The sequence below is a fragment of the Leuciscus leuciscus genome (genome assembly GCF_965113295.1).
Source record: "Leuciscus leuciscus genome assembly, chromosome: 1".
Classification (NCBI taxonomy): domain Eukaryota; kingdom Metazoa; phylum Chordata; class Actinopteri; order Cypriniformes; family Leuciscidae; genus Leuciscus; species Leuciscus leuciscus.
Window position 1 is genome coordinate 83,339,071 of NC_138725.1, and position 72,089 is coordinate 83,411,159.

General features: G+C 38.3%; 1 protein-coding gene across 1 annotated transcript; it reads left to right on the top strand.

Moving 5' to 3' along the window:
* Positions 1-31,556: 31,556 nt before the first annotated feature.
* Positions 31,557-42,971, top strand: LOC309477017 (uncharacterized protein; the record flags this gene model as incomplete). Its single annotated transcript, XM_082140170.1, has 9 exons — positions 31,557-31,622; positions 37,520-37,637; positions 38,101-38,233; positions 39,265-39,341; positions 39,462-39,542; positions 39,631-39,699; positions 39,783-39,988; positions 41,794-41,888; positions 42,793-42,971. 9 exons carry the CDS (start codon positions 31,557-31,559, stop codon positions 42,872-42,874), a joined length of 927 nt encoding a protein of 308 aa, XP_081996296.1. The 3' UTR covers positions 42,875-42,971.
* Positions 42,972-72,089: the final 29,118 nt, after the last annotated feature.

The window sequence follows — 72,089 nt, forward strand, 5'->3', positions numbered from 1 at the left end:
TGTGGTAATGTAGGAGAGACCTGCTCTTTTGTTTGGGACTTATGCTGTTTTTGATGAGCGTTGTTAGGTAAGCTTTATTGTAGTTTCTTTTCTTTTTGTTAGGTTAATCACATTGCTGTTTAATTTCTTTAGATTGGTTTTTTTGTTTGTTATTTTGGGCCTTGGGTCTCTCTGACGAGAATGCCACTCTATTGATTTATTTCTCTATTCACTTTTGTTAATTAATTCTACTTTGTCATTTACTTTTGTGATCCACAATAAATGTATATTATAATTTATTGTATTCGCCATTCGGTTCTTTTGATCTGACTGCCTGCTGGAAGCCGGTCCTACCTTTTTTCCTTTCATTTATTGCGCCTTACCCCTAGCGGACGTAATAACCAGTGTAAGGGAAAAAGAGAGAAAGGTCAATTTAGCTCAAAAGGAATTAATTCATTCATAGGGAATCTTAAAATAATCACTTATAAGGCAGAGTAAATGACTCGTCCAGCGTTCATTTGAACCGGCCGTAACTATCAGCTCTGCAGCGGATATACATATCCAAACTAGTGAAAACACTCTTTATTAGCAAGGTAACTTAGATGAGCAGTTTAACCCTCTGGGGTCTGGGCTGTTTTTGGGGCCCTTGAGATGTTCTGACATGCCCTGACATTTGTGCTTTTTTCAGTTGCATATAAACATATTAATGGCAAAGGTGTAAATTCACTCTATATAGCACAAACAGGGCTACCATAATATGTGAGCCACGTGTATGTACATGTTTTCATTTTTGAGAGAATAATATTTATGCATGGTTATTGAAAAAACTAAAAACTAAAATTTCTGAAATAAGGCCACAAAACACATAGTAAATATGTGTCAATAAGACTTTTGACTAATGGATGTCCTCGCCTAGAGTTTTTTCTTCAAAATTATGTGAAAATAGTCTTGCTTTATCGTTCACATAAAACCATACATTGATTTAAATTGATGTAAAACAGGTTTTGCTTGGAAAGCCAATATGCGAGGGGGGCGTGAACGAGGAGTGGTTTACACCTTAGAATACAATGTCCCACCCACTCTGCATAATGATGAGCCATTCACTCAGGTGTGACACTGACTGAGCCACAATGCAAGGACAAAAGATATATTTAGAAGACGACTTATATTGACCATTTAAGATTTTGCTTACATCTATCTTGTAAATATGTTTTGCTATTTTATTAAAAAGGTTACAATTACAACAATAATTACAATTTCAACAATATTTCAAGTGTACTCTTTCTTTGTAAAAAAAAAAGATTATAGGCCTACATTTTATCTATGTATTCATTAGTTTGAATATAGTCAACATTGGAACAGCTAACATCTTAGTTGATGACTTTATTTTTGACAAAAATAGATATAGAAATTGCTAAACAAAAGCTTATTTGACGTGGCAGTATATTCTACAGTAAAAACTGTACCCAAATCTAGTCAACAAGATGTTGTCTTTCATATTTCGCCTGACTGTAACGTTGTTTTCATGAAATATTAGGGCATATTGTTAATTTGCAGTTTAATACGTTGCTTATACAAATAGCCTACATTTTATTTCAACATATTTCAGTCGATTTTTACTCATCTCAGTATAGCAATACAGTTTGCTAAAACATCATCATTCATTCACACACGCAATTTAAATTTAACTTCTGGCAAAGATGAAGTTGACGATAGGCTATTGACTCGCGATCTTCGCAGTAGGCTAGTGAACGCACCGGAGAAATGCACATTTATTAGGCTACATAGTTTTTTGTTTTGGATGGTTTTGTTTAGAACCAGCTTTCTGTAAATATATTTCACATTTTTTAGACATGTGAGGCGAGTAGGCTACGGTCTGGTTAATGATGATCTCCAGTTCAAGCACCTTATGTTGTGATTGCTAGCCTATATTTACTTTAAATCCAGGAAATTTGTTAATGAAAAAATTATTAAAATTAAGATACAATTGATACAAAATGAAATTCGTTTTAAAGAAAGGATTTGTAGTTTCTGTTTTGAGGTCTCTGTGAAAGTTTGAAAGTCTTTTAGTGCGCTTTCAGAGCGCTCGCGTCCATAATGGAGAACTGTCACGTAATATTGTTTTTTCCTCATAAATGCGAACACGAAAAATAAAAGACAAAAGACTTTTAAGTAAAACTTACTCCGAAATTGTGTCCTCGGCGGAATTCGCTCTTCAAAATGCTGCCGTTCGTAGTCTGAGTTACAATCTTCCTCTGAGGAAACAACCCGGTCTCATGCATTCTTCCTCGCTGTCCAGAATCATCTGAAGGGCGTCTTTACTGGAGAAGCATGCCATACTCAAAACGCGATGAACTATCAGTAAGTCTGATGAAGAAACTGTGTTTTTATGGCATTGATCGGGGGGGGCGTATGCGATGCATACTAGATCACCTAAACTATTTACCATTTGAATAGCGCCGGGGGCGGGGCGGCCTCAACTCATTATAGAGATGAGGCAGAAGGAAAAACGGTACCTCTCCTTGCTTTCAAACGGATTACATGAGTTGAAAACATTTGTTTTTTATATAAATTACTTCATTTAAAAGAAGAGATTTCAAGCTTCATAAAGACATATCTCAAGTGTCTGTGTGAGAAGTATTCGCTGAGTTACAGTTCATTTTCGGACGCGTTTCAGAATGGACTACACTGACAGAGAGAAGGCAGAACTCGCTTCGTGTTTATTTTTCTTTATTTGGCGAAAAGCTCAACACTTTGTTTTTATTATGAGTATACACAAAAATAATACACATTTAACAGAATCGATTGATGTACGAAACTCCTATGAAAAATCAAAGTCAACAGAGTATTTATGAGTTTCTTTTACCGCCGGCGATACCGTCGACCTCAGGGGGTTAAGCCTTCCACAGCCTGACCACATCCTCACCGGTGACAGACAGTGTGAGTGTCCAGGACTCTTTAGATAATGTTGTGGATGACGTTTTAAAGAATGTTCCACAGAGGAGTTTGAGAAATATTCGATACATTTTAGATACAATGTCTAAAACTAAAGATGTCACATCCTGGACTGATTCGGGTGAGTTTGTGTTTAAAAGGTAGAACAATCCCTGGTTCACACGTTCGGTTTAGTTTAGAGAAAGGTGTCACAGCCCCACAAAAGATTGCTTATGAACGGAGACCGCCTGGGTGGAACGAGTTTCTGGAAGCATTTGCCAATTTAAATATACCATACTGAATGGTTCTAAACCACTGTGTCAGACATGCAATTAACTCTTTCAAAACCAAATCGACACCGGCTCATCTAAGAAAAGTAAAAAACAAAGTGTATCCGGTGACACCCTCGACACATTCAAATTATTCAGAAGACCTTGTATTAAAAAAAAAATCATCACCCATTCTTGACCGGAGACAATGGCTACGTTTTTAAATCTCTGAGTTCTGTTCTTTTTTACCCTGTTATTATCTGTATTGTTGAATGTTTTGTATGTATAATAAAGAGTCAAAAGAAGAAATTTCTGTTTTAGTTGACTGAAAATTTCAGACAAGACATTCACCTGTCTGCACACACAGAACACATTTGAGAAATTCTTACATCGAGATCGTTTTAGTTTTTTCACAAAAGCCGACACCTTTGTGTCATTTTTAATACAATTATCACTATACAATTTCAACACAATCATAATCAAATCCTTTTGCCATGTGGTAGAGGAAGAACACACAATGCTGACGGTAAGTGTCTGATGAAACATCTGGGACTCGCACAGTTGAATGCTGTACCTCCTCAGAACTGCAGATTAAAACGTTTTTGATAATCGGTGGAAAACCATGGTAATCTTGTTTATTACCAAAGCTGTCGAAAAAGCCACCTACACCATTCTCATTTATGTAGATGGCTAGCCAATGTTGGCCTGGGAGTCCTGAATGAGGTGTTCAAAATAAGGGTTCTTCTGGTAGATTGTCACATGGCAGTACACCAAGAAAATGGATATTGCAGGAAACCTTATCCATGATAGACACAAGCTGTACAGTGTTCACTTTTATATATTAATAGCAATCAACCAGGATCTGTCAACGATTTAAACAAATCTTCAATGACACTAGCATAAACAATTAAATTGATTGTTGGGGGTAGCGTCTATCTAAATCAAGCTTCTAGTCTAATATATGACTACACTCCTCATCCGATTGTCAACTTCACATCTTGACTACTGCAATTCTCTTTTCTATGGCTTACTCAATTCATTAATAAATAAGATGCAATATATCCAGAACTCCGCAGCTAGGGTCCACACATACACACAAAGAAATCTGACAGGAAGTTTAGTTTATAGGCTGTAGCGTTGCCCCTCATCAACAAAATTCATCTTTGCCCCTGGTCATCCGAATTTTAATATGCTTAATGGAGTGGACAAGTTTTTCTTGAAAGAAAATATCACTGTGAACAGGTGTGAGTAGCTTGACCACACTACTGGCATTGGTAAAGCCTGCTCTCTTTGGCAGACCAAGCTTTCCCCCAGTGGGTTCCATCACATCCAGCCGGGTCTTTGTATAAGAGTCCCGCTGAGAAAAGTGTTTCAAGGGCATCTTTACCATCATTGGTAAGACATTCTATTATGCAACAATATGAGCTAGAACTCTGTGATATAAGACGATCCCAAAGCGACACATCGACTTGTGAAAATACCGTTGCACGCGGATAGTTAATAAGTCCTTCAGGGGCTTCGTCTGCAGTATAGGTGCCTTCAGCATTAGTGATTCTGAGGTGTAAAGAATCTTTATTAAAAAACGCACTGTTTCATGTAGTTTAACACTCACTTTCCCATAACTAAAACTTATATTTGGTGATGGAGGATGTATTAACCGATACGTAATGTGGTCTGTCGTATCTAACACTAACAATCTTTTTCTTCTCACCGTCTATATGTAGACCTTAGCAGTGGGACACGACTAACACCAACTGATTGATATCCTATTATATCTGTAGGGATCTGTAACGGTACTCTCATGTCACAATTCAATACATATCACAATACTGAACTCACAATACGATATTATTGCGATACTCCATGATAAAAGGTTAACCAAAAAAAAAAAAAAAAAAAAAAAAAAAAAGTACTGTTGATTAAAATGCTGAATTTGATATTACATTGTGGGTGTAAATGAATAGGCTTAAGCTTGGACTTGGTGCTGGAAACTCAATGCACAGGACAATAGAGACACCAGAGTAAAAATATTCATAATTCTGAAGCTACAGAATTATTTTAGATGAATATGCTTTCACTGTCACTGACTAGATATAGTTAAAACAATGTAGGCCACTTTTTACTGGTAACACCAGACATCAGGACCCACAAACATTCTCCCATTGCTATACATTATATAGTAGTTTAATGTAGTACTGACACTAACTCTGAAACCTGGAATTTCTCACACAGTGTTTTTTACTTTGGGTGAACTATACACAATAAATATTGTCACTGCCATCGATACATATTGTTGCATTTTTGTATTGCGATATATTGTGAGGCATGTAATAAATCTTTTTCGTTTCTTCTTCAGACATATTGCCACATCAGTCTCCACAAAATAATTAGAATCTAGAATTCAACTTGGACAAAAACTTTCTCTTACTTCACAAAGCTTTTCCACAATGTAGACCTCGTCACGCAGTTCGTGCAAAATAGTGTCAGCTGAACCCTGAATCCTCTGGGGATAAATCCTTAAACCACAACAGCTCAATGCTTGAGCTATGATGTGTTTAAGTGTTGGTTTAATCAGATCACACGACAGTTCCTCAAAGTACGAGTTAAAGAAACAGGCATTAGGTTCAAACAGACAGCTATGTCTAATCTGACTATATTGTCACAGGTCGGGGCGGGCCAATCAGGCTGCACCCACCCCTAAGACCCGTACCACCCTTGGGGAGTCGGACAGAGGCCCGGCAAGGATGACAGACAACAAGACTTCAAGTAAACAGTATTTTATTGAGTATAAAAATGAATAAAGGGACCTAAAATGGTGAGTCTTCTGGGTCTACCCGCCGGAGGCCCACAGAGTGCAATGTAGGGGGGTACTCTGGTGAGTGGCTTCGCTGTCTTCCAATGGAAGGGACGAGTCGGGGCTCACGACTGGGAGGAGGCTGCTACAGGACAGTTCAGGTGCGTGCTTCGGGTACGTACTCCTCTTCTTCGCAGCGGGAAGCAGACAGAGGGGTACGACGAGAGGAATTCCTGCGAGCAGTCAGGTGAGTGTTCAGGCACGTAATCCTCTTCTTCTACAGATGACAGACAGAGAACTTACGGCTGGAGGGCTTCACTGCAAAGCAGTCAGGTGAGTATTCAAGTATGAAATCCTCTTGAGGGGCTGGCGGACACAGAGCTTACGGCGGGAGAAATTCGCTGCAAAGCAGACAGGTGAATATACATGCACGTAATCCTCTTCTTCTACAAGTGACAGACAGAGAACTTACGGCTGGGGAGCTTCACTGCAAAGCAGTCGGTTAAGCATTCACCTACGTGTCCCTCTTCACAATGGGCTGTCAGATAGTACACTCAAATATCTGTGGAGTACAACAGTGTTAGCCTCTTCTTACGTCTTAGAACGTGATAGAAAACTCAGGTAAGTAATGGACATCCAGCGGGTTTAAGTTCACACTTCACACATCAAAACAGTGCATCACATCACTTCATCACTGCAATTCAACACTCAGTGGGAAATACATATATAGATGGCCATCGCCCATTTTCTGACCTGGCATTCACATCAGGTGGTCCCATAGACAAGAGAGAGAGGATGGAGATCGATTGGACTACTCACAATCTCTCACAAACGATCTTACTGTCCAGCGATTTCCTCCTTCCGATTGAGTCGGCGTGCTCTTTCTCCCAAACTCACAATGCCGTGCCCATATCTCTCCAGACATAATTGAAAAATATAAACTTTGGCAGGGAAAATCAATCAGGGGTCCTGTGATGTGAAATCTCCAAGATCCACAGCATAGATTCTCACAGTCCGCATCATCTTGTCAAACTTACAGTATTTCTCCCCACATGATTACCAGACATTGAGAAATCACTTCACAAAATCCACATCTTCATGGAGAAACTGTCAAACTAACATGGTTTTTTCCTAGGTGCCAAAGTCAACTTATCGTCCATTGGGGCCTCCTTTCTACCGGCTTTAGGAGTCTTTGAAACAGCCGTCGTACCACTCTCTTTTCGTTAAATGTCAGCTTTAATGATCAATAATAGCCAACATAAAAGTTTAAGTAAAAGGAATAGGAATCTATACAATGAGAAATAAAGACGAGCAAACAATTCAGTCAAATGTACAAAGTCAGCGCTCAAGTACGCTACAACTGTAAAGTTAAATAGCCTTAAAAACTTCACTTTGGCCTCAACCAAAACTATTTGCCAGGGAACAAATTATAGATTCATGAGACCAAAGATTGCCCATTAGTTATAAACAAGACAAATTATTTCTCATGTTTAACCCAAGGGGCAACATTCTGATCTGAAAAATGAAGCCTACCCGGAAGTGCGAAAAACTGCAATACATCGAAAATCCGCTAGGGGAAGGTCCCAAAAGGGAGCAAATGTCCATAGCCCCCATGTTAAAATGTCCGTTTTCACAGCATAAAATCATGTTTTTACAGGTTGGTCCCATGGACTTTTATTGGATTTTTCGATAGGTTCCGAGTGCCTGACAACGGCGAGGGTAGTGAATTTTTTTCTAACTCGTTAGTTTAGATAGTATTTAGATATAAAATGTATGACAATAAGGGCGTGGTTAACTTTGATTGACAGCTTGATTGACAGCTGAAAGGCAGCGCCACGGAGAATGACAACATCAGAAGCGCCATTTTTTAATACAGTTGACATATAATACTACTGTTTCTGTATCATGAAATGTAGTTTTAAGAGTTTTTCAGGCGAGAATGTAGTTGTTTAAAGCTCAAATCTGTGGTTTATTTATAAAGATTTATGAAAATTGTATCCAGTTGTGAGATCCAGCGATGACCGGGCGCTCGGCGCGATGTACCCCGCCTGGAGCAGCCTTTCATCGGCTAGACGTTTTGAGGTTTGCCGCTGACTCTGGCGTCTCTGTAGTGGTTAAACATGAGATATAATTCGTCTTGTCTATATCTAACGGGCGATTTTTGGTCTCGTGGGCAATCGTTTTGGCTGAGGGGAAGTTTCATAACTTTATAAGCTATATTTAACTTGTACCGTTGTATTAGAGATCGAGCGCATGACTTTTTATGTTTGACTGAATTGTTTGCTTTATTTGTATAGCTTCTTGTAACTTTACCTTTTACTTATACTTTTATAATAGCTAATATTGATAAAACTGAAATTTAACAAAAAGAGACTGGGTTGAGTTTTGTCATTTTAAATTTTAATACAAAGAAGATGGTAATGTTGTTTAGTGCAACATCTGTTGTTTAGTACAAATGCACATATTGCCTGGACCATATTCAAATGTTTAATATTTGTATATTATATTTAAAACGAAAAGAGGCAGGTTTGTGTTTTATATTTCGTTTTGTTATAAATAGGCAAACGTTATGTGCAGTGAATATAATCAATACGCGTTGCCTGAACCACATTTGTGTGGCTATAATGTTTAAGATTTCTTTAAATGAAAACGAAAAGAGTTAGTATGGTGTTTTATAACATATTTCGTTGCCTAAAATATACACAGAGATAACCGGAGTAGCAGAGCGAGCTGAGTGACGCGCGCTGCGTCAGAAGGTGGGCGGGGTTAGGGTTTCCCAAGATTTTCCAAGATGGCGCTGCCCCCATACCCCCCATAAACGGCTTCAAACCCGTTCTTCAGAAAGTCTATGGGTGACGTCACAGACGCTTTGTCCATATTTTTTACAGTCTATGGTTTAACCACTACAGAGACATCAGAGCCAGGGGCAAACGTCAGAAGGACTAGTTGAGGAAACTAGTTGATTGTCAGGCGGGGAACATGAGCGCCAACGCCCCGTGATCGCCTGGATCTCACAACTCCAAAAATGTCAGATCAAGTTTTCAAATAGGTGCCATATCTCCAAATAAACAACAGGTTTGAGCTTTAGACTACAACTTTCAACTACATTATCGCCTGAAAAACTCATTTTTAAATTACGCAGGTTTTCTCCAATGCTATTGACGCATGCTGGTAGGTACAAGATGCATTCTGGGATACATGGCTGACTCAAGTTCGCACAAGTCGCCTCTCGATGCATCCTCAAAACAGGGACGGATCAAGGACATCCACGGATTTGAACTGGATGTGGCAAGATGTGAACTTTAAATTTGAACTTTAGTATTTGGGCAGCGACTGATGATGTTTCACAAGTACAAACAAGAGCGCATATTGAGAAACAACTATGCTTTCTACCGCTGCTGTTCTGCTAACTTACTCTACTAATTAGTGATGTCCGGTTCATGAACCAGTTTACCGAATCGGACTGAATCGTTCAAAACAGTGTGTGTCTTGAGTCAGCGCTGCTCAACAAGTTACTAAAGTTACTCGCTTTCGGACATGCCTGACAGTCCCTCCGACTCGAAATAACCCAATATCCTGGAGTATATGTTACTCAGTTCACTGTGCTGAGAGAGCTGATGAGCGTGAGCAGCTGATACGGTCTGATCACTGTATTAGAGGTGTGAGAGCACCTTAGTGATTTTTAGGCATCAGTTATCTTGGCTAAACTCTTTATGCACACAATGATTCTCCCGCATTTATCCAATTGTTACAAGCTGGTCTCAAGCAAGTGTAACAACATTAAAACCATTATATACTCTTTATAAACAAGCTGTGAAAATTCTAGATAAAAAAAAAAAACATTGCAATGCAATAGTTTTTCATTTTAAAATGTGTTTGATGTATAAATTAATTCATGATCTTGCACCACCATCTCTTAAACAATGTGTGACTTTCTAGAAGGACAATTCTTGGGAAAAATTATTAGGCGACTGTTCAGTTAAATTTAAGAAAACTGTTTTGGACAATCAGCTATTCCCATTTAGAGCAGCAGAAAGATGGAGGTCAGTGCCCGTTCATGTTAAAGAACATACATAATTTAGTATTTTTAAAACTACTGTAGCATCTGGACCAATCAGACACACAAACTGCTTGCTCAGTTGGGGATATTTTGGGGATATGTAATTTAATTTTATCAATCAATAAATTCCACTAGAAACAAACCTTGTTGTCTTATTTGAATTTAATACTGTGAAGCTGCTTTGATACAATCTGTATTGTGAAAAGCGCTATACAAATATACTAATTATTTTTAATGAATAGTCCAGCAAACTCACTCTCCCAACACAGCAAAAGCATCTTTTCCACCTTTTGTCATTAGTGTGCAATGTGTTGAAAAGCTTCGAGTAATTAACCATTTTACGACACAGTTGAGGAGAAAGCCTCAATGCTTCACAAAGCTTCATTTCACCATCACTAGTATTTACAGTTTAAATCCAAAAAAATTAACTATTCTAAAGTTATATGCAGACAAGCTTTTGGCTATGCCAATAAAATGACACAAAACACACACATTTTCCTGTACAACTATCCTCCAGCTCACTCTCTGAGCTCCTAAACCCTCTGAGAGGCCCTCTTAAAAAGACTAAGCCCCTCCTACTTGGATTAAACCATTTAGAAATTAAAGGTAATAAAGAAATTCAAGAAAAAAAAAAGAAAAAAAAAGGGATTTAACAGTAACAAAGAGGTAAACTGTTATAATAATACAAAATACATAAACATTTGAATCAAAACAAAATCAGTTAATTAGTAATGTTTAGCAGTGTTCAACCAAGAATTAAATAGATCACCATTCTCCCCCACATACATGAGAACAATGAACTGTGCCTTCTCTTGGCGGGAATGAGAGAGTGATGGGAAGTTCGTTTTTTTTCCGCAAACCGGTAAAAAAAAAACAGTTCACCAGTTATTTTACGTCCTCGCATAATGAGGTCAATTCTATCATCCCCGCGGATAAAAATACATTCAAATAAAGTAATTTGTAATCATCTCATTTACTTTGAATGTCTGGTTGATTCTCATCAGTTCTTTAACTAGAAAAGTACATTCCCACAGTTTTATTTATATTAAGAGTAAGACAAGAGTGAGTTAACCCGTCTGAGACTTTATTCAGTGCAGCGGTAAGTTTGATAGCAGCTTGTTCTTTTGTTTTAGCATAGGTAAATTCACAAAACTGGACAAAACTGAACCGAAAGCCACTTGGCTCAGCTCAGTCACAATAAGAAATATGTCTAAAGCTTTAAAAGTCTAAATATTTAAAGAATGTTATCTGATAATGTAATCCATATGAAACTGAGAAGTACAGAGATCTGCTCAAACACGTTTATCATGTGTATGAGCGCGTCCCAATGAGGAAAGGACAACGCAAGAGTGAAACTCTCGCTCTAATTAAATGTAAATCGCCCTGAATTAAAATGTAAAAACAGATCAAATAATTTCTTTGTCGAAATGTTGCGATATTATTTCATTTAAGGTCATAATTATTTTATAAACGTTATTTAGTTTAACAGCGGCACGAAATACCCACTGTGGTTCAAGGTTTATTTGAATAAATAAAAATGACCGTCCTCTGCTTAATTCACAAATCAACAAATGGTTTTTTCATGACAACAAATGAACATTTGAACAGTTTGAAGTTTATATTTCGTTTTGGTTGGGAAAAGCTGGCCTAAACCGAAGTAGGCCTAGTGTTTTAATTCCAGCCTATTGAAATAATTTAATATTTAGTTCATAAACTTTATAAAACTTCATAAACCAATAAAGTGTTAATGTCCTGTCTTTCATACAGAGAGTGTCGGATAGCCTCATGATACAGAACAGGCAGAGGCAAAACTCCTTTCAGGATAAATCTCTCGATGTGTCCAAATAGGCCCCGTCTTAATTAAATTATAAATATTGTAGCAATAATGTAGCTATTTAAAGGTTTTTCATAAAAAATATCAATTGAAGTGTTCAGTCCAGTTGTTTTAGAGTGTTTGAGCAGTGTGTGTATGATCAACAATCTGGCATTATCTAAACATGAACTGTTGACGAAACACGTTCATGCCAACTAAACGATAGAGAGCGCTTTAATTCGCGATCAACCTCGTTTTATTGTACGGTGAGTTCAACAAGGCATTCTGTTTCTTTGAAGCAACAAAGGCTAAATAATTTGTTACAGTTATTGTGTGTAATTGGTGTGGATGAAACGCAGTGACGTATACAGTATTATCAGCTGTATGATGTGTCTCTACCCTGAAACATTTAATATCGAGAGAGATCCAAGAAACTTGCTAAAACGAGATCCAGCGTGTCCTCGAGAGAGAGGCAGAGAAAAACGCCCGATCTTAATTTATGTTGCTTTGTAGACTACTATTTTCATTTGGTATTGTTTTAATTGTACACAACAAAGCTGACATTTCTTTGTCAGTACAAATTTAAAATGTTATGCTATGGGTATCACTGTCAATCGTCTCAATTTCTTGAATGATTCACAAAACTATAATTTAGAAGAATAAAGAGGAGCTTCATCATCTTCATCATCTGGTGATCTCCTTCAACGGCACCTTCGGGTTTTGTCGTCTGTGCAGCGCAACAGCGGCTCTACTGGAATAGCACATTTATGTTGTAATGTGCCATTGATAATTAAACGAAACGCTTGACTTTAATAAACTGTTACATATTTAAGCATCAAGAACGGTAAAACATAAACGCTGTCGGCCAACATCGGTTAACTGCATGTAGGCGTCAATGTTATATCGTCTAAACGACTATTAATAAAAATGGCAGACAATGAATAGGCTAACAAAGCTCCAAAAAGTGTTTCGAATCAATAAATGAACATTTCAGAAGTTTTTTTTTTTTTGACAAATAGCCTATTAAACTACAAACAATATTATGAAGATAGTAGAGCTGAGATTCGTACTCGGACCGCTTGAAGCTCTGCGACGCACATGTTGAAGCGTAGACAACACAGCTATCTTTGTTAGCATGCTAGCATGTTTATGTTTAAATGTTTGCATTATTTATTAAAGAAAATTATGCTCATCATAACAACCTACTGTAAGCCTATTTAATTCTTAATTAATCCTAAAACACAAATGCAGACTAACATTGGTTACCAATCCTGACAATGTTTTAATTTTACGATCATTTACTTTAATTTATTTCACTGTTATGTTTCAGTTCATAAATCTAGGCCTACTAGCAAATTAAAATAACACGAAGTATGAGACACATAACCTTTCTAGCTATAGAAAGATTGGACACACAATGTTAACGTTTAGCCTACTTTGCTTAAATTTGATGCAATAATAAAGCCTACATTTGTTTCAGTTCTAAATTTGTACTGTAATTTCATTGTTATTGTGATTAGGAAGTTGTTTAACTACAATGTTTCACTTGAATTCAACGAGCCGTGGCAGATTACGCAATAGAGAGAATAAACTGAAATTTTTCAAAGTCTGTGATTGTAGCGCCTCTTAGCGGTGAAAGGCAGCAAACACACACCCCAAGTTTTACCGCTGCGGGAACGGTGGAGAGGAACTATCGGAGAGGAAGAACTGTCTAAACTCGTTAAATCATCTAAATCTACAACATGTATGTTAGACCCTATCCCGACTAAGCTACTGAAAGAGATGCTTCCAGAGGTCATAGATCCTCTTCTTAATCTCATTAATTCATCTTTGTCATTAGGATACGTACCAAAAACTTGTAACCCTCAGGTGCTCTTCGTTTGGGTGCAACACGTGTTATACACCTAAAAATTTAACTTCCTCCACCCCAGTAAAACCAATGCAATTTATTTTTGTTCAATAATATTTTTTCTTTTGTATTTTGAGAGGATTTGATGGTACTTAATAATATTTATGGTTAATTTTTGCCATTGAAAATAATTCAATTTTAAAAAAAATATTTCTTCAATTATTGCAGTATTTCAGATTAATATAGAGACTAGGCCTTTTAAATAATTTTTTTAAGTCAGATTAGCGCCATCTGTTGATAGAAAATTAAATAAAACATGTTATTGCATGGGTTTACCACTAGATGCCTGTATAGCTCTCTATGGAGAGGCTTGTGAATTCTCTAGTTGTTTTTGGACCAAATTATGTGGATTTGGATGTATTTTTTTGAAATTCTCAAATAAAACTTTTTGCCAAGGTTTATAAAAAAATAAAAAAATAATTTGATGTGAAGTGTACACGTTTTTGCATTATTACTACAGTCAAACCTGAATACAGAGAAAGCATTTTGTTACAGGTAACATTACAATTCAATAAAAAAATTACGGAAAAAAAACCCAGTAATGCTTTATCACAGCTTATTATTAGGGGCCAAGCACAGAAGGTGCGTAGGCACCTATTGTTTTTCGTTCGCGTTCTTATTATTATTATTAGGGGCCAAGCACCGAAGGTGCGTAGGCACCTATTGTATCTGTTCCCGTTCCTATTTAGGGGCCAAGCACCGAAGGTGCGGGCACCTATTGTTTTCGTTCGCGTTCTTATTATTATTAGGGGCCAAGCACCGAAGGTGCGGAGGCACCTATTGTAATTGTTCCCGTTCTTATTAGGGGCCAAGCACAGAATGTGCGTAGGCACCTATTGTATCTGTTAGCGTACCAAAAATAATTCTTCTTTTTCTTCCGCTCTGGGAGTCTATGGCAGCCCATAGAACCGCTTGCGGGAAAGTTGTGCAATTTGGCACACTGATAGAGGACAGACTGAACAGTCACCATAGCAAATTTGGAGTCTCCAACTCATTCCCTCTAGCGCCACCAGCTGTCCAAATTTGCACTCATGTTTATGCTAATAACTTTTGAACCACAAGGACTAGAAACAAAATTCCTTTTTCCTCTGATTCCCTAGCTCAAGACGATTCGATTGCACCATTGCATCATTTTCCGTCATGGAAAGTTTTCCGCCATTTAGAATTTTCCGAAAAACCTACTTTTTCGAACTCCTCCTAGGCCGTTGCTCCGATTTTCACGAAAATTGAACCAGATCATCTACAGACCATGCCGACAAAAAGTTATGGAATTCAAGTTGATTCGCTTAGCAATTTTTGAAAAAACCCACCAACAAATTTTACGTAGTGCTTGCGAAAACAGACGTAAGGCTGTATCTCCGCAACGCTTTATTGGATTCAGACCAAACTTGGTACATGTCATCCCAACCATGACCTGAGGCTACATGCTGCGTTTCAGCGCAGCGCCACCTACTGGTCCGGAGATATGAAGAATGGCTATTTTTGCTTATAACTTCTGAATAGTTTGCCCAAAAATCATCAAACTGGTCTCGTTAGATTCAGGCCAACATGCTGAGTCGACTGATATCCAATTTTACCATATCGGCCATTTTGGCTGTCGGCCATTTTGAATTTTGTGCTAAAATGCTGTATTTTAAGAACGCATGAATGGATTGTTACGAAACATGGTTTGGGTCATCAGCACGATGCCCTGAAGGAGCCTGAGAAGTTTTGAAACAGCGCCACCTTGTGGTCAAAAGTTATAACAACATTTCCAAAAAGGCTAATAACCTTTGAATAAATCTGCCTATTGAAATGCCACTGATCTTAATAGATTCCCTGGGTCACGCTGAGAACATAGATACCAAGTTTTCCTTATTTGGCCGAACTTCCTGTCCGCCACCTTGATTTTCAGTCAAAACCTACTTTTTCGAACTCCTCTAAGACCGTTTGTCCGATTTTCACCAAAATCGAATCGTATCATCTCCAGACTTTGCCAACTAAAAGTTATGGATTTCGTGTCGACAGACGAAACCGTTTTCGTATAGCGCAGCAGCAAAGTTGAGGCATGATGCTAAAAGGACTATTAAGGCTTTATCTCTGCAATGCCTTGACATATTGACACCAAACTTTGTATGTTTCATTGTCACTTCACTCTGAACACATTACATCAGTTTCGTAACTGCGCCACCTATTGGTCGAAAGTGATAATCAATTAAATCATATTTTTTATCACTGTTTATGTGATTTTACAGGCATTTTGCCTAAAATCCTCTTTAAATGTCTTTAATTGCTCATTGTTGCAGTTGTTCTGACACTTTCAGCCATGTTGGCACATCCTGTCATATGCTTGCACTTGGCCCCGATAATTGCTGCTTTCAGCTATATTTATTTATATTATTATTATTATTTTTAAACATTATATTAATTATTATTTTAATAATTTTAATAAATTATATTAATATATATATATATATATTTTTTTTTATGTAATATTTTTTATAATTATTATTAATTCATAATTTTTTTCACTATTGATGTTTTAGAGTTTCACCCCTTCATTGCTGAGCACTTTTTTTCTGCATCGTGGCCGTTTTTGTGTTTTTGTCAATTTCCCATTCGTTTCCTACGGTTGGTCATTTTTGATCGAAGAGCAAAAGTGTGACAAATTTTTTTACAGCCACTTAGCCTGCTCGAATCATGGCTTTTTTGTGTGTTCACATACCTAATGTCATAAAAGTCACCAAGTTTCGTAACATTCCGATGAAGCTGTGATTTTAAAAAAATTCAAAACAGAAAAATTTCCGGCCAGAAATGACCGAAGAGCAACTGGCTATGATTAAACCGCTTGTTAAAAAAACGCAACTTGATCCTACAGAATTAGTCAATTACAGTGAAGACAAAAATGTCATCGTTTGATATCGTTTTTAGTATTATTATTACTTTTTATTAATATTCATAATCATTTGTAATCATTGTATTTTGTGAATAGTAGTGTTCTTCAATACATGTGAGAGGGAGAGACTCTGGGTGACCATGAGTGTGTGCTGGAGTTAGACTGAAGTATATGCAGTGTATAGTTTCCACCGGGATAGTATATACATTCCTAACCCCTCTTTCACACCGCAAGCGTGAGCGGCGCACGAGCGGCGCATCCGCGCAACTACATCGTCACTGCAGCAGCAGACTCTCGCAAGTATTCACACTGGAAGCGTAGCTAAGTACAGCGTCACAGCAGCGGCTGCGTGTTCGGCAGACAATAAAACCATTTCAAACAATGACAAGTTCTTTCAACATTTTTGTTTTTATACATTATAACTTGCAGAATATTTGTAATACCTGGAAGAGTTTGTTTTATCTAAAATCGTTGTTCATGGTCTACTTTACCGCCGTACGTATTTAAACATTTTGTTTTAATTCCTTTTAGAACGTGTTGTTTTTTGGGTCATAAAGCACTTTGTGCTTCTCGACCTCCTCCTCGTGTCATCCATTGATACAGGTTGTGTTTACATCATCTGCCGCACGCACATGTTTACTAGAGCCTATATAGCATAGTGTCTGTGTATTATATAATAAACTCAAATAAAGTTTATATCTTATTTTGTGGCTAGTTTGACTTTATTTTATTTTTATAATACTACCATACTTTTACCCAAAACGAATAATTAAAAAATGTAAATGGGTAAACACATATTTGTTATACTTAATCAATATTTTCTGGCATAATTGTTAAAACACTAGACATTGGCATTGTTGTTAAAACTCTTGACATGCTTATTCTGTGCATTTTGAGCACGTTTTGTGTTAAATCACATTTATTTTGTCCATCAAAAGTGTGCTTTCACTTTAATTGAGCGTGAGCAGCACAGCAAAAATAGACTGGGTGCCGAAACCCTCCGCTGCACTGCTGTTCACGCGACGCTCCTGCTTGACGCTCACGCGCTGCCCCTGCTCCCGGTGTGAATGCAGTCATTGATTAACATGGATGCCGAAAAAAATACGCGCTGCTCACGCGCCGCTCACGCTTGCGGTGTGAAACCGGGGTTAGTTAATGGGAACCACATGTTTCTCTGGTAATGCAGTTTTTCTGGTCAGCATATAAGAACTGAAATTCTTTGTGTACGGCAGAGAAGATGACCAAGATGCTGAATGAAGACCTTTGATTGGTCCATTGTCACTCTCTCTTATGTCTTATATAAAATGGTAAAATAAATACGAGTGATCTCTTGACAAAATAACTGGTGTCTGTTTTCATGAAATTAAACCACAGGGGGAAAGCAAGATTTTTAAATCTTCAACAGGCCGATCTCAAATCTACCTGAGGATTTCCAGTCAGGATTTAGACCATACCTGTAATGGTCACCAGCTGGAGTGCCCTTGAGAGCCACCAGAGGGCACTCCACATCAGACTATTGTCCTTCCCTCACAAACTACATTTCCCATAACTCACTGCCCGGACTCATCCCTGATTGCATCCACCTGTGTCATTACCTGTCAGTCTCAGCCTATTTATACCATGTTCACTCATTCATTCCCTGCGAGGTCTTGTATGTTGTCTCACTGCATTTCTGAGCGTGTTTGTTTTCTGTTTCTCCTGTGTCCTGGTTCTCTTGATTCTTGAGAAAACATATGGGGAGTTGATAAACGTGCTCAAAGTCCATTACAATCCAAAGCCGAGTGAAATCGTGCAAAGATATAGTTTTAATTCACACACACGGAAGAATAGAGAGACTGTTGCTGACTATGTGGCTGAGTTGAACAAATTAGCACAACATTGTGAGTACGGGGCAACGCTTTCGCAAATGCTGCGAGACAGACTCGTGTGTGGAGTGAATGATGACAGGATGCAGAGACGGCTATTGTCGGAAGTGGACTTAAACTTCGAGAAAGCACTTAATATCTGTCAAGCAATGGAGTCGGCAAACTAAAAAGTAAAAGATTTACAAGGAATGTTAACAGAGGAGACAGCGCAAGCAACGAGGATGCTGAAAGGACAAACATAGAGTGTATTCAGCGGAAAAGAAAGGCCAGAAAAAAGACTTTGTGTGTTACAGATGCAAAGGAAATCATGCGCCTGAGGAATGCAGGTTTGTGAATGAACTCTGTCATAAATGTGGGAAGCGTGGACACATAAAACGAGCATGCAAGTCGAAGCAAGCTGGGGCTAGTTCACAGAAAGCACCGTTCAAAGGACAAAGAGTGGAGAGAAAGGAAAAAGAGAAAGGTAGGAGGTCACATTTAGTCAAAGAAGAGGAGCAGAGCATCCAGTGTGGAACAATATCCTATTCCTAAAGTGGATGATTTGTTTGCACAGTTAGCTGGAGGGCAGAAATTCTCATGCGTATCAGCAGATCATGCTTGACACAAGTGCAAAGAAATATGTCACTATCAATACACACAAAGGACTGTACACTTACTGTAGGCTACCATTCGGAGTAGCGTCAAGCCCAGCCATCTTCCAACGCACCATGGAAGGAATCCTGCAAAACATGCCACACGTCACAGTTTATTTGGATAACATTTTAGTGACGAAGAACATCTAAGAAGCCTGGACGAGGTATTGTCTCGGCTAAAAAGAAGTGGGCTGAGGCTGAAAACGCAGCAAGTGTGAGTTCCTTGGAGAGGAGGTGGTATTTCTAGGCCACAAAATCAGTACCGCAGGTGTGCAACCAGTCGCAGGAAAAGTCAAAGCGATGCAGGAAGCCCCCACACCGCAGTCTGTGAGTGAACTGAAGGCTTATTTAGGCCTGTTGAACTATTATCATAAGTTCCTGCCTAGTCTATCCACCTTGTTAGCACCATTACATGCACTGTTGAGGAAGGAGACAAAATGGACATGGGGCTCTGAACAAAAAGAAGCCTTCGAGAAGTCAAAATACTAGTGCATTATGACATAAAGAAACCGATCATTCTGGCTTGTGACGCTTCCCCATACGGGGTTGGAGCCGTGTTGTAGCACAGGATGCAGGACGGCGAAGAGCGGCCGATCGGGTTTGTGTCACGAACACTGAATGCAGCTGAGATTACTCTCAATTAGAGAAGGAAGGTCTAGCTGTCATTTTTGGTGTGAAGAAATTCCACACATACTTGTATGGGAGGCAGGTCACCACTGTAACGGATCACAAACCGTTGATTTTATTATTTAATGAACTGAGAGAAGTGCCACAAATGGCATCGCCACGTATACAGAGATGGGCTGTGACATTGGGTGGATACGAATACACCATTGTTTACAAAGCTGGCAAGGAACATCAAAATGCTTGTGGCGAGAACGGTTGGGAGGGCACGCTCTCAAATACAGAGCTATAATGAATCACGACTACGCCCCCCCAGCATTAATCCAGCTGGGGAAATACCCATAAAAAAAAAGGGCACACAAGTTTGTTTCTCCCTCCCACAATCACAAGACACTGAGACATGAATACGTACAGAAAAATGTAATTCTTTATTTACTGATCATAAATAATTTAAGAGGCTACTAGAGTCAGTAAAACAATGGGGGCTGGATGGCAAGGCCACTAGTTTGTATATGAGCATGAAGTTCAATCAGTAAACAGACATGTAGACTCTCGTGACGGAGCTGGGGTGCACCATTAGCTGGGCAGGCTGAGCATTAGGCCTCGAATCAGCCCGCAAGGAGTACACCGTGCCCAAAACTTCCAAAGCACACACACACACACACACACTTGTGAAATCCACTACAAGAAAACCTCTACCACCTCTACCGCACACTCAAAGGAGAACTTCTGTTCACCATGCACAGGATGGCTAGCCTGCCCGCTTTTGGGTCATCCCTGCTCCTGTGAAAGAAAAAGAAAACCAATTAACAACAGAATATAAATGCAGCCTATAAACAAACAGCATTAATTGTTAATATTGCCAGCAATAGGCCATTAACGCCAAATAAACGCACAGAAACAAAGTACCGTTGCTACCGACAGTAAAGACAAACCCAAAAACAAATGAAAACACAAATGAAAGCAAAACTAGAAACAAAACTACTAGAAACAAAACAGCAGCGTCAAGGCTAAACAGCGTCGCGATCAAGCGCCCTCTTTAACAGCCTAAAATACACAAGAAACAGGATTAAAAACATACTTTTACTTTAAAATGGACAAAGACATGAGTGGGTTTACATACCGATCAGCAGGACGTCCGTTCAAATATCCGACAGACCATTCCCTCATCTCATTTACTACACAGAGGAATTCACGCGTCATACATTTGCAAAATAAATACAGTCCCACGCCCGCATATACACAATACAATGGACCTACCGCGCAGGAGAGCAGCAGTCACTCACAGCACGCCGTGTTATACGTGCGATCGATTCTCTTTTCTACACTGGAACTACAGCAGCAATGTAGAGGAAAAACCCTCGAGTAGTACAATCCGTACCTCCACACAGACACCAGCTGTGCGGAAAAGTCAGCTCACACAGAGCAAGCGAGTGCCAGCAACCATGACACCCAGATGAACGCAAGGATGACGCCATATCCTACCACTCTGGAAATGCCCTTTATATAGTCCAAATAAGGCCCGCTAAATAATCATGGGGCGGAGTCATGCTTAAAGGAGCACTTCACCACATGCTGATGGACTAAGCAGACTGCCTTTAACAGAGAAAGGAGTAGAGACTCAAGCGGAGGAAGAAAGAGTACTCCTACTTGAAGAAAATGATGTGTCCCTTGTCAGAGCAGAACAAGTGAGGAAATGGACAGACAAAGATGCAGTTTTAGCTCGAATGCGAGAGTATTTGCTCAGAGGATGGCCAAAGAGAATGGACGAGTCCGTTTTGGAGCATATACTAAGAAACGAGAGGAACTCAGTGTACAGGGAGGCTGTGTTCTGTGGGGAGTGTGAGTGGTGATTCCCCCGCTGGGCAAAAATGTTACCATGACCGACATGCTAAAAAGAGATAGGTGACTGAAGGTGACCAAGTGTACACCAAGAACTTTGGTTCAGGGCCTATCTGGATTCCTGGGACAGTTCAGAAACAGACGGGACCGGTGTCTTGTGCTGTTGCACTTGGAAATGGCCAGATAGTGCGCCGGCACATAGATCAAGTGAGGAGCAGGCATGTTGTGCCTTCAGAGGAAACTCTGGAATTGGAGGAAACATCTATGAAAGAGGGGGACGAGTTAACCCTCTGGAGTCTGAGCGGTTTTTTGGGCCCTGGGGGTGTTCTGACATGCTCTGACATTTGTGCTTTTTTCAGTTGCTTATAAACATATTAATGGCAATGGTGTAAATTCACTCTAAATAGCACAAACAGGACTACAATAATATGTGAGCCACATGTATGTACATGTTTTCATTTTTGAGAGAATAATGTTTATGCGTGGTTATCGAAAAAACTAAAAATTTAAGTTTTTGAAATAAGGCCACAAAACACATACTAAATATGTGGCAATAAGACTTTTGACTAATGGATGACGTCGCCTATAGTTTTTTCTTCAAAATTATGTGAAAATAGTCTTGCTTTATCGTTCACATAAAACCATACATTGATTTAAATTGATGTAAAACAGGTTTTGCTTGGAAAGCCAATATGCGAGGGGGGCGTGAACGAGGAGTGGATTACACCTTAGAATACAATGTCCCACCCACTCTGCATAATTAGCCATTCATTCAGGTGTGACACAGTGACTGAGCCACAATGCAAGGACAAAAGATATATTTAGAAGAAGACTTATATTGACCATTTAAGATTTTGCTTACATCTATCTTGTAAATATGTTTTGCTATTTTATTAAAAAGGTTACAATTACAACAATAATTACAATTTCAACAATATTTCAAGTGTACTCTTTCTTTGTAAAAAAAATTATAGGCCTACATTTTATCTATGTATTCATTAGTTTTAATATAGCCAACATTGGAACAGCTAACATCTTAGTTGATGACTTTATTTTTGACAAAAATAGTATTTTATATATAGAAATTGCTAAACAAAAGCTTATTTGATGTGGCAGTATATTCTACAGTAAAAACTGTACCCAAATCTACTAAACAAAATGTTGTCTTTCATATTTCGTCTGACTGTAACGTTGTTTTCATGAAATATTAGGGCATATTGTTAATTTGCAGTTTAATACGTTGCTTATACAAATAGCCTACATTTTATTTCAACATTCAGTTGATGTTTACTTATCTCAGTATAGCAATACAGTTTGCTAAAACATCATCATTCATTCACACACGCGATTTAAATTTAAACTGTCTTTGCCAGCTGTGGTAAACAGCGCGCATCTCTGCCATTTATTCATTCATAAACAGAAACCCACGTGAAGAAATTCACGTGAGAAGGAAAAAACTTACTAGTATTCCTCAGCTCGCTCCTCGATATACCCGCACTTCTGAGGGACATTTTCCATTAGTATTATTCCTCACAGCGCTGCAAGACGGTGTAAACAAGTAATGATCTAAATAAACTTGTGTGTTTTCTCGAGCTGATGTGGGCGTTCACAGGATTGCCTCAGCCATTTGCGTTTGAATAGCGCGCGCTCTCCGTGGGCGTGTCACATTACATCTGAATTAGCTGTAATGAGGTCAACTGGAATCGCTCTCTTTTAATACAGATTTCACAAGATGAGAATATTTGTTTTTTATATAAATTACTTCATTTAAAAGAAGATAATTCAAGCTTCATGCCTGTGTGTCTGTATGTCTGTTTGACTGAGTATTCGCTGAGTTATTGTTCATTTTCGGACGCGTTTCAGAATGGACTACACTGGCAGAGAGAAGGCAGAACTCGCTTCGTGTTTATTTTTCTTTATTTGGCAAAAAGCACAACACTTTGTTTTTATTGTGAGTATACACAAAAATAATACACATTTAACAGAATCGATTGATGTATGAAACTCCTATGGAAAATCAAAGTCAACAGAGAATTTATGAGTTTCTTTTACACTGATAAAAAAAAAGCGAGCTGGTATCGCCGGCGATACCGTCGACCTCAGGGGGTTAACATCAATCGCGGGTGTCACGTTCTCCAAAGACACTAATGTGGAGCAGACAGAGGAAACGACCAAGGAGGTGTTAATGTCACAGGCCGGGGGTGTGGAGGCACTACTTGCCAACCGACACTCCCTTCTACTATACCTCCCCCCTGAGGAGCTACCCCGCCGCTCAAGGAAAACGGACAACAGAATAAAAGGTATCTCGAGTTTATTTATTTAATTAAAAGGCAATCTCAAGGAGAAAGATCAGGCCAACTGGCCCTCCTGCGTCGACAGATCCAGACCAGCTGACAGCAGTGGAGGTTGGACTCGAGTCGCTAGACCAGCGAGACTTCAGCATAGACTGGTGAGCAGGGCGGGTCAGTATGGATTCAGTATGCTCACTCTTTCTTCCTGGATACAGGATTGGATGCAGCAGCGGAGATGTGGCTCGGTTCACTGGCTCAGCGGGACTTCAGCATAGACTGGTAGGCAGAGCGGGTCAGTATGGATTCAGTATGCTCACTCTTTCTTCCTGGATACAGGACTGGATGCAGCAGCGGGGATGTGGCTCGGTTCGCTGGCTCAGCGGGACTTCAGCATAGACTGGTAGGCAGAGCGGGTCAGTATGGATTCAGTATGCTCACTCTTTCTTCCTGGATACAGGACTGGATGCAGCAGCGGAGATGTGGCTCGGTTCGCTGGCTCAGCGGGACTTCAGCATAGACTGGTAGGCAGAGCGGGTCAGTATGGGTTCAGTATGCTCACTCTTTGCTCACTCTATGCTCCCATCCACCATAGATAATTTCTCAAATTGCTTATCTAATCTGTCTCAGCTGCTGCCTGAACCCAAACAAACAGATGAACTAGAAGAACTAACTAACACTATGAGCACCATTCTCTCTAGAACATTGGATGTGGTTGCACCTATTAAATTAAAAAAGGTCAGAGAGAAAAATAAAGCACCATGGTACAACAATACTACGCATGTTTTAAAGAAAGAAACCCGTTTTTATTTAACACCATGGCTAGACTAACAAATAAACAGACGTCACCCGAACATAATATCCCGTTACAGTTCAGTAGTAATGATTTCATGAACTTCTTCACTGAGAAAATAGAAAGCATCAGAACCACAATTGTAAACGTTCAATCTCCAATCGCGCCTTATAATTCAGCTTCAATTATCACCCCGCAAGAACAATTACAGTGCTTTACAACTATAGAACAAAAAGAGTTAAATAAACTTATCACTTCATCTAAAACAACAACATGTTTATTAGATCCTATACCAACTAAACTACTGAAAGAAGTGTTACCTGTAGTGGAAGAGCCTCTCCTCAATATTATTAACTCGTCTTTATCTTTAGGTCATGTTCCAAGAACATTTAAACTGGCAGTTATAAAACCTCTCATTAAGAAACCACAATTAGATCATAATAATCTAGCAAATTATAGACCCATTTCAAATCTTCCATTTATGTCTAAAATATTAGAAAAAGTGGTGTCCGCTCAACTGGGCTCTTTCTTGCAACAAAATGATATCTATGAAAAGTTTCAGTCTGGATTCAGACCGTATCATAGCACTGAAACTGCGCTCGTTAAAATCACAAATGATTTACTTTTAGCTTCTGACCAAGGCTGTATCTCAATACTAGTTTTACTTGATCTTAGTGCTGCGTTCGATACTATAGATCACACATTACTCTTAGATCGACTACAAAATTATACTGGTGTTCAAGGACAAGCACTAACCCAGCTAACAGGGAACGTTCTCAGAACATTGGCTAACGTTGTCTGAAAGTTCTCTAAAAGTTCTCAAAAACGTTCTTGCAGTAACATTATTATAACGTTGTGCCAACGTTATATGTCTTTGATAAACATTCTAAAAACGTTAGCAATAAAACGTTATTCTTAAGGTTGTTTTAAAAACGTTTTAAAAACATTATTACATAAAACATATATTGTTCATTACAAATTAGTCATAAAGCTTGTTGTAATGCAAATCAACTTCAGAAACAATATTTGTATATCCAGTGACTCAACTAGTGACACAATGCACTGACATTATTGAACTATTTCATTAAAATATTTTTTATTGTCAGAAAAAAAATCCCAGAATATAAAAGAATTATGTAGCCTATTCAACAGGAAATAGCAGTATTCATTTAAGTTGAGTGGATTTTGCTTGTTGTATGGATTAGACACTTTTATTACAATAGATACAAGTTCTCTCAAAGTTACCAATGTAACGTTGTGCCAACATATCATTGATAAACGTTTTAAAAACGTTATGTTAAAAAATATATATTAGTCATTACAAATTAGTTATACAGCTTTTTATTCTGCAAATCAACTTCAGAAACATAATTTGTAAATCCAGTGACAACTAATGATACAATGCTCTAAAAAACTGTTTTTCGTAAAAACTAAATTTATTGTCAGAAAAAAAAAACAGATTATAAAATAATTATGTATTCAACAGGAAATAATTCAACAAGTACAGTCAATTATAAGTGTGATTTTACCTTAAAACATAAAATAATAAGATAATAATAAGAAAAGAAAAATCACAATTGTGTATTATATTTTTCAATTAATTGTGCAATATTTAAAAAGTAGATAAGGCAATAGGAAAAATAAATTTAGAGACTTAAAAACATACAAAAAAAGTGTTTTAATAACTTTTACAATAACAGTAAAGGAATGTGTTTTATTTGATGATTCCTCACATACGTTTAATGTGATGGGCGTGGTTTTGCAGCGCACATGGACAGATGGACAACTTACTAAGAGATGGCAGCTCTCATTTAAGTTGAGTGAACTTTGCTTGTTGTATGAATAAAATGAAGTTATACAGGGAACGTTCTTAGAACATTCTCTCAAAGTTACCAAAAACGTTATTATAACGTGTGGCAACGTTACATAGGCACAATTTGCCGGTGGGACATGTCCCCACCACTTTTTGCCCAGGGTCCATATTGTCCCCACCACTTTTTAAAACATCTCGCGGCACGAATGTAGCAATTCTACAAATAAATAAAACATCTCCAATTAACTGGCAGAGCATTCATTTCGTTCGTTTTTTAAATAAGAGACGATCTAGCGCTGAAATGTGTTTTTTAAATCAAGTGATCAAAGTGCTCGTTGCAGCTGCTGCGATCAGTGGCGCGGATAGTGTTTTCTCGTGTGGCTCGCGCACACACCTTCACACACATCTTCATTTGGACGCGCGCTTCAATCCATTGCGGATACTCCAACATAATGCACACAAATGTGTCCCTGCTTGATATACAACTACTGATGAACATAATCGGTTTTGATGATTAAAAGCTCGTATAACTAACGTTATACGAGGAAAAAAAACATACGAGTGCGGATTCGAACCCAGAACCTCTGACACGCTTGGCGAATATTCTACCACCGGACCATTAAGATATAAGTTGATTAAGTAGGCGAATTTATATATGTAAAGTATTCACATAAATTCTCGCGCAGACTTGATGTAAAGCCACTCGTTGCACAGTTGATTTTTTTTTCCTCTGAAATAAATAGCAAAAAGTCATAGCTGAGACTATGTGCATGATTATGCTGTATTATTCTACTTGATAAAAACGTATTGCAGCGAGATTATTCGTGCAATAGAACTAGAACAGCTAACGTTACGTCCGTGTGTTATTCATGCGCAATTGAGCATCCACATCAAAGAGCGGGGCCTCGCATTTCAAGTTCGCACAGGGCCTCGCACCCCACCTGCGACGGCACTGTCTGGAGAGATCACAAAACATAATCCACACAAACGTGTCCCTGCTTGATATACAACCACCGATGATCATAATAGGTTTTGAGGAGAGAGAAAAAATGTAGGCTATACGAGAAAAAAATATACGAGTGCGTTTTAGAACCCAACCTCTGCCACGCTCGGCGAAAGTTCTACCACTGGACCATTAGGATACACGATAGTTTCACTGACAACATTAGGCTAAATCTCATCAAACGATTAATTAAACCCCATGTAGCCTACTATTTAAATCGATTGCTGGACATCGTAATGTTATTTTACATATATCTGATTTAGCATTGTATTAGCAACCCCCACCCACCTGTCCCACCCACTTATTAAAACAAAGTTACGCCACTGCAACGTTACATTGATAAACGTTCTAAAAACGTTAGCATAAAAACGTTGTTCTTGTTAGTGGAACGTTTTAAAAACGTAAAAAATAAAATAAAATAAATTTGTCATTATTTTAGTCATACAGCTTTTTTACTTCTGCAAAACAACTTCAGAAAAAATATTTTGTATATCCAGTGACACAATGCACTGAAAAACTATTTTTTGTTAAAGTATTAGTTACAGTCAGAAAAAAAAAAAATCCCAGAGAGAAATATTTATATGTATTCAACAGGAATTAAACAACTACAGTCAATCATAAATGTGGTTTTACCTTAAAAAATAAAGTAGGCTAATGATGAAAAAAAAAAAAAAAAAAAAATCACAACTAGGCCTATAGAGCTTCGTACGGATACAGTAAATGGCTAGAAAAGACAACATTTCACACCTCGACTGCCATGAAAAGAAACGCTACTTTCAAAAAAATCCCTATGTGATACCTGATGCGTACTTCCAGCCTCTGTCCGCTGCTATCGAACTACCAATCCTGGCATCCAATGATATTATATGTTGATCCGACCATTTTAAATGTGCGTGTATTAAATGGTCTAGGGGCAGAACTTTTGCCAAGCGTGTCAGAGCGGTTCTGGGTTCAAATCAATCTATGGTTCAAATCCGCACTCATATAGTTTTTTTTTGTTTGTTTTTTTATCAAAACCGATTATGTTTATCAGTGGTTGTATATCAGGCAGGGACACGTTTGTGTGCAGTAGGGATGGGGAAATGAAGCCTCATGAATCACCCGACTGTTCCGGGAAAAGATTCAAAGCTTCGAGAGTGTCGAGAACAGCGCCACCTGGTGCTTATTTAAAATAAAGCAGCCAGAAGCCTGTGTTAGAAGCTCTGGCAGATGAAGCAACCACAACACACTCCATAGTTTCAATGTTATATGAACAAATAAAAGCCTTACACGTTTGTGTTTGATTTGTTCATTAAATAAATTAATTTTCCCATTAAAGTGTGACATTAAAATATAATATAAGCTTATATGATTCAATAAAATTTTATATAGGCCTACTCTCTCTCTCTCTGCAAAGATTTTACAAAAACAAAAAGACACAACAACAAAAAATAATAGCCTAAGTAGTGAAAAATAAATGTTGCTTATTTAAATGTAATATATTGATTCACTTTCAAAGTACAGCACTCTCCTCACACAAACCCATCAACCAGACTGAGGCAACAATGACTCGTTAAATACGATCTGGAGTTCGAGCCTTCTGACACCCAAAGCGTGAAGAGTGAAGAAATATTGAGTGACTATTTCACTTCTTATTACAAAACAAACTGCACACTAGTGATGTTACGTATGACACTGAAGCTTCGATGCGCGTATTATTGATTATAATTATTATAATACGCGCATCGAAGCTTCAGTGTCATACGTAACATCACTAGTGTGCAGGGCCGGGTTTCCCGATAACGATGTATCTTAGCTCTTAAGAGCGCTCTCTAAGTGCAAGGTTACGAACGCTCGCAGCAATTCCACGTGCGTTTCCCAAAAATGCACTTAACATGAACGCGCGAGAACGCGTTTTACGTGCTACTTAAGAGTCGCTGTCCATTCGAGAAGTGCTGAAATATAACCTTATATGGAATCGTATTCTGAACTTTTAGCCTTAATTATTAGATTTAACCTAATAATCGTCATCTGTGGATTAGCAATCAAGACAAGTCTAAAGTCTACATTCAGGGGGAGATAGCCTACTGACAAAATGTATGAACAAAAAAACAAACAAGAAAAGATACCTTTCAAAAAAGATGAAATTAATGTAGGCCTAATTTTAGAGGAAATAGAGCGAAACAAAGATGTTATTTTTAACAGATTTAAAGGACACGATAAGGAAAAACAAAACATCTGGCTGGACATTGCAAACTAACTGCGTGTGTTCAAAGATCATGGAAGGTGGTCTGCAAGAAATGCCCAATACATGGCTGGTTTTCGTGCACGTCAGCACTCAGCAAGTCATTGACAGATTATTTATTTTTTATTCATCCATATTTTGCCCAATCTTTGAAGCGTATTTCCCACATTACTTCGTTCTTTTATGATTTTTTTAGAATTTAGATGTGTATTTTTTCCTTTTTTATTATTTAATTTATACATTCATTTAAACAAAAAACAAGTACAATAAAGTGTACAATAAAAAAGTACAATCAAAACCTTATATTTGTACTCACTTTGCAGTGTAATCTGTTAAATCTAGATAAAAGTGTAATCTGCCGGTTGTCCTGCAGGTGACCTCATAACTCTGTCTTCTTACGATGCACTTGGGGATTTACGATTACTCCAGAGCACTCGTAGTTCTACGAAGATTTTCTAGTTCTACTTAAGTTACGATGCTTTTGGGAAACAGACCATAATATTAAGATCAGTCGTACGATCGTTTTTACGAACTGGCTTACGATGCTTTTGGGAAACGCAGCCCAGTTTGTTTTGTAATTTCACCGGAACTAATGGCGCTTTTCCACTACACAGTACCAGCTCGACTCGACTCGGCTCTGTTTGGTTTTCCACTGTGTAAAAGTTGTACCTGTACCTGTACCTGCTTCCAGGTACTTTTTTTCGTACCACCTCCGGCGAGGTTCTAAGCGAGCTGAGCTGAGGTGATATAAAATGTGACGTGAAAACATGGCAGACTGCTGATTGGTCAGAGAGAATCGTCACTATTCACTGCGTCATCATTGCACGCGCCAGACGGAGTATCCTGAATAAAAAACAGCAAAAACAAAAACAAAAACATCCAAAAACAGCATACACTCGATTTCCTCCATTGTCCTGTGTGTGTGTGTGTGTGTGTGGGTGGGTAGCGGGTGTGTCTCGCGTAAAAGATTAAGTCACGGCAGTTTCCTGCGGCGTCGCTATGACGACCAGGTACTATTGTGGAGGTACTATCTGCAATGGAAAACGGAGCGAAAAGCGAGCCGAGCCGAGTCGAGTCGAGTCGGTACTGGTAATGGAAAAGCGCCATATCTGCAATGGAAAACGGAGCGAAAAGCGAGCCGAGTCGAGTTGAGCTGGTACTGGTAATGGAAAAGCGCCATAACAGAGTCTCTCCACATAGAAGCGCGCGTCCGAGGGAAGACTGTGCGCGAGCCACAAACAAACACAGTATCCGCGCCACTGATCGCAGCTGCAACGAGCACTTTGATCACTTGATTTCAGAAACAACACATTTCAGCGCTAGATCGCCTCTTATTTAACAAACGAACGAAATGAATGATCTGCTAGTTAACTGGAGATGTTTTGTTTATTTGTATTGGTACATTCGTGCCGCGAGATGTTTCAAAAGTGTAGGGACATGTCCCACCCGCAAATTACAGCGTCTTTTTTTTTGTCCTGAGGTAACGTTAGCCTGTAAAAGGATATTTTGGGGGCTCCTTTTTTGTTGTTGCACCCCACCGCACAACATATTGACAGCATAGCTAGCTAACTGTTAGTTCCTTTGCTGCTGACGTGAATCAGGTACTCAACATGGCGGAAGACAAATTTTACTAGTGACGTCGTTGGTGACATCATCTGATATTCATCTATAGTACATTTCGTTCTTTTAATCGACTTTTCAACATTGTTTTCGTGTAGTATGTGGTTGTTTTAAATCTCGCCCGATGTGGCCTCACAAAATGGCGGCGCCTTTTTGTTTACGTCCCAGAACGCACTGCGCAGTGACGTCAGTTGCCAAGCCCTATTTATGGGTGATAGGATGAGCGTGGTTTTGGAGTGCCCATCAAACACAACAGGACGACGACAGACATACGCCAGATTTGAGGTAAGTTGAGCGAATTTTGCTGGTTGTATGAATAAAATACCTTTATTGCAATGCTATTTTACTTAGTTTTGCAGCATTTGCTAATGTTTTAATGAAGTTAACACGATCGACAGTGCTTGAACTTTCTATTGAGTAACGTAACTTTAACTGCTCCCGCCATTTACAGAGCACAACACACGTGTAACGTTAAGTTAGTTAAAGGCCCTTTCACACCGGATGCGTAACGAAAAAGCGAAACGAAAAAGCGAATAGTTCGTGTGCGAATAGTTCGCATCAAAACCATTCACATCAGCCGCGACGCGAATTTGCGACGTCTGTGACGTTCAGAGAGCTTCAACATTCCCAAACTTTCGCGCCGACAGCTGAGAAAACATGGACACTTCATCATCATCATCATCCAGTCATAGTCATAGCATCCAGTGAAGACGAGCTTTTCATTTTATTTAAAAGACAGAAAAGAAGGTTTTGGGTGCACCCAATCTTACAGAACAGAGAGTCTGAAGGGGAGTATGCTTATGTGCACAGTTTTTTTTTTTTGCGTCTTCAACTAAACACAGTGCGTTTTGTAATGTAACTACACATTACATGTAACACACGAAGTAAGTAAGTTAAAAATCATTCGACTAGAAACTGTAGATATCACACAAAGAATGTATAGTATACTAAAAGCAGCCCTAAATAGTCTCACTACATTTTGTTACGTGTTCAAAGTAAACACGGTCTCTGTCTCTATCTTTGACGATAATAGTGTTAGCTTTCTATCCCAAATGTAGTTTGGCCTGCTAGCCTACACAGCACAGGATATGACTAAAACTATCACACAACAAACTCAGTCAAGATAACCGAGTTGGTTGGCAATGCTACGCCACACATTGTCTTTCAAATCGTTGTCCTTGTAGTATGTGATTGGCTGAAGCCTATTCTGTCGCCGCAAAAGTAAAAAAAAATCGACATCGAAGCGAATAAAATAAAAGTCGTTTTTTCGCCGCTGCGCATTCGCGTTCGGTGTGGAAGCACTCATTACACAAACAGCTGATCGAAAAATAAAACCATCGCGCGAATGATTCGTGCGTCAAAATCGCGTCCAGTGTGAAAGGACCTTAAGAATGAAGAATAAAACTACTCGCTTTTTCTCCGTATGCTTTAGTTCGCTTTTTCAATATAGCAAAACTGATTTTCATTAGAACGCGCTCTTGAGATTCAAAAGACAAGTAAATTGGCTAAGTTAGCTCAGCTAGCTATGAAGTGCGTATTTTCTCTCCAGTTTTCTGTTCCATGTGTCAAAATGTATTTATAATTTTATTGTGTCAATTGGCCACAGTCTTTTCATTTTTACATTTTAAAACAAACTCCTTTGTGACTTTTCCAAATTTTGGATCGAGCACTTGACAACAGAAATGTGACCCCTTTCACAGACTGTAATGACGCGTTTTAACAATCATCAGTGTCATAAATTCTGCAAATTTTTTATATACACAGTGTATGTATAAGGCCATAATTGTAATTCCTACAGGCAGCTATTTTTGGCACCATTAAAGACCTAACGTTATTTGAATTGGGAAATACTGTTATCTCAAAAACTGCTTAACAAACTCAGTTAAATAATATTTCAAATCACCAATATGATCTGTCACACTGTTTTCTCTTGCTCAAATTGCCTATATAAATTTGTATTTTTGGCTTGGTTTCTGTGGTAACCGGCGCCTCTGGCGTTGCAGTCACGTGGTTTATGTAGCTCTCAATAGTTCGAAACAATTCTGCACTCAATCTTTTTAATGGGTTTAAGCAGGATAGACAGCAGTTTCATTATATTTATATTTATTTATAGAATAATTTATAGAATTTGACAATAATTATAGATTATAGTTTCAAATGAATTTTGGATAGTGGACTTTAATGTTCTGTGCTTATGTTGTCCCAAACCCGTAAGACTTTCATTCATCTTCAGAACACAAATGAAGATCTTTTGATGAAATCTGAGATTTCTGAAATATCTTAATTTGTGTCCCGAAGATGAACGAAAGTCTTGCGGGCTTGGGATGACATGAGCGTGAGTGTTTAATGACTTTCATTTTGGGTGAAGTATCCCTTTAACTTTTGGAAATTTGCAAATCATAAAAGTTTTTTAGTTTGAGTTTTCCGATATGTCAATGCTAAATGCTTCATCTGTAAATTAACATCACATTTTCTAATTTGTTTTACCAGTTTCTCTTTCCCATTTTCACTTTCTCAGACAGTGACCAGTATTAAAAAAAAACTCGATCCTTCATGGAGTCTCCCAAGGACTGCTTGGTATGACCTTTTTTTTTCCCTTTTTTTCCTTTTTAGTGTCAGATGTTTTTGACAGATTCACCCGCTTTTTGGCTACTTTAACTGCATAAATGGAAGAGAAAGACAGGTCATATAACACACTCTGGAAAAGAGCTAAAAGACTGCAACAAAAAAATGAAGCTGTCCAGGCAGACAAAGAGAGATTGCCAGTAGATGATATGCAACCTTCACCAAAATTATTATGTACCAGACAGTTCCCAGTGCATCAGGCATGTGACAGTGAGCAAAATAAACAGGCATCTGGTAGTGAGAGTGAGATAAATAATTGCTCACTAGGTGATTCAAACAATAACTTGTATGAAAACAGCAGTGGTGAAGAACCTTCAGCCTCTTTTAGTCCTACTCTAAGTGACAGACTTGCTCAGTGGATCAGTGAGTTCCAAATTAAACACAATGCTGTTGATTCACTCTTAAAAATTCTGAGAGAAAAAGGAAATCCAGAGCTTCCCAAAACAGCAAGAACATTGCTTGCTACCTGTGACAGAGTAGACTTACAGGTAAAATCTGGCATGGAATATATATACCTTGGGTGTAAAGAACAAATAGTAACGCATTTGAAGATGTATCCCCACTCAGTTTTAAGTAATATGGATGAACTAGACATTTCTTTGAATATTGATGGTTTGCCACTGTTCAAAAGTAGCAGTCAGTCATTGTGGCCTGTTCTGTGCAAAATAAATCTGTCTCCGCCCACAGTTTTTCCTTTTGCATTGTGCTATGGAGCCTCAAAGCCAAAAAATCTTGACTTTCTTGAAGATGTTGTCAGAGATCTTCATGATTTGATGGAGAATGGATTGGAAGTGGGAAATGAAAAAATCAGAGTTACTTTGCGATGTGTGACCTGTGATGCTCCAGCTAAAGCTCTGGTTAAAGTAATTAAACAGTATTCCGGGTATTATGGCTGTGACAAATGTAATCAGAAAGGTATGTGGGATGGCCACAGAGTAATATATCCTGAAAGTACCAATCTTACTCTCAGAACAGACCTGTCATTCAGAGAGAAGACTCAGGAGGAGCACCACCTCCTTTCAGGGGAAACACCATTTTGCCAGCTGTCGATTGACATGGTCAATCAGTTTCCGGCCGATTACATGCACCAGTGTTGTCTTGGAGTAATGAGGAAATTGATTCTGTTGTGGCTGCGTGGACCAAAGGGAACTAGGTTGTCATCCAGCCAAGTCAAGGAAGTCAGTGATAGACTTGTGGCACTTAGACCATGCATCCCAAAGGTGTTTGCTAGGAAGCCACGCTGCTTGGGAGAAATCGATAGGTGGAAGGCCACAGAACTGCGCCAATTCTCCCTCTACACAGGGAAAATGGTGCTGAAGGGTGTCTTGCCTGACAAAATGTATTATCACTTCTTGACATTTAGTGTGGCATTGTGTATTCTCATCAGTCCAGGGCTTGCTAAGGAGTACAATTCATATGCTGGTGAATTGCTGACATTCTTTGTGGAGCAAGGGAGAGCTCTATATGGGAGTGAGTTCTTGGTGCACAACGTACACTCTATGGTGCACCTTGCATCTGATGCCAAAAACTTTGGCAGCCTTGATCAATGTAGTGCTTTCTGTTTTGAGAACTATTTGCACCACCTGAAAAGGTTGGTTCGTTCTGGCCGGAGTCCTCTTTCCCAGATTGTAAAACGCCTTGGTGAGATGGACAGGCAGAAAAAAGAAACGGCAAGACATGCAACCAATTTGCGAACTAAAAGACCAGACAACATTTTTGCTCTCAGTGATTTGGAATGCTGTGAGGTTGTTTCCATTTTGCCAGAGGAAGAAAGTGGGCCAAAGATGTTGCTCTGTCGTGTCTATGGCCATCTGGAGCCTTACTTTATGGAGCCTTGTGATTCAAGACTTGTTGGGATTTATAAAGCCCAGATCAGCCAGACAAGAATGAAGAAACTGCCTGAAGAGCTACTGGTCAGAAAGGCATTTATGGTAGAGGACAGTGGCAACTTAATAATTCTTACAGTTTTACACTCATTTTAAATTGACATTCAAAGGAATGTTCTGTATTTTCTTTATAGAGAACTCACTGTAGCACTAAATATTTTATAAAGATTTTGTACTCTAAACTTAATTTGTATTCTAACATCTGTAAAAAAAAAAATTCTTATTTGTTCTTAAAGGGATAGTTCGTAAAAAAATGGAAATCAGCCGATGATTTACTCACCCTCAAGCCATCCTAGGTGTATGACATTCTTACCCATCAGAGTCCATCAGAGCCTATCCTGTATTCATCTAAAAGAAGAATGTCATATACACTTAGGATGGCTTCAGGGTTAGTAAATCATGAGCTAATTTTAATTTTTTCGTAAACTATTCCTTTAAATAATATCAGCATTATAATATTGACCTAATGCCTCCTGAATTTGTAGTTCCAAAATAATTTTTTTCTTCAAATATTCACATTAGACATATCCTTAATGTCTGGTTTGGACAGTCTTCAGTAAAAAAATAAAAAAATAATCAAAGCATCAATGAATTAGAGAAAACATTACCACTTTTTCCTCCATTTCTGCTTGAACATTATTTCGTGCTTTTCTTTATCTGCAGAAGACAGCACTCAAAAGTAAGTTTTCACTGTTTTACATATTAGCATTGTTGTAGAAAATTTATATTTTACTTTTTTTCATTAACTTTCTTAGACATTGTTTTAAGCATTGTTTCTCTTCTGGATTGTTTGTACACGTGATGTAAGCAAGACACACAGTAAAACAAATGGTTAAGTACCTTTAACTCTTTAGGTATGGAAGATAATTCAGCCAAGGGGGGTTAGAGGGGCCATTCTATTCTAAATCAGCTAGATGTGGCCATGCTGAGTGAGTGGAAAACTACAGAGAAAAGGCCTTGGAGTATAAGAAGGGAATTTCCTGGGCTGGGTGTCAGGTCTTGCTCACGTCACGGGGTAGCTGCTGTGATTTTGTGACTAAGCCTCATGGAAGAGAATAAATATCTTTTAAAATACAATTTGATTCTTGATGTCTCTTATGCTGTGATGCGGTTTAATTATTGTTTTTGCCACACCAGCATATTTAGATTTTGAAATTAAATTGTACTTTTCTGCCTTTTAGCCTACAGACAACCACTTTGCCATTATAAAATTTGAACTAGACAGCAATGTAGATGCCGTTCCCTCTATATGGCTGGACAAAACCACAGAGGTAATGTAACTGTTTCTGTGGGGGTGGGGGTGGGGGTGGGGGTGGGGGTGGGGGGTGGGGGGAGGGGGGAGTGGGGGGAGGGCGTTATCATATTGTTTATTAGGGGTATTTAAACTCATGTCACAATTTGAGAAGTTTCACAATACTGAACTCACAATATGATACTATCATGATACTTTAATAGGGCCAACACAAAGATAAGTTTAAATAGTTAGGTTAATTATTACTTTTTAAGACATTAGGTAATCAGGGATCTGAACCAATTCAAGAAAAAATTAAATAAAAATTATATCAGGAATGGGACTTTATTATTTTTCCCCAATGTATGCTGACATTAGAAAATAAATATTTATGATTCTGCTTAGCTACAAATACAGAATTATTATTCTCACATGCCTAGGGTCAACAGAAATACTTGTTTTTAATTAATAAAGATGTGTCGGTGAGGGTGAAAAAAAAAGAAATACCTGACAAGGGATCCTGGCAGAGATACAAAGTGTCTATTCTCGGATATGCAGGTATTAGGAATGTTACTGATTAATTGTTGATCAATTAATATTAATAATAATAAGAAAATCATTACAAATACAATAGGGTTCCGGCACCTTTGGTGCTTGGACCCCAAAATATTCCTGAAAACTGACATCCCTTGCAGGTGTATACAGTATTGTGCAAAAGTCTTAGGCACGCTGGTATTTCTTCCTTAAAGAAATGGTTAAGCCATTTAATTATATATTTTGTTGTTTACATACAAAAATATCATTGGATTATTACAATTAATGGAAAAATGAATGTTTGGAAACATAAATTGATATTTCCTACTGAAACACTACAGCAAAAGATATAAGTAACTGACTCAACCATTTTTTGGGGGGTGTAAATACTAATGTGCCTAAGACTTTTTGCAAGTACTGTATATGCAGGTATACCATTGATGTTCAAATATGTGTAACCCACTTTGCTGATATGTTTTCACAACAGAGAACTATGGTGAAGCCCGAAAAAAAGTAAAGCTGGCTACAGTATCGTCTAATTTGGAGAGTGGCGATGAGGAACCCTTTCGGCGAACCATCTTGAAACCATCCCGCTATAGGCTGGATTGTGATGATGGGGAGTACTCATGACTTTACTCAAGTACATTTGAGAGGCAAATATTGTACTCTTTACTCCGCTACATTTCTATCCATAACCGTGAGTACCCGTTACTACTTATAAAAAAAAAGGAAAAAAGAATAATCTCGGAAACCCTCAATTTGTTGTTTCCCTCTCAAACGTGATTGGATTGTGCAGGCGCCACTGATTGGGACAGCCTATCAGAAATCACCTTCAGCTTTCCGCCAAAGTCAACTCCATGGTCAGATTTAGATAAGAGATGAAACCATGGACGAAACAATGGATGAAGACGCAGCAGGTCCATCCCAGGAATGTGCCAACCCGTGGCCCCACCTCGCCAGACTATTTCAATTTTCTGAACAAGTTACTGATAGTTTTCGCTTCAAGTGTTTACCAATGTAAGCACTGTGGCAGTAGTAATGCAATATTTAGAAAATGTACTCTTGTACTCTTGATACTCAAGTACTTTTAAAAACAAGTACTTCAGTACTTTTACTTAAGTAGACATCTGACTGTAGTATTTTTACTTGTACTTGAGTAAAATTTAGCAAGGGGTATCTGCTGTACTTTTACTCAAGTAATGAAGCTGTGTACTCTGTCCGCCTCTATATATATATATAAAATGTAAATGTATTAATAATGTTTCTTTATTAGATGAGGATGAAGAGCCAGTAAAAAAAAAAAAACCGAACACACTCTGAAATTTCATTGCCAACAAGCAGACCTTCCTGTGAGTAATGTTTTCAGGGTCTTTTTCTCTCTCTCGGATAATGATCTATTTGTGATTAACCCTCTATGGTACGCATTATGTTCTAACATGACATTTTTCCATGAAATAATTTATTACATGAAATGGCTTATATAATTAATTTATATAATTAATTTATATAATACGCCACTTGTGTCTGGTGTAGTCACAATGTTAATATTGTGGTACATGCCAAGATGCAAATTTGTCATTTTCATTTCATTGTGACCTCTTGGATAAACACTTTGTTATTAAGTAACTGTTACTCCCTTTGTTTCAGTCAGTCCATCTGCAGCATTTTTTTCTGGACGGAAGGCCGTGCAAAGAGCTGAATTGAGTGTACCAACTGAGTCTTTTATTTGTATGCATTCAATCCTTTTTTTGAAACCCTAAAAAACAAAGGCTACTATTTTTATGTTAATTATTATATCACAGTTTAAACAGAATCACATAACAGCTAACACAAACTCTAATGTTTTAGGTCCACTTACAGAACAGCTACACCCGAGCACGACTGACAACACAGAAAATGCATCAGTCTCAACTGTACAAAACCGTAATGGTAATTTAATATTTATGTTTAGAAATTTAGAGGGTAAAGTTACAATTATTTAATACTTTGTTTTCTGCTATTCTTTTTTTTTTTAAAGGCATTCCTGTTGATGCTACAGAGGGAAGGAACACAGTGCAAGAAATGTCTATTGCGACTCCAGGCCAAGGCAGGTGTTTAAAAAAAACATATTACTATGTTCTTGAAGTATGACATTCATACAGAGTAATGTTATGTGTTGTCTATTTAAAGAAGGAAATTCCAGGTTTGAGAGGGCTGTATTTCTCATGCTTGATAAAATTGAAGGAAGGCTCCTTAATATCGAACACCTCCTAAGAACCAACATGGCATCTGAGCTACCAGAAGTCCAAGATATTTTAGAAAAGCCATGCAACACACCACATGACCTGGACCAGTTGTGTACAAAAATGAATGATTGCACATTCAAGCAGAGAGTGGTAAGAATTTTAAGTTGGTTGTGAAAAATATATACATTGTTCCAGAAATTATTGTAAATGTAACAAAAATCAAAGTTAATGTTGAGCTGTGAATTGTTAGTTTTTTGTTTGTTTGTTTGTTTTAATTATGCATGATATTTTGCCCTTCTTTCCCATTCAGTATTTCAATGTTGCTCATGGGGCTGTATATCGAATTTATACAATCTATTCAAATATATTTTTATAAGCAATATAGGACAAGGCGATGTTTGTCGATGTACGGTAGTTTGATATTACAAGCGTATCTGAAAAATAGCGGAGAACACAGAGTGCATAATCCAATTTTCCTAAACATGAGACTCGCTTATTAGTAAGGGCTTCTAAATAACTTGTAAGATTTAACGCATATAATTTAACAAATGCTCTAAAGTATACATGTGCTGTTTAACACATTCTAGATGTGGGGTTTTCATCAATGCGTAACTTATGCAAGCGATTGTCTTCTAAACTTCACAGATTTAAGTGAATTTAAATAGGAGAGCAATAGTGATAAATGGTATATTTTGCTAAAATACTTGTGGTTGGACATATGTGACGTAGAATTTTAAAACTACAAGTAAGTCTATTTTTATGGTGGCATTAACTGTAAAGTGACTATTGTATTGAGGTAATCAAATGTAGACTAATACGGTTAAAAAGCTAAGTGAATGTGTCCGTGCTTTAAAAAAAATAATAATTTAGTAATTTTTAACTTGGCATATTGTGATTTGCACCTATGGCAAAGCCTACATCAGGGATGGGCAGCTTAGGTCCTGGAGGGCCACCGTCAAAACTCGCCTGCCTGTAGCTTTCTCCTGAAGACATTGATCAGCTTGTTTAGGTGTGTTTGGTTAGGGTTAGGGTTGGAGCTAAACTCTGCAGGACAATGGCCCTCCAGATCCCCCACAGTAAGATCCCCATCCCTGGCCTACATTCATTAAATTGTTTTTCATAGACTTGACAGCATGAGCATTGTTTGTAGCACAACATTGGACAGGATGTGTAAATAACATAAAAAAAAGAAAGAAACAGAAGAAAAAAGAAAGTACTGAGATTAATACAGTTAAAAATACAGTTTCGCCCAGCACTAGTTGCTCTTTTTATGTCCCATTTGTGCACTCTAATATGAAAATACTTTTATTATCAGATTACCGCCCTGAGCCTCCTGGGAGGCAAATCCCCTGGAGATTCTGTTCGCAGAGCAATGCGGAGAATTGGAACAAATGCACTGTGGGGAAAGTACAGTTTTAAAGGTCGCAAAGGAAAAAAAAATTTCCAGGAAATGCATATATGCAGTGTGATTATTCGTAAGTTCATTAATCTTTTATTTCAACCATTCTGGCAGGTCTTTCAAGACAAATAGTGCTTTTAAAGGGTTGTAACAACACTAAACTACATTTTCTGAGATGCAACACACATTTCTGTTAACATGTATTTGAAGACAATGTTAGCACTGCCAGGTAAATTTGACTGTTTGCATTTTTATCTTCTGGGTTTTGTCAACATCACAGGATAATACATTGTGAAACACTATATTACTGTGAGGATCTTTAAACTTTAAACTTGCACATTATACTAATTCAATGATTGTAATAAAGCTTATAAAATGTCTTTACTTCATTACATCTTATGAGGACAGAAGTTTCTCACATTTCAGTATTATTTGATTAATCATTCAGCCCTAGGATAGCATATGTTGTCAGCTCAGGAAGAGATCAATTAAATTGAAACAATTTATAATCAGTGTAGCTTAAATTTACCTTGTATGTATGTGTGACTTTTTTTAGAGGCCTGTCGTCGCACACATGCTAAAGTTTTGGAGAAGATTTTTGAGGAGCTTATATCAGACACACTTAAATTTGCACCACATCGACGTGACCAGGTCAGTGATCAGTCTCATCACAGGTTGGTGTCTTTTTGTTTTCAATCATATATAGTTGATGAAATTCAATTGTGCAAAATTGTTGGGAGAATTGTTAATATATGTAAAGGGAAACTAACATTTAAAAAAAGTCTGTGGGTGCCATCTTTTGGACATTCATCATATTACATTGGTTTTCATTTCTTGTCCTCAAACAGAGGACTTATCTGTTTATTTTTAAGTTACACATTCTACATTGATTAAACAAAAAATCAAATGTGTTTTTAATGGTAGTATTATTTTATACAGAAATAAATTATTTATAATTCAGATGAGAATAAAGTTAGAGTTGATTACAATTTTAAGGAAAACAAATATATTGATCAGAAATGTAGCACATTAATTTTAAATAGATTGAGGTACAATTACCAAACACATCTCAAGGTCTTTGTCTTTTTATTAATTTAATTAATAAACTAATTATATAAAACTGTTGTGCACTACAAATAAACTGGTTATATGCCAGTTTAATTTTAAACTGGCATTAATTAATGCTTTTTTAATTCAAACTTTATTAATAAAACCTATTTAAAAAATACAAGGCTTTTGTTTTTCCCTCCATTGTACCGAACTCATGCCGAACCGTGACTTCTGTGTACCGTTCCACCCCTAGAGTGCAGTTTTAATAATTCAAACTGCATTAAAAATAGAAAAAATACAAAGTCTAAACAATAGAAAATTAGTAGCATCTGACTTGAGCTCTCTCATATCTTCATGTTTTCTCCCAATATTCCAAAGCAAATAATGTTTGTAAATGGTCAGAAAATCAAATGAGATCTTCTGTATGAGCGAGTACAGCATCCCAGTGCTTTTATACTAATCTCACCACACTTTAATACAACACTGTCTTCTTTTCTCCCTGCAGTATCTCCAGAAACCCTCTCAGGCCTCTCAGATCCTCGTACCGGAAGTGGAAGCTGACATGGAGGATATTGAAAATGTCATAATAAATTGTCATGTCTAGTTTCAGCTTTGTTTCATGTTAATTTCATATTGTTACTTTTCATATTGCCCAAGTCTTGATTCATTTGTATCGGTTTATTGGAATAAACTATACTTGGGTTCACTCCAACTCGCCTTTTTTGCAGTGGACTGCATTACACATATTTTAGACATTATTCAGGGTCTTTTTTTAAAATTCTTTATAGATCTTTTTGTCTTAATTTTAAAACCTAAACATTTGTAGGTTCTTCTGTTTAAGATGCTTTCATAAAATGATTTTCATATATATTATATACCTTGTTATATGAAAAAACATTGAGAACGTTTTAATAAGTGAATGAAACGTTTGAATTAAGAGAATGTTTATATAACAAGAGAATATTAATGTTCAAATAACCTTAACCAAGAACGTTAATACAATGTTTATTTAACGGGAGAATATCGTTCTTATAACCTAAGAATTGAACGTTCTAATAACGTTTTGTATAACGTTCTTATAACTAAGAAATGACGTTAATACAACGTAAAAAAAACTGGACGCTTTTAACGTTCCTAGAACATGGATAAATAACGTTTTTATAACTTAATGGGAACGTTATGGAAACGTTCTTATAATCAAGCAAGAACGTTAATACAACGTTTATATAACAGGAGAATTGAACGTTCTAATAACGTTTTGAATAACGTTCTTATAACTAAGAAATAACGTTAATACAACGTCTGAAAAACTGGACGCTTTTAACGTTCCTAGAACATTGAGAAATAATGTTTTTATAACTTAATGGGAACGTTATGGAAACGTTCTTATAACCAAGCAAGAACGTTAATACAACGTTTATATAACAGGAGAATTGAATGTTCTAATAACGTTTTGAATAACGTTCTTATAACTAAGAAATAACGTTAATACAACGTCAAAAAAACTGGACGCTTTTAACGTTCCTAGAACATTGAGAAATAACGTTTTTATAACTTAATGGGAACGTTATGGAAACGTTCTTATAACCAAGCAAGAACGTTAATACAACGTTTATATAACAGGAGAATTGAACGTTCTAATAACGTTTTGAATAACGTTCTTATAACTAAGGAATAACGTTAATACAACGTCTAAAAAACTGACGCTTTGAACGTTTCTAGAACATTCAGAAATGGCGTTTTTATAACTTAATGGGAACGTTATGGAAACGTTCTTATAACCAAGCAAGAACGTTAATACAACGTTTATATAACAGGAGAATTGAACGTTCTAATAACGTTTTGAATAACGTTCTTATAACTAAGGAATAACGTTAATACAACGTCTAAAAAACTGGACGCTTTGAACGTTTCTAGAACATTCAGAAAATGAACGTTTCTAGAACATTCAGAAATAGCGTTTTTATAACTTAATGGGAACGTTATGGAAACGTTCTTATAACCAAGCAAGAACGTTAATACAACGTTTATATAACAGGAGAATTGAACGTTCTAATGACGTTTTGAATAACGTTCTTATAACTAAGAAATAACGTTAATACAAGTCTAAAAAACTGGACGCTTTGAACGTTTCGAGAACATTCAGAAATAACGTTTTTATAACTTAATGGGAACGTTACGGAAACGTTCTTATAACCTAAAATTGTTAGCTGGGAAGCTGGTTCAAATCATACCTATCTGACCGCTACCATTTTGTCTATTTAAATGGAGAAAAATCGACCATAACTCCAGTAAACTATGGAGTGCCGCAGGGATCTGTATTAGGCCCTCTGTTATTTTCAATATATATGCGTAATTTTCTTTTATTAAATCCAGACAAGACAGAAGTAATACTTATCGGTTCAAAAAACCGCCCACAAAAACTCACACAATACAACTTTAACATCATAGGATGTCCTGTTACTTTATCCTCTACAGTAAAAGACCTGGGTGTTATACTCGATTGCAACCTGTCTTTTGAAAATCATATTTCATATGTTACAAAAACAGCCTTTTTCCACCTTAGAAACATTGCTAAGCTACGTAATATGCTATCAGTTTCTGATGCAGAAAAGTTAGTTCATGCATTCATGACCTCGAGACTGGATTACTGTAATGCTTTATTAGCTGGTTGTCCTGCATCCTCAATAAACAAGCTACAGTTTGTCCAAAATGCCGCCGCTAGAGTTCTTACGAGATCAAGAAAATATGATCATATAACACCGATTTTATCATCACTGCATTGGTTACCTATAAAGCTCTGTATTAATTATAAGATATTGCTACTGACTTATAAAGCCCTAAACGGCTTAGCTCCAGTCTATTTAACGGATCTTCTATCGCCCTATAATCCATCGCGTTCTTTAAGATCACTAAATTCAAGGCTTTTGGTCATACCTAGGATATCCAGAACCACCAAAGGAGGGAGAGCATTTTCACATTTGGCTCCAAAACTCTGGAATAGTCTTCCTGATACTGTTCGTTGCTCAGACTCGCTCTCCCAGTTTAAAACTAGATTAAAGTCGCATCTCTTCAGCCAGGCATTCATATAATCCTACAGTTCAAACTACAATCCGGCCTCTAGCTCATAAATGCCAGAGGAGAACTGGCCCCCGACTGAGCCTGGGTTCTTCCAAGGTTTTATTTTCTCCATTAAGTCACTTGATGGAGTTTTAGGACACCATTAGGTCACTTGATGGAGTTTTTCGGTTCCTTGCCACTGTTGCCTTTGGCTTGCTCAGTTGGGGATATTTTGGGGATATTTAATTTAATTTTATCAATCAATAAATTCCTCTTGAAACAAACTTTGTTGTATTATTTTAATTTAATACTGTGAAGCTGCTTTGATACAATCTGTATTGTGAAAAGCGCTATACAAATAAACTTGACTTGACTTGACTCTTTCTTCCTGGATACAGGACTGGATGCAGCAGCGGAGATGTGGCTCGGTTTGCTGGCTCAGCGGGACTTCAGCATAGACTGGTAGGCAGAGCGGGTCAGTATGGGTTCAGTATGCTCACTCTTTCTTCCTGGATACAGGACTGGATGCAGCAGCGGAGATGTGGCTCGGCGGGACTTCAGCATAAACTGGTAGGCAGAGCGGGTCAGTATGGATTCAGTATGCTCACTCTTTCTTCCTGGATACAGGACTGGACGCAGCGGCGGAGATGTGGCTCGGTTCACTAGCTCAGCAGGACTTCAGCATAGACTGGTAAACAGAATGGATTAGTATGGATTCAGTATGCTCACTCTTTCTTCTTGGTTGCAGGACTGGATGCAGCAGCGAAGATGTGGCTCGGTTCACTGGCTCAGTGGGACTTCAGCATAAACTGGTAGGCAGAGCGGGTCAGTATGGATTCAGTATGCTCACTTTCTTCCTGGATACAGGACTGGACGCAGCGGCGGAGATGTGGCTCGGTTCACTAGCTCAGCAGGACTTCAGCAAAAACTGGTAAACAGAATGGATGAGTATGGATTCAGTATGCTCACTCTTTCTTCTTGGTTGCAGGACTGGATGCAGCAGCGGAGATGTGGCTCAGCGGGTCTTCAGCATAAACTGGTAGGCAGAGCGGGTCAGTATGGATTCAGTGTCGTCGAAGCTCTGTTCGTTTGGGTACCACACAGTCTGCAACTTCCCTCCACTCGTGCATGAACTGCAAAAACACTCACCTGCACACGTGATGAAAATAACCAGCACTGCATTCACAAACCTCAAACATTAAAGCAGCGTGTGGGCCCAGACGAAAACCTCGGCGGATGGAAACTCTGTTACAGATATAAACAAGCTCTGCACTGCAATGTCACATCCAAAACTCTCCTCTTCTTTCACAGGGTAATGCCTTCAACCACAGTTGAGTTACAACCTCTTCAAGAAATAGACAGAGTGAAATGAATTTCCCACCCAATAATACTATAGTGAATCCTCATGTCGTATTCGGTAAAAGAAGACTGTCACTTATCTCCTTAGGTCCAGTGCTCGCCACCGCTGGCCACTTCCTTGTTGTATCTCCACAGAAAACTCTGCTGTGTCTTCCCTGCTCGCTCTCCGCTTCCCCCACCGCTCTCCTTCCTCTCAACAAAAACCTCCTTATATCCTCATGGTCCAATCGCCCCTTCAGGATCTTTCCCGCTGCACAGCTGACAGCAATCACGCTCAATCGCGCTCGTCAGCTCTCTTTCATTGCTTCTCGCTGCTTCCGTGTTTTCCCGGAACCGGCCTCGTGTTACGCCGGAAGCACTCCCCGTACACAATTTCCACAAATAAGGTTCAGTTTTTAGTCACCCCGTGACATTAAGGTCAGAAACTCCTGTGGTGAAAGACAATTTAGAGTTAACCCTCTGAGGTCGAGAAACGCGCCGACGCGTTTTGCTGGATTTTTTTCACATAGCAGCAACATAAACTTAAATTACTCCGTCATTTATGGTTATACAGAAAAAAGAAATATAAAAAAAGAATCTGTGATATTTCTACTTTTGTATGTGTCCACTTACAATCAAATCAAAACATTGTGCTTTTGTAAAATAAAGAAAATAAACAGGGTGTGCGTTCTGCCTCTCCGTCGCGGTGAACTTTTTTTTCTTGAGCACGTCTATAAACTGAAACAAAACTCAGCGAATACTTCTCACACATTTATGAGCCATATACCTTTATACACATTTAAGTGTGTACTTTTAAATGATCGGATTCAAACTGAAAACAAATATTCTCTGTTTAAGTAATTTGTATAAAACCAACAGGATGTCCAGTATCTCAAACGCTTGCTAATTACTTTTTAATTCGACACGCCCACTCGCGCAAAAGAGATTCACATGCAAATCTCCACATGGAACGCGAACTCCCTCGTTACCTCAAACACAAAACACCAAAACACTTCACAAGTCTCTGCTTTTCGTCGAGTTTGGAAGACACGTCTGAGCTTACATTGGATTTACATCAGAAGAAGAAGAACGCGATTTGAAGACAAGAAAGATGTAAGGTAAGAAATTCTTACTTATTAGTTTATGGTATTGTTGCATAAACTTCACATTGCAGTTGAACTGTTGCTAGATATATGGTGAATATTATACTATTTAGACCCGTGTTTACTGTTAAATACTGTTTGTGGATATCTGCTCAAACATAGATATGTATAACCATAATGTTTAATATTTTGGAGCGCGATGGCGTTTGAATGTATCATATTTTGGAGCGCGCTGTGGGTTTGAATGTATCATATTTTGGAGCGCGATTGCGTTTGAAAGGAAAAATGCACCAAACATTAGGCTTTATGTTTTTACTATTATCTCATTTCATATCATCATAACGAATGGAAACATTTGAAGTAACATATGATAATCAATATATTTTTCTCTAGCGTAGTTGTTCTTGAAATCTTTTGGAAGATTTAATTTATTGTTATTATTATTTTATGCAGCACTATGCCTACAAGGCACAACACACCTGGTGTTCATTATATATTGTTGGAAACGTGTGTGTGTGTGTGTGTGTGTGTGTGTGTGTGTGTGTGTGTGTGTGTATTCTGTGAATTTTAAAAAGAAATTTTAACCAGAAAAATCTAAAATCTATTCCCAAAATCGTGCAGCCCTATAGTTTCTCTTGATATCAGTATGTTCACAGTTTTTTTCTTTTTTTTTTTTCTTTCAGGGACCAGATGCAACTGAGTCCTGCTGACTTCAACATTCACATGAGTCTCTGTACATGAACATGGTAAAGTGAAAATCAAACACCTTGGAAATGAAAGGTATGTTTTTAGGAATGGCACAAAGGTCTCTGTCTTTGGATCATTGTTTTCAATGTGCTCTTTTGTCATTTGTATTTTTGGATTGTGTTGTGTTGTAAATAAATCCAAACAATCTAAAAGCCATTCTTTTTTAAATCTCCTCATTCTTTGTGCAAGGTTGCTCTGAATGACAGGGCCTGATCGCTCCTAATAGGGCAGTTAGGGGAGTGTCTTTGTCTTTCTCAGGTGTTAAAAGCTTACATATTCATGAGATGATCACGCCTCTTCGCATATGGCTTTGTCACACAAAACACGTCTTAGAAATTTTAAATCAATATATTGTCTTATCTGAATGAGCAGTCAGGGTGATTTTCACATAGTTTTGGAGCAAATATTCTAGGCTACGTCATACAATTTTCAAAAGTCTTGTGAAGAAATAATCAGTATGGGTTTCATGGCCCTATTTCAGTGAGAATTTTTTTTTGTATTTTCACAAACCACGCATAAATGTCATTATCTCAAAACTACAAACTTTTACATACATGCTGCTGATATATTATTGTAGCAGAGTTTGTGCTGAATACAGTGTAATTAGACTTTAGCCATGAAAATGTCACTAGTAACAGAAAAAAACACAAATGTCAGAGCATATCAGACCACCTCCAGGGCCCAGAAAACAGCTCAGACCTCAGAGGGTTAAGGAGGTCGACGAGACAGAAGAAGACTCCGAGTTACTTACAGGACTATGAGTAGTTAGAAGTGAGTTCCCCAGCCACAGTGCAAGAATGCGTCCTGGAACTCACTGGGACGGAGGTCGTCCACCCGAAGTCCCTAGTTTATGTTGTGAATGCACAGATGTTATGGTTTTGTGTTGTTTTCTTACATATATTAAAACTTGGTAAAATTTACAATAGTTATAAAACATGTGATATATTGTAAAGAGTAATGTAGATAACTATTTGAAGCTACTGTTTTCTGGGGAAGGGGGATGTAGTAAATGGGATGCTATAGACAAGGTTGTCCAGTAGAGGGCGGCATGGGTTTACATGTGTTACCTTGTCTCCTGATGCACTGGAGCAGAGAGTAGTGTTGTTCCAGGGTCAGTCTGTGATCTGCTGAGGTGGTGTTGAGATGCGTTGTCCTGCACCTGTTAATAAAGATTCAAAGTCATTTATCTCCATGTCTCCACATTTATGATGCACCAAAGGATATTACAAAAACAAAACAAATATTTCCTCCCTTGTTCACTATTTCTGCATTCTAATAAATTTTTTTACATTAGGCTATACTATCCTATATCAATTTCTTGTAAATGATGTTTCAACTTCTTGTGTAAATGTCCTGCATGAAAGTGTGCCTAACTGTTTCAGTCACTCTGACCTGTGGGATGTTTTCCTAACATACGAAGAGTTACAGTTAACTTACAGTAGTCTATTCATTACAACCTGTTCTTTCCTTTTATTGTCATCTCTCTTATAATGCTACTTTATTCTGAATCATGGCAATCTTCCTACTTTCATGATCCCATTGATGTTTCTATATTTCCATTATATTTTTCCACACTAGACTCTTCCCTTCTGATTTTGAGCATTTATTTTCGATGTCAACATGCTCTTTCTTTGTTGCCACAACTTTCTCAACTTATCAACTTACTCATTCCCCTGTATGTGCGCTGGTATCCACATGTAATACTTTTCCCTTGTCTGGATACTCTTGAATTTACTTTTCCAGACTTAGGCTAGTACTCATAAGAGCCGATACAGAGTCACGAATGTTGATATCCCTCACACACACACACACACACACACACACACACACACACACACACACACACACACACACACACACACACACACACACACACACACACACACACACACACACACACACACATCTGAAGTCACACACACACATACACACACACATCTACAGTCACACACACACATCATGCGCTGCACTTCACACTTCCAATTGCTAACACACAATTTTTCAAACTAGGCTGGTTTTATCAAAATACTGAACACAGTTCACACAATTCACACACACACACAACCACACACCCAAACCACAAAATACCTAGTATATCCTGCAACCAAAACTACACATAGCATTATCAAGATCAAACCTTTGCACGAAATGGCGCACACAACTACGTAATGAACAGCACTCGCATCTTCAGGATGATTTGCCACAATACTAAAATAGTTCAGATTGTAGAACATTCTTCAGATTGTTCACATGCACAGAAATATTTGCAGACACACACACACATGCTGTTGAATTATTTTTTATTTTTTATTTTTTTTAAACAAGTCAGAGCAACATACGCACAGCAGAAATATTTACACTGGACTGAACACAGATATGCTCACAGAAAACAGTAAACTGGAGAAGACTGAAGTGTTGACAGTTAAAGGGTCACTAAACCCCTGGTCAGAGCCTGACTCCACCCACTGGCAATATCTGAAAAATGCTGGAAAAGCGGGCAGAGCCCAGCGGATACAGAGGGGACGAACCGAGGAAGGGGCTGAGTGGGGGGGCGTGCACCTGAGACCCACAGTGACAGAGTGATTGACAGCTGCTGTCAGACTCTAAAATGGAGAGTGACTGGAGTGACGCAAGTAGCTTTGCAACAGAGCTGTCATTTGAAGTCGAGGACTTTTCTCCCCACCTTCACCTGAAGTGGAGGACGGTGAATTGTTTGTGGACACAGGGCCAGAGCCATATCAATTCTGGCTCAAACTGCGGTCTCAACTCCCGCAGCGCGATCGGCATCCGACATAAAGTACATGCATCTGATGAGTTTTATCGAGTTGATGTCAATAGCGAGCGCTCTCTGTAGGCATTTTCATATTTTGCTGCTATGTGAAAAAATCCAGCAAAATGCGCCGGCGCGTTTGTCGACCCCAGAGGATTAACTTTAGCCTAACCATAAATTGTGATTATATACAGCAGGGAACGACAACTGGTCGTTGCTGCACAAAACTCTTCCACTACTTGAGAAAAGCCGTAGTCGCGCGTGTGAAACACCCATAGGGAATCATGCGGCGCGGGATTACATTTTAAAGTATAACTGTGCGTTCACACCGGACGCGAATAGCGCGTCAAATTCGTGCCTGCCACGTCTAGTTATACGCTTGACCACTTTGTGTCCATTCGCGCGTCAAAAGACGGTAGCGGTCAGAACTCTGGTGTACTTTGGACGGAGCAGGCGGTCTGACTGACAATAGCCCACTCCCGACATCTTTTGACAGCGTATCTGCACTTCACTCTGACCACCTGTACACCTAGCTCTGAGGAGCTGTTTGGTACTGAAACCATTGTCAGTCAACAACATTCTTTTTTTGCAAGGATGTTTGAAATAGTTCGGCAGAAAATAGCCTACTTCATTTGTCAGTAGGGCAATGTGATTTTCGTTTATGTTGCTTAGAAATTTGAGTGATAGGCTTTGTCCTATATAATTTATGTTAGGCTATTTATATTTCATAATTTTTTCTGTGGCATGTTTTTTCTCTGCTGACAGTACAATGTTAAAATAGCCTAATATTTATATTGACACGAACACAATTTTTGTATAGCATTTATTATAGGCTACATAATCTCATTCTTGCCGTTAGAGACATTTGAATGTGAGATTATGGAAACGAGATCTAAATTTTGCAGACCCGTCAGGTCGGGAAATAAAGCGGGTGAACACCGAGTGTATTTTAAGCGGTTGCTGAATAGAACCTTGTGGGAGCGGGACAGAAAAAAAGCAGTCCCGCGCAGAACTCCTTAAACCTTAGGTGTGTATGTGTGTGTCCCGAATAAATAATAATACAAAAAAAAGGAATAAAGTTCAAAAGTCGGACTGTAAGCGAATGAGTATGATTGCTATTCACACCTTTATTAAAATGGCTGTAATCTGTTACCACAATAGTACTTGATCTGTTTAAAATGATTTCCTTGATATATGCCTAAGGTGTTAAATTAAAAATCCAGTAATTATTTTTTTCTATTTTTGATCTGAGCACAATCAGAAAATCAGAAAACCCATTGTTATTCGTTTTTTCATTTTAGTTCAGGAAATAAATAATGGAAAAACAAGTCGTTTTTCATCTTTTTATTTTTGGTTTTAATTTGAAAATACGATTGAACGAATGATCCACGGACGGTGACGGACCCCATCATATTCTGCGATTATAGGCCTATATAAAAGTATTTAATTTGTATCCATAGGCCTACTCTGTGTAGCTGGCCCGCCATCTACTGGCTAAAAAAAAATTGGCCCGCGGCCAAAGTTACTTGCCGACCCCTGATATACAGTATATGATCACTCACATCAAGACGCCACTGCGGTGGTGGAGTCCATGCGGGAGGAGCAGCGTGAGCATGCAAGCTCTCGCTGAACTGAATCATGTGAATCATTAACATAACAATAACATTTCACATAAAATCGACTTGATATTAATAATATAATTATGTCTGATAGTATATTCACAGTTTAATAAATGCTGTAAAATGGTTGCTAAGGTTAACTGATATTACTGAAGTAATATACGCTAGTTTTCTTCAACTGCTTACACACTTTATCAAGACTTTACACACAAATCCAAGAACTGAACAAACAAAATGCAAAATGCCTCACATCTCTTGCAAAATATCACAAGCACATCTCAAAAGCAAACATCTGCGCTACGTTGCAAACACCTTATATATAATATACACACAGTTATTCAAAACCTAAAGCTCATATGTACATTTCTGTACAAGAGGGAAAGTAATCGGTGTTGAACAATTCACGGTAAACACGAAAGCCAGACTGAAACCAAACTATTTATTCTGTTACTGGAAGTGTTTGTGAATACAGGATTATCAGGCCGAAAAACCCGACCTTTGACCTTTTATAGGCCTGATCGGTTGGTGTTCAGAAAAGCAATGAGTGTTGGCACATATGAGGAGTGTGTGTGTGTGTGTGTGTGTGTGTGTGTGTGTGTGTGTGTGTGTGTGTGTGTGTGTGTGTGTGTGTGTGTGTGTGTGTGTGTGTGTGTGTGTGTGTGTGTGAGAGAGAGGCTGAATTACTCTGTGTGTTACATAGAGAATGATGTGTTGTGGTTTACAAAAAGTGATTTATGACATTGAAAACAGAGTCGAAGGCCGAGAATTAGTGTATGATTTATCAGATCTGGTGTGTCTGTGTGTGTGTGTGTGAGGATTCTGTGTGTAAGCAGTTGAGAAAAACTGTAATACTATTATAATACTACTGTAAGATGTTTGTAAAGTACTCTTGCACTACCTCACTTTACAGCAACACTACACTGTGCTTGCGCTACAGTTTACACTGTGTATTGTCTAAACTATATTTATATTGTTTATATTATTCTACTAGTTATTTATTATTACTCATTGTTTTCCATTTCGTTGGTGTGCTAATGTGTGCATGCAATGACAATATAGATTCTTATCTTATATGAATAAACCTGTTTGTAAAGTGTAATATGATATATAGTTATGTTATGTATCACACCCACTTGTACTCATGTATTCAGTGACAACAATGAGCTTTTAACATGTCAGACGATCAGGGCTATTCAGGGCTCTCAGGTTTAGAAGGCAGACGAGTGACTTTCCTCCCTGTGTGTGTGTGTGTGTGTGTGTGTGTGTGTGTGTGTGTGTGTGTGTGTGTGTGTGAGTGTGAGAGAGAGAGAGAGAGAGAGAGAGAGAGAGAGAGAGAGAGAGAGAGAGAGAGAGAGAGAGAGAGAGAGAGAGAGAGAGAGAGAGAGAGAGAGAGAGAGAGAGAGAGAGAGAATTATTATTATTTTATTATTATACCTTTATTTTTACAGGCAAGTCATTAAGAACAAGTTCTTATTTACAATGGCGGCCTGACAAGTGGAATAACCACTTAGGGAAAGGGAAGGAGGGCTAAAATAAATACATTAGAAATACATACAGGATACAATTTCATAAAAATACAATTTAAAACATATAATAGTTTTGAAGGATGAAATTGAAATGAGTGTATCCAGTTTAAGAATATTTTGCAGAGTGCTCCACTCGCGAGCAGCAGCAGATTGAAAAGATGCAAGACCAAAGGCAGAGTTGGTTTTGGGAACGCTTAATTGAAGATGGAGTGAAGACCGGGTATTGTATGTGACAGGCTTTAGTTGCAGTAAGTGACCTAAGTAAGGAGGTGAGCGGCCGAGAAGGGTCTTGTAAATGAAGGTGAACCAATGAATTTTTCGGCGATTATGAAGGGAGGGCCAGTTGACAGATGACTATAGCGTGCAGTGGTGTGTATTGAAAGGAGCATTTGTGGCAAACCTGATAGCGGAATTGTAAAGAGTTTCAAGTTTTGATAGAGTGGACTTGCAAGCAACCCTATAGTGTCTTCATAGTCTAACATGGGTAGAATGGTCATAAGAGTAAGTTTGGCAGAAGTGGTGAAGGAAGAGCAGTTTCAGTAAAGGAAACCAAGCTTGGCCTTGACCTTAGATTGCAGCTTTGATATGTGGATGGAGAAAGAAAGTGAAGTTTCCAGCCAGATGCCCAAGTATTTATATGCAGTGACTTGTTCTAGAGTAGCCCCATTGCAGGTGGTGATGTTAAGGGCCGGAGGAGGCGTAGTACCCTTACGGTAAAACCACATGATTTTTGTTTTGGAGGTATTGAGAGTGAGATTGAGTTGTGTAAAGGACTGCTGTAGTTGGAAAAAGAGACTGGTTATGAGTGGTGTTGTTTATTGTAAGTGTTTGTTGCCTTCCACCTGCACCGTCTCCTCCTCTGTCGCCTCCTCTAATGGGCCTACCCCTTTCTCCTCCTTCTCTGGGCCAGCATCCTCTAACCTGGCCTTTTTAGGGGACTCTCCTCTCGGGCGAATGAGAGGACGCTTTATTGCTTTTTACCGTACATCTTTGAAAGAGGAAGACAGATGCAATGATTAATGCATCCATGGCCAGGATATAATTATAAAATATGACATGATTTTAAAAGTGACCTATAACATCGACTATGGAATACACTTTAATTTATTTAGTGCTAATAAAATGATTAAGCCTATTTGGAGAGAGAGATGTTTATAATGTGACAATATGTCAGTCGTCGTGTGATAACGAAAATATAACTATAGGCCTAGACTACTTGTTCTGAGCCGGTGTTGTCAGTGAACAGGCTGTACAACTGTTGGCTAAGTTACAGACACTCATGAAAAACTGATGCTGATTATCTGGGAAACATTCTCTAACAGCAGTCAAGCTGTCACTGTTTGTGTCAAACAAGTTGTGAATTTGTTGTAACATTAAAACAGGAGATCATGACTTGCTCTGTGCTCAAAGTGATGCTCGGAGCTCCAGAGGTTTCCTCTGTGGGTGAACAAAACTTTCGGGATACGTTGTAGCAGAATCACGTGAACAACTCCAGGATATGCTTTTTTTTCATTGGTTGTTGCGTTAAATCTTACCCAGATACAATAGTGCTATTTTCTGATTAGCTATTGTGTAGCCCCTTTCTTTTTTTTGATTGGCTGATAAGTGGCAGGCTCGACTAAGAACTCCAGGGGAGATGCGCTCGACTCCTGCCGGTTCCACCGTGAGAGCGGCGCGGCCAGAGAAATGTTGGGCGCAGCGGCATATTAAATATATTATAAATCGTTTTTCTGCGTGAGAAATACAATGTGTGGCGGGAGTGCGTGACAAAAGACCGAAATGAGTGACACTTGAGAGCCCTGTAGTCTATTTCATAACAATATATCAAAAAGCAGCACATCAAATGAGTAGGAGACCGTATGGAACAGAACACAAACAAATCAGCATCTGAAATCAATCCCACAATGCCTCAGTGGCAGAGAGAACTGTCAAGCGTTTACTTCTGTCCTGCTTTCCACAGAGTTTCTGGTTCTAGTCAAGTCTTCATTTATATGGCGCTTTTAAAGCTACACTGTCATTTTTTAAGTTGATTCTTAGCAAAAAAACACTTTGTTCTTTGAAAAGTATATGTGCTCATTCATGTGTAATTACTTCCACCAACTAATCAAGTATTCTCGTAAGCGTAGAATCTGGCATTCAGAATACATGCGAGCGAGTCGCTCGAACGGCGGCAGCCATGTTGTGCCTCCATCTTGAAAATACATTAGCCAAAGAGGGACATACCTGGAAATTCAAGCTTTGCCTTTCGCGCTTGCAGTGGCACCGTGACGAATGCGCGGGGAGATTACTCATAACACCCGCCGCCGTAGCAGTGAGAAATGTGAGGGGCTGGAGAGTAATATTCAGTTGGTAATCATATACAATGTCACCGCTAGATGGGAGAAAATCTCACACAGTGTAGCTTTAACAATGTAGACTGTTTCACAGCAGCTTTACAGAGATAATAGGAGATTACAATAACAGAGATAGTTGAGGCTTTATAGCAGCTCTAGAATAAAGTTATTGTCCAGATAAAGTTAGTTTGATTGATTCACTTCGGTCGCAACGATCATTAGTTATAAAGTTAGCGGCCGCTAACACACACCGTTCTCACAGGAGACTCTTAAGTTCACTCTGCGCAAACTTCCAAAATGTGAACCGTTTTGTAATTTAGTCATTCTAAACCACTATTAGTTATTATAAACCACTGAAACCAAAAACATCAAAGTGGCTGAATGTGTAGAAAGTAACCTTGTCTAACCCTGTCATCAAGACATTCATTTCTGGAATTGCTTTTGTGATGCGTATCATCAATAAATTTTTGGCATGACTCACCATCCCACAGCAAAGAGAAAACTGACCAAACCACATTCCACAGCTGTGTGTGTGTGTGTGTGTGTGTGTGTGTTATATAGTTATAGAAAAATAGGAGCAGTTAAACCAACACAAGGGCAACAATATGTAAGTGAATGTACGGTGGCTGAGAGAGCTCAACTGAAGAAAACACATGCAAATAGACAAAAATGTACACTACATTAGCTAACATTTCCTATGAAACTGCATCCTTTTTCCTTGAAATCATTAGAGAAGCAAAAGGGAATAGTAAACAACTATGGAAGACCATTGACAAATTAACTGGCAAAGGATAATCCCAAGTATGAAAGCATACAGCTCAAAATAAATAATGATATTCAAAACGATAGCCTAGCTATTGCAACAGAATTTAACGATTATTTGTTGAATTCCGTGGAAACACTGGGTCAAAATTATTCCTTAGTCTGTGATAGTGCTGGTTTTATCATGACACCCACAAACGATATAAAGGTTAGTAAAATACTCTCAACACTAACTAATAGCAAAGCAAAGGACATTATGGTCTTGATACTGCTTTCTTAAAAACTCATAAAGAATCTTTGACCGCCCCTTTAACTAAAGTATTAAATAAATCTATTAATGAAAGCACCTTTCCAAGTGTCTTAAAGCTTGCTATTGTGACCCCGGTGTATAAATCTGGGGACAAACAAGAGGTTAGCAATTACCGACCTATTAGCATCCTTCCGGTCGTCTCAAAGCTCATTTAAAAGGTGGTAGCAGAACAACTAATTGCTCACCTTGACTCTAAGGCCTTTTTACACCCAATGCAATTTGGATTCAGGAAAAAACACTCAACTGGAACAGCGTGCTGCTACTTCCTTGAACAAATTAAAACAGATTTAGATCAAGGTGGAGTGGTGGGAGCAGTTTTTTCTTGATTTAAGCAAGTCTTTCGATACGGTTAATCATGAGATACTATTAAGCAAATTGGCACACTACAGTCTTTCAATAAACACACAAAACTGGTTCAAATCTTACCTGAGTGGACGACATCAGTGCATTCGAATGAACAATACATTATCCCCATTGAAAAGATGTACCATGGGAGACCCGCAAGGGTCAATCTTAGGGCCGCTGCTTTTTAGTATATATTTAAATGACCTTCCACTACTATGTAATGATATTGATTTAATAATGTATGCGGATGATACTGTGCTGTACACTCATGGGAAGAATGCTACAGAGGTTGCTTTAAAATTAACGAATGTAATGCATAAGGTTGTTGAATGGTTACATAACTAATGTCTCACTTTGAATACTGAAAAGACGGTAACCATGTTTTTTTTTTAAATAGATGTAAACTTAAGGAATGTCCTGAGGTTTTAGTAAATAGGCATACAATAAAAAATGTGGATGAATTCAAATATTTGGGTGTACCTCTTACCTTTAAAAAACATGTTAAAAAACGTTGGTTTTAGGAAGGGGGAACAATTGAGCACATGATAGTTCATATTGAAAATTAAGTATGACTTTGGTTGTAAAATTGTATATTTTAATGTTTTGTATTTCACTTGCATGGAATTTTGCTTTATTGTCTTACTGACCTGCCAAGGGACTACGGGCGGAAAATAGCACTTGTGCTACAACCTGGCACAATGCATCTCTCCTTGTTTTGATACAAGGTTAATGTTAACTTGTGCATTGTCCATGTTTAAAAATAAAAAGAATCTGAAAACACTGAGTAAAGGTGACACTTCACAAAAACTAAAAACTTCACAGACCACAATGCTAGACATTGCCCAGTCATGCAGATTGCCTTATTCAACATTAGGAGGATCAGGCTCTTCCAATCAGAGCTACACAACTCCTTCTCCAAGCGCTTGTTCTCTCCAGACTGGACTATTGTAATGCTCTCCTGGCTGGTCTTCCAGCATCACTGTCAATCCTCTGCAACTGATCCAGAAGCTGCAGCCAGAGTGTGTTTATCGAGCCGGAGAGAGCACACGTCACTCCTCTCCTCTTAAACCTGCACTGGTTTCCAGTGTCCGCTTGCATGACGTTTGCTACAGAACAACCACTGGCTCTGCTCCCCTTTACCTAAACTCAATACTCCAGACTTATGTGCCATCCAGAAACTTGAAGGTGGTCTTGTGGTGCATCATCTCAAAGAGGCACTACATCTCTCTAACCCATCCAGAGCTGCTGAGTCCGTCTCATGGTGTTTTTGGGAAGGCCAGTGAGGAGTCCATTACAATAATCCACCCTGCTGGTGAAGAGAGGTGAAAGTTTTGAACATGTTTTAGAGTTAGTATGTAGTTTTAACAGTAGAGACATTAGTGATACACCAAGACTTCAGTCAGAACTGTTCTTGCAGAGAACATCAGTTTACCAGGGAAACAATAAGAGAGAGGAGGCAAAAGGGACTGGTTTTCTGTTTATCTCTTGATTTCAATTTGATAAAAGTACCTAGAAATGAATTAAATAGCTATGGTAGATGCTTTTATCTAAAGTGATTTACATTGCATTTAGGTATTTTATCAGTTCATTTATCAAAACAGGGCCAATAATTGTTTCCATGGCCTTTAATAACATAACTAGGCCAATTAAGGTTTATTTCAGTGTTTAATGCTCAGTTAAACACTGAAACAAGCAAGAACTTAGACATGGTTGAGAGAGAGCGAGAGAGAGAGAGAGAGAGAGAGAATGACGGAGAAATGATGGGCTCTAATAATCTTTCACACACTCAGCCAGATGAAAATGACAAAAAGCAGCAGTGTCACCCATTATGTCATATAGGGGATGCAGTATTGTAATGTGTTACTTCTACAATCACTGACATGACTGATTAGAAATATGAACCGATTCTGAATTCCCATGGCAGAATCAAGAAGAGCTTTTCTCCAAGCAGTGCTCTGATAATTACAGTCTGTTTCATAACTCACACATCTTTATTAAATAACTCTATTAAACTGCATTCACCGTAGCCACTGTTGCTTCTCAACTCTGTTCCCCTCATTAAAGCTTCATCATTTACAGCATTCAACACAATGACAAATATGATAATCACTATATGATAAACATTGATGAATTAAATACAACTAACATGTCAATCAAAAATACTAATTTAATTAGTAATTTTAATTAAAATACTTTAATAAATGATCACACAAATATTCATCCTGTTTGTTCTATTACTGGTACACATTCACACACACCCTGCATTTGAAACTAATTAACCACGAACCACAACAACAAAACACACACAAGTTGGCACTGTCAGTGCATTCTGAATACATGCTTGTTTAGTCAGGCATCAGGACAAGCCGCTCGGCATTGAGCCGAACAATACATTCTCTTTTATAGTTAAAGAGGTGTGTTTAAAAAGTAGGTTGTACAGTTGTCATCCAAGATTTGATTGCTGTCGTGGCATAAATACAGTATGGTGTGTAAATGTACAACCTTTGACAGCGTTTTATGATTCAGCCTCAATTATAGCCCCTCAAGAACAATTGCAGTGCTTTACAACCATAGGTGAGGAAGAGCTAAGTAAACTTATTTCTGCATCTAAACCAACAACATGTTTATTAGATCCAATATTCACTAAACTACTGATAGAGTAACCCGTCTTTATCTCTAGATTGTTCAAGCTGGCAGTTATTAAGCCTCTCATTAAGAAATCATAATTAGATCCAAATGGGTTAACCAATTACAGACCGATTTCAAATCTTCCATTTATGTCTAAAATACTAAAAAAAGTTGTGTCCGCTCAATTAGGCTCTTTTTTGCAAAATAATGATATGAAAAATTTCAGTCTGGATTCAGGCCCATCATAGCACAGAAACGGCACTCGTTAAAATTACAAATGACTTACTTCTAGCTTCTGACCAAAGCTATATCTCAATACTAGTTTTACTTGATCTTAGCGCTGCGTTCAACACTATAGATCATAATATACTCTTAGATCGATTACAAAAGTACACTGGTATTCAGGGACAGGCATTAAGTTGGTTTAGATTGTATATATCGGACCGTTACCATTTTGTCTATTTAAACAGGGGAAAATTGAAGATAATGTCAGTAAATTATGGAGTGCCTCAAGGATCTGTGTTCGGCCCTCTGCTATTCTCAATATATATGCTGCCACTTGGTAATATTATAAGAAAACATGGAATTAATTTCCACTGTTATGTCGATGATACTCAGTTATACATTTCATCATAACCAGATGAATTCTCTAAATTATCCAGGTTGACAAAATGTGTTAAAGATATAAAATATTGAATGACCTGTAATTTTCTTTTATTAAATTCAGCAAAGACTGAGGTATTACTTTTTAGACCTAAAACCTGTACACAGAATCTCTTAGACTACAATTAGCATTTGGAAGGATGTACAGTAACTCCATCATCTACAGTTAAAGACCTAGGCATTATATTAGACAGCAACTTGTCTTTTGAAAATCATAAACCTTATGGGGAAACTCACATCCAGGACTCTCACACTCAGCACTGGCACCCCCCAAGGGTGTGTTCTCTCCCCACTGCTCTTCTCCCTGTACACTAATGACTGCACTTCTAAAGACCCCTCTGTCAAGCTCCTGAAATTTGCTGACGACACCACGGTCATCGGCCTCATCCAAAACGGTGATGAGTGCTTACAGACTGGAGGTTGAACAGCTGGCTGTCTGGTGCAGCTATAACAACCTTGAGCTGAACATGCTCAAAACAGTGGAGATGATAGTGGACTTCAGGAGGAGCAGCCCAGCACTCCCCCACTCACCATCACGAACAGCACGGTGGAAGCAGTGGAGTCATTCAGGTTCCTGGGCTCTACCATCTCTCAGGACCTGAAGTGGGACGATCACATTGAATCCATTGTGAAAAAGGCCCAGCAGAGACTGTACTTCCTTCGCCAGCTGAGGAAGTTGCCACAGGAGCTGCTGATTCAGCTTTACTCAGCTGTCATTGAGTCTGTTTTATGCACTTCCATCACTGTCTGGTTTGGTTCAGCTACCAAATCAGACATCAGGAGACTACAGCGGACAGTCCGGACTGCGGAGAGGATTATTGGTGCCCCCCTGCCCACCCTCCAGAATCTGTACTCTTCCAGAGTGAGGAAGAGGGCAGGTAAAATCATCACAGACTCCATTCACCCTGGACACCACCTGTTTGAACTGTTGAACTGAACTGTCAAGACGGCGACTCTGATCACTGGCCACAAGAACATCTAGGCACAGGAACAGTTTCTTCCCACAGGCAATTTCCCTTCTGAACAGTTAACATGCCTCCCAAGGCATATGCCTGTAAGTGCAATACTCCCATTGTTTAGTGCAATATCTTCTAAACTAAGGTGATATTTATATTTATTCATACTATTCAAAATACTGTAAATATGTTCATAATCTGTAAATGTTTATTTTGACTAAACCCAATTGTGACCTTATACTTTTTTTCATATTTTTATATGTATACTCTTATTCCTGGAATTTGTATCACCATGTTTCTTGTTGTAGTTGTATTTGTATTTGTATGTGTGCACTGGAAGCTTCAGTTCCAAGAAAAAGTCCTTGTGTGTGCAAGCAAACTTGCCAATAAAGCTCTTTCTGATTCTGATTCTGCATCCTCAATAAACAAGCTAAAATAAGTCCAAAATGCAGCTGCTAGAGTCCTTACTAGGTCAAGAAAATATGATCATTTAACACCAATTGTATCATCTCTACACTGGTTACTTATTAAGTTCTGTATCAATTATAAAGTATTGCTAATAGTCTTCCTGATAATGTCCAAGGCTCAGACTCACTCTCCAAGTTTAAATCAAGATTAAAGACGCTCTCTCTTTAGATGACCCAACACCTGTGAAGAGACGACCCAGCACCTGTGAAGAGATGACCCAGCACCTGTGAAAAGATGACCCAACACCTGTGAAGGGATGACTCAACACCTATGAAGAGATGACCCAACACCTGTGAAGAGATGACCCAACACCTGTGAAGAGATGACCCAACACCTGTGAAGAGATGACCCAACACCTGTGAAGGGATGACCCAACACCTGTGAAGAGATGACCCAACACCTGTGAAGAGATGACCCAACACCTGTGAAGAGATGACCCAACATGCAAGCTCTCGCTGAACTGAATCATGTGAATCATTAACATAACAATAACATTTCACATAAAATCGACTTGATATTAATAATATAATTATGTCTGATAGTATATTCACAGTTTAATAAATGCTGTAAAATGGTTGCTAAGGTTAACTGATATTACTGAAGTAATATACGCTAGTTTTCTTCAACTGCTTACACACTTTATCAAGACTTTACACACAAATCCAAGAACTGAACAAACAAAATGCAAAATGCCTCACATCTCTTGCAAAATATCACAAGCACATCTCAAAAGCAAACATCTGCGCTACGTTGCAAACACCTTATATATAATATACACACAGTTATTCAAAACCTAAAGCTCATATGTACATTTCTGTACAAGAGGGAAAGTAATCGGTGTTGAACAATTCACGGTAAACACGAAAGCCAGACTGAAACCAAACTATTTATTCTGTTACTGGAAGTGTTTGTGAATACAGGATTATCAGGCCGAAAAACCCGACCTTTGACCTTTTATAGGCCTGATCGGTTGGTGTTCAGAAAAGCAATGAGTGTTGGCACATATGAGGAGTGTGTGTGTGTGTGTGTGTGTGTGTGTGTGTGTGTGTGTGTGTGTGTGTGTGTGTGTGTGTGTGTGTGTGTGTGTGTGTGTGTGTGTGTGTGTGTGTGAGAGAGAGGCTGAATTACTCTGTGTGTTACATAGAGAATGATGTGTTGTGGTTTACAAAAAGTGATTTATGACATTGAAAACAGAGTCGAAGGCCGAGAATTAGTGTATGATTTATCAGATCTGGTGTGTCTGTGTGTGTGTGTGTGAGGATTCTGTGTGTAAGCAGTTGAGAAAAACTGTAATACTATTATAATACTACTGTAAGATGTTTGTAAAGTACTCTTGCACTACCTCACTTTACAGCAACACTACACTGTGCTTGCGCTACAGTTTACACTGTGTATTGTCTAAACTATATTTATATTGTTTATATTATTCTACTAGTTATTTATTATTACTCATTGTTTTCCATTTCGTTGGTGTGCTAATGTGTGCATGCAATGACAATATAGATTCTTATCTTATATGAATAAACCTGTTTGTAAAGTGTAATATGATATATAGTTATGTTATGTATCACACCCACTTGTACTCATGTATTCAGTGACAACAATGAGCTTTTAACATGTCAGACGATCAGGGCTATTCAGGGCTCTCAGGTTTAGAAGGCAGACGAGTGACTTTCCTCCCTGTGTGTGTGTGTGTGTGTGTGTGTGTGTGTGTGTGTGTGTGTGTGTGTGTGTGTGTGAGAGAGAGAGAGAGAGAGAGAGAGAGAGAGAGAGAGAGAGAGAGAGAGAGAGAGAGAGAGAGAGAGAGAGAGAGAGAGAGAGAGAGAGAGAGAGAGAGAGAGAGAATTATTATTATTTTATTATTATACCTTTATTTTTACAGGCAAGTCATTAAGAACAAGTTCTTATTTACAATGGCGGCCTGACAAGTGGAATAACCACTTAGGGAAAGGGAAGGAGGGCTAAAATAAATACATTAGAAATACATACAGGATACAATTTCATAAAAATACAATTTAAAACATATAATAGTTTTGAAGGATGAAATTGAAATGAGTGTATCCAGTTTAAGAATATTTTGCAGAGTGCTCCACTCGCGAGCAGCAGCAGATTGAAAAGATGCAAGACCAAAGGCAGAGTTGGTTTTGGGAACGCTTAATTGAAGATGGAGTGAAGACCGGGTATTGTATGTGACAGGCTTTAGTTGCAGTAAGTGACCTAAGTAAGGAGGTGAGCGGCCGAGAAGGGTCTTGTAAATGAAGGTGAACCAATGAATTTTTCGGCGATTATGAAGGGAGGGCCAGTTGACAGATGACTATAGCGTGCAGTGGTGTGTATTGAAAGGAGCATTTGTGGCAAACCTGATAGCGGAATTGTAAAGAGTTTCAAGTTTTGATAGAGTGGACTTGCAAGCAACCCTATAGTGTCTTCATAGTCTAACATGGGTAGAATGGTCATAAGAGTAAGTTTGGCAGAAGTGGTGAAGGAAGAGCAGTTTCAGTAAAGGAAACCAAGCTTGGCCTTGACCTTAGATTGCAGCTTTGATATGTGGATGGAGAAAGAAAGTGAAGTTTCCAGCCAGATGCCCAAGTATTTATATGCAGTGACTTGTTCTAGAGTAGCCCCATTGCAGGTGGTGATGTTAAGGGCCGGAGGAGGCGTAGTACCCTTACGGTAAAACCACATGATTTTTGTTTTGGAGGTATTGAGAGTGAGATTGAGTTGTGTAAAGGACTGCTGTAGTTGGAAAAAGAGACTGGTTATGAGTGGTGTTGTTTATTGTAAGTGTTTGTTGCCTTCCACCTGCACCGTCTCCTCCTCTGTCGCCTCCTCTAATGGGCCTACCCCTTTCTCCTCCTTCTCTGGGCCAGCATCCTCTAACCTGGCCTTTTTAGGGGACTCTCCTCTCGGGCGAATGAGAGGACGCTTTATTGCTTTTTACCGTACATCTTTGAAAGAGGAAGACAGATGCAATGATTAATGCATCCATGGCCAGGATATAATTATAAAATATGACATGATTTTAAAAGTGACCTATAACATCGACTATGGAATACACTTTAATTTATTTAGTGCTAATAAAATGATTAAGCCTATTTGGAGAGAGAGATGTTTATAATGTGACAATATGTCAGTCGTCGTGTGATAACGAAAATATAACTATAGGCCTAGACTACTTGTTCTGAGCCGGTGTTGTCAGTGAACAGGCTGTACAACTGTTGGCTAAGTTACAGACACTCATGAAAAACTGATGCTGATTATCTGGGAAACATTCTCTAACAGCAGTCAAGCTGTCACTGTTTGTGTCAAACAAGTTGTGAATTTGTTGTAACATTAAAACAGGAGATCATGACTTGCTCTGTGCTCAAAGTGATGCTCGGAGCTCCAGAGGTTTCCTCTGTGGGTGAACAAAACTTTCGGGATACGTTGTAGCAGAATCACGTGAACAACTCCAGGATATGCTTTTTTTTCATTGGTTGTTGCGTTAAATCTTACCCAGATACAATAGTGCTATTTTCTGATTAGCTATTGTGTAGCCCCTTTCTTTTTTTTGATTGGCTGATAAGTGGCAGGCTCGACTAAGAACTCCAGGGGAGATGCGCTCGACTCCTGCCGGTTCCACCGTGAGAGCGGCGCGGCCAGAGAAATGTTGGGCGCAGCGGCATATTAAATATATTATAAATCGTTTTTCTGCGTGAGAAATACAATGTGTGGCGGGAGTGCGTGACAAAAGACCGAAATGAGTGACACTTGAGAGCCCTGTAGTCTATTTCATAACAATATATCAAAAAGCAGCACATCAAATGAGTAGGAGACCGTATGGAACAGAACACAAACAAATCAGCATCTGAAATCAATCCCACAATGCCTCAGTGGCAGAGAGAACTGTCAAGCGTTTACTTCTGTCCTGCTTTCCACAGAGTTTCTGGTTCTAGTCAAGTCTTCATTTATATGGCGCTTTTAAAGCTACACTGTCATTTTTTAAGTTGATTCTTAGCAAAAAAACACTTTGTTCTTTGAAAAGTATATGTGCTCATTCATGTGTAATTACTTCCACCAACTAATCAAGTATTCTCGTAAGCGTAGAATCTGGCATTCAGAATACATGCGAGCGAGTCGCTCGAACGGCGGCAGCCATGTTGTGCCTCCATCTTGAAAATACATTAGCCAAAGAGGGACATACCTGGAAATTCAAGCTTTGCCTTTCGCGCTTGCAGTGGCACCGTGACGAATGCGCGGGGAGATTACTCATAACACCCGCCGCCGTAGCAGTGAGAAATGTGAGGGGCTGGAGAGTAATATTCAGTTGGTAATCATATACAATGTCACCGCTAGATGGGAGAAAATCTCACACAGTGTAGCTTTAACAATGTAGACTGTTTCACAGCAGCTTTACAGAGATAATAGGAGATTACAATAACAGAGATAGTTGAGGCTTTATAGCAGCTCTAGAATAAAGTTATTGTCCAGATAAAGTTAGTTTGATTGATTCACTTCGGTCGCAACGATCATTAGTTATAAAGTTAGCGGCCGCTAACACACACCGTTCTCACAGGAGACTCTTAAGTTCACTCTGCGCAAACTTCCAAAATGTGAACCGTTTTGTAATTTAGTCATTCTAAACCACTATTAGTTATTATAAACCACTGAAACCAAAAACATCAAAGTGGCTGAATGTGTAGAAAGTAACCTTGTCTAACCCTGTCATCAAGACATTCATTTCTGGAATTGCTTTTGTGATGCGTATCATCAATAAATTTTTGGCATGACTCACCATCCCACAGCAAAGAGAAAACTGACCAAACCACATTCCACAGCTGTGTGTGTGTGTGTGTGTGTGTGTGTGTTATATAGTTATAGAAAAATAGGAGCAGTTAAACCAACACAAGGGCAACAATATGTAAGTGAATGTACGGTGGCTGAGAGAGCTCAACTGAAGAAAACACATGCAAATAGACAAAAATGTACACTACATTAGCTAACATTTCCTATGAAACTGCATCCTTTTTCCTTGAAATCATTAGAGAAGCAAAAGGGAATAGTAAACAACTATGGAAGACCATTGACAAATTAACTGGCAAAGGATAATCCCAAGTATGAAAGCATACAGCTCAAAATAAATAATGATATTCAAAACGATAGCCTAGCTATTGCAACAGAATTTAACGATTATTTGTTGAATTCCGTGGAAACACTGGGTCAAAATTATTCCTTAGTCTGTGATAGTGCTGGTTTTATCATGACACCCACAAACGATATAAAGGTTAGTAAAATACTCTCAACACTAACTAATAGCAAAGCAAAGGACATTATGGTCTTGATACTGCTTTCTTAAAAACTCATAAAGAATCTTTGACCGCCCCTTTAACTAAAGTATTAAATAAATCTATTAATGAAAGCACCTTTCCAAGTGTCTTAAAGCTTGCTATTGTGACCCCGGTGTATAAATCTGGGGACAAACAAGAGGTTAGCAATTACCGACCTATTAGCATCCTTCCGGTCGTCTCAAAGCTCATTTAAAAGGTGGTAGCAGAACAACTAATTGCTCACCTTGACTCTAAGGCCTTTTTACACCCAATGCAATTTGGATTCAGGAAAAAACACTCAACTGGAACAGCGTGCTGCTACTTCCTTGAACAAATTAAAACAGATTTAGATCAAGGTGGAGTGGTGGGAGCAGTTTTTTCTTGATTTAAGCAAGTCTTTCGATACGGTTAATCATGAGATACTATTAAGCAAATTGGCACACTACAGTCTTTCAATAAACACACAAAACTGGTTCAAATCTTACCTGAGTGGACGACATCAGTGCATTCGAATGAACAATACATTATCCCCATTGAAAAGATGTACCATGGGAGACCCGCAAGGGTCAATCTTAGGGCCGCTGCTTTTTAGTATATATTTAAATGACCTTCCACTACTATGTAATGATATTGATTTAATAATGTATGCGGATGATACTGTGCTGTACACTCATGGGAAGAATGCTACAGAGGTTGCTTTAAAATTAACGAATGTAATGCATAAGGTTGTTGAATGGTTACATAACTAATGTCTCACTTTGAATACTGAAAAGACGGTAACCATGTTTTTTTTTTAAATAGATGTAAACTTAAGGAATGTCCTGAGGTTTTAGTAAATAGGCATACAATAAAAAATGTGGATGAATTCAAATATTTGGGTGTACCTCTTACCTTTAAAAAACATGTTAAAAAACGTTGGTTTTAGGAAGGGGGAACAATTGAGCACATGATAGTTCATATTGAAAATTAAGTATGACTTTGGTTGTAAAATTGTATATTTTAATGTTTTGTATTTCACTTGCATGGAATTTTGCTTTATTGTCTTACTGACCTGCCAAGGGACTACGGGCGGAAAATAGCACTTGTGCTACAACCTGGCACAATGCATCTCTCCTTGTTTTGATACAAGGTTAATGTTAACTTGTGCATTGTCCATGTTTAAAAATAAAAAGAATCTGAAAACACTGAGTAAAGGTGACACTTCACAAAAACTAAAAACTTCACAGACCACAATGCTAGACATTGCCCAGTCATGCAGATTGCCTTATTCAACATTAGGAGGATCAGGCTCTTCCAATCAGAGCTACACAACTCCTTCTCCAAGCGCTTGTTCTCTCCAGACTGGACTATTGTAATGCTCTCCTGGCTGGTCTTCCAGCATCACTGTCAATCCTCTGCAACTGATCCAGAAGCTGCAGCCAGAGTGTGTTTATCGAGCCGGAGAGAGCACACGTCACTCCTCTCCTCTTAAACCTGCACTGGTTTCCAGTGTCCGCTTGCATGACGTTTGCTACAGAACAACCACTGGCTCTGCTCCCCTTTACCTAAACTCAATACTCCAGACTTATGTGCCATCCAGAAACTTGAAGGTGGTCTTGTGGTGCATCATCTCAAAGAGGCACTACATCTCTCTAACCCATCCAGAGCTGCTGAGTCCGTCTCATGGTGTTTTTGGGAAGGCCAGTGAGGAGTCCATTACAATAATCCACCCTGCTGGTGAAGAGAGGTGAAAGTTTTGAACATGTTTTAGAGTTAGTATGTAGTTTTAACAGTAGAGACATTAGTGATACACCAAGACTTCAGTCAGAACTGTTCTTGCAGAGAACATCAGTTTACCAGGGAAACAATAAGAGAGAGGAGGCAAAAGGGACTGGTTTTCTGTTTATCTCTTGATTTCAATTTGATAAAAGTACCTAGAAATGAATTAAATAGCTATGGTAGATGCTTTTATCTAAAGTGATTTACATTGCATTTAGGTATTTTATCAGTTCATTTATCAAAACAGGGCCAATAATTGTTTCCATGGCCTTTAATAACATAACTAGGCCAATTAAGGTTTATTTCAGTGTTTAATGCTCAGTTAAACACTGAAACAAGCAAGAACTTAGACATGGTTGAGAGAGAGCGAGAGAGAGAGAGAGAGAGAGAGAATGACGGAGAAATGATGGGCTCTAATAATCTTTCACACACTCAGCCAGATGAAAATGACAAAAAGCAGCAGTGTCACCCATTATGTCATATAGGGGATGCAGTATTGTAATGTGTTACTTCTACAATCACTGACATGACTGATTAGAAATATGAACCGATTCTGAATTCCCATGGCAGAATCAAGAAGAGCTTTTCTCCAAGCAGTGCTCTGATAATTACAGTCTGTTTCATAACTCACACATCTTTATTAAATAACTCTATTAAACTGCATTCACCGTAGCCACTGTTGCTTCTCAACTCTGTTCCCCTCATTAAAGCTTCATCATTTACAGCATTCAACACAATGACAAATATGATAATCACTATATGATAAACATTGATGAATTAAATACAACTAACATGTCAATCAAAAATACTAATTTAATTAGTAATTTTAATTAAAATACTTTAATAAATGATCACACAAATATTCATCCTGTTTGTTCTATTACTGGTACACATTCACACACACCCTGCATTTGAAACTAATTAACCACGAACCACAACAACAAAACACACACAAGTTGGCACTGTCAGTGCATTCTGAATACATGCTTGTTTAGTCAGGCATCAGGACAAGCCGCTCGGCATTGAGCCGAACAATACATTCTCTTTTATAGTTAAAGAGGTGTGTTTAAAAAGTAGGTTGTACAGTTGTCATCCAAGATTTGATTGCTGTCGTGGCATAAATACAGTATGGTGTGTAAATGTACAACCTTTGACAGCGTTTTATGATTCAGCCTCAATTATAGCCCCTCAAGAACAATTGCAGTGCTTTACAACCATAGGTGAGGAAGAGCTAAGTAAACTTATTTCTGCATCTAAACCAACAACATGTTTATTAGATCCAATATTCACTAAACTACTGATAGAGTAACCCGTCTTTATCTCTAGATTGTTCAAGCTGGCAGTTATTAAGCCTCTCATTAAGAAATCATAATTAGATCCAAATGGGTTAACCAATTACAGACCGATTTCAAATCTTCCATTTATGTCTAAAATACTAAAAAAAGTTGTGTCCGCTCAATTAGGCTCTTTTTTGCAAAATAATGATATGAAAAATTTCAGTCTGGATTCAGGCCCATCATAGCACAGAAACGGCACTCGTTAAAATTACAAATGACTTACTTCTAGCTTCTGACCAAAGCTATATCTCAATACTAGTTTTACTTGATCTTAGCGCTGCGTTCAACACTATAGATCATAATATACTCTTAGATCGATTACAAAAGTACACTGGTATTCAGGGACAGGCATTAAGTTGGTTTAGATTGTATATATCGGACCGTTACCATTTTGTCTATTTAAACAGGGGAAAATTGAAGATAATGTCAGTAAATTATGGAGTGCCTCAAGGATCTGTGTTCGGCCCTCTGCTATTCTCAATATATATGCTGCCACTTGGTAATATTATAAGAAAACATGGAATTAATTTCCACTGTTATGTCGATGATACTCAGTTATACATTTCATCATAACCAGATGAATTCTCTAAATTATCCAGGTTGACAAAATGTGTTAAAGATATAAAATATTGAATGACCTGTAATTTTCTTTTATTAAATTCAGCAAAGACTGAGGTATTACTTTTTAGACCTAAAACCTGTACACAGAATCTCTTAGACTACAATTAGCATTTGGAAGGATGTACAGTAACTCCATCATCTACAGTTAAAGA